Consider the following 72,089-nt stretch of genomic DNA (forward strand, 5'->3'; position numbering starts at 1 on the left):
AAAAGAAGAGAAAAAGTGTAGGACAGAAAATAAGAAGCTGGTGGAGAAATAGAAGAAATTAGAAGAAGAAGAAAACCAAAGGCCCTTTTCAGGGCCACCCACATCTCTCGAAAAGAGATAGACTTTCAATTGCCTACCCCTTTTTTATTTTTATTTTTATTTTATTTTATTTTATTTATTTTATTTATTTTTTTTAAAACAAAATATAGAGACCCTCCCTGTTTCAATTTTACATAGACCCTATACAGTCTCAGGGGTTTTTGTCCATGTTAAATTTACATAGACCCTGTACAGGCCCGGGGGTGGGTGTTAATGTTAAATTTACATAGACCCTATAGTGCCGGTCCTGTATTCCCCATGTTAAATTACATAGACCCTATAGTGCCGGGCTAGTTTTCCCCCATGTTAAATTTACATAGACCCTATAGTGCCGGCACCCTGTTTTTAATGGTAAGTCCTATAGACCCTGAATCGCCCCACTTAACTACTCATGTATGTCACAACTACAGTTATCGGTATTATATACAATAATATCGTTATGCAAGGTTATATGTGTGTCACTTCGACCAGACGGGTGCCCTGTCATATGTGGGTTTCGAAAACATTAGCATACAAATAACTGAAATACCTCCCGGTATAATTTTCAGCTATTTTGATGGTAATGTTTTTGAAATCCGTGCCTTGAAGCGGAGAAATATAACGGCATTTTATATATATACTTGACAAATTATGTAGAATAAAAACTCCAGAAAGAGGGTACGAAGACCAATCCCATCATTGAAAAGTGGCATACCTGATACAAACATATTTGCGATGAGGTGTTGATATATGTATGACACAACTGTCTGACCCATGCATACCTCCTGAAGGGTGAACCTTGACCAGAGCACATACTTTGCTAGTGTACACTGATAATGTAACACACCTTTGCAGAATTTGTCGACTTCCATGCTGTGAATAGAAGATGTTTCATGTGAACACAATTAAGAAGGTTTCTAGCATTGTACAACCAGTGAAAATCTAGAACTTTTAAAAGGAAGGCGATTTAATATAAGAAATTCTGATTCTATATTTATCTTTTATTCTACATACTTTTTAAAAAGAAGTTTTGCCTCTTTACATTTAATCCTTTTTCTTGTAGGACAGATTGTTTGTGTTTATTTGGAAAGATCTGTCTTCAGAAAGGTTGGGGGTGGGGGTGTTTTTTATTTGTTTTTTTGTTTTTGTTTTACAACGTGTGCCTATTTTTGGGACTTAACTTTTATTTGGCAGATAAGAGCCAGGACTATCCTAACATGCTGTTTGACCTCTACATGCATTTTTCTGATGAAAGTAAGACATTAAACATATAACATGTTACCTTCATACATCCACATCATGAGATGGTTACATTTCTATGATACTATGTATTACTGATGAGAAATATTTGAAATTCATTACTTTGCTTACAAAAGTCATAAAAGTAATTTTTCAAGAAAGACTTGGATCTGTCTTTATGACATATAGGTAGATCGTATAATTTCTAAACACAATACCATAATCAGGATGTGTTCAAGACCGGTAATAGACAAATAAATATATTTTTTAAATTAATTTAGCACACCTTACTTTCATCGATGCTTGCAGTATGATATCAGATTGGTTCCAACGATATTAGTTGCAAATGATTCACAGTGCACATGACACGAAAATCTGCTGTACAATTAATCTAGTGACCAGATAGTTTTAAAATATTTGAAAAATATTACATGAAATGTTTAGTGTTAGTCTTTTTTAAATAGTGCATTGAAACTGAGTAATGTTCCTTGATTTTGAAAAGATTTTTGACATATTTTTCAGCATGAGAAGCGAAGCTGAAAAAGAAATATATTTTTACGTTATTCGTCGAACGTGTGTTTTCCAGGTACAGTGACTGCAGAAGGTACAGAAAACCATGCCATTTTGATGTCTCAGTTGGAAAAGTTACCGACCGACTCGAGAAAAAGAAGAAATAAAACAGAATTATCGAGGGATTAAAATGATGATCAATGATTTTAAAGCCCAAAATATCAACACAGTCAGCAATTTCTCGGCTAACGTTCATAAGTTGTCAGTGTTGTCGTAAAAGAATAATACAAGAAAGATTACCAAAATGGTGGAGGACGTTAAAGCTTAATTGACTGTGAATTAAACGTACGATCGAATAGGTACACATATAAATGAGAGAAATACAAACTATTAAAGATGTTACATTCACTTTGTTTTCGAAACAGTTGCATAGAGGATGTACAGATTAGTCGAGTACGTTGGTCGAGAAGTGATCACTGAAATAGGTGAGGTACATCGTAGCGTTGATGAAATAAACAAATGGACGTACACCATCATTGTATATATTACTTACGCACATAATTTCACGCCCATCTAATCAGAAAAGTAACATCATTGTGTGAACTGACTGATTAACTTGCAAATAAATCGAAAAAAATGTTAATGCCTACAAAATGTATATCAGATGGCCATGTGAACGTTTAAAACAATCATCACAAATCCGTTTTATTTTTAGGCATCAATAATTGAATCCCTTAACTTGAGCAATCGTTAAGTGAGTAATTGTGGCAATAAATTGATTGCACTAAATGTTTTAGCGACTGAATGTAAAGTCTTTTTCGATAACGTCGTTATCCTGTGTCCAGTCTTTCTGGTAAACAAGACTTAGGATAGAAAGTGGATATTCCAAGATGTAAAATTAGTCGTAATAGACCCAGCTGTTAAATTACGTTAATAACTGATGTGTACGAAGGAAACAAATAGCTGAAGTGTAAAAATGAATTTAACGGTTGATGTATACCACGTAACCTAATGGTTGAAGTGTACCAAGGAACCTAACGGTTGATGTGTACCATGGAACCTACTGGTTAAAGTGTACAAAGGGTCCTAATTGTTCGTGTATATCATGGAACCTAAAGGTTGATGCGTACCAAGGAACATAATGGTTGAAGTGTACCAATAAAGCTAATGGTTGGTGTGTACTTTTTGTTGTTGTTGTTGTTGTTGTTGTGGGGTTTAACGCCATTTTTCAGCACACGATAGGCTATACATGCCGGCCAGTATTAATGGTGGAGGAAGAACCCGGGAAAACCCCGGAAAGAAACACCGACCCACGAGAAGCTACTGGCAAGCATTCTCACATACCCACATTGGCTGAATCCGAGAATCGAACCGGCGCAGACCGAGGTGAGATGGCAGTGATCCGTAACGGAGAGCGCTTTAGACCACTCGGCCACTCGGGGCCCCTTGATGTGTACTATGGAACCTAATGCCTGATGTTTACCATCGAACCTAATGCTTTATGTGTACCATCGAACCTAATGCTTGATGTGTACCATCGAACCTAATGCTTGATGTGTACCATCGAACAAGTGCTTTGATTGATGTTGATAGATGGTGTGTGTATCTTGATGACAATAATGAAAGCAACTCATTTAACCAGTATAGTTTTCAGTGAAATCCATTTTGGTATATAAATAGAAAAAATTATGTGCTGTGTTATTTTTATACAGTTAATTTTGTATATTTGGTAATTTTAACCTTATGATCCATTTTCTATATAGTGGTGTGCTCTCTGCAATATTCTAGTTTCTCATAAAAATACATTTTGTTGTATTCTTCCTGGAAATCGTTACATTGTGATTGCTTCTTGTTCAACTATTTAGGTAGCTTCGAGCTTTGATATTTAATACATTTTCAACATTCATTTATTGGCTGACTATTGTTTTAATTTGTATTTGTAGTCTCTAGCATCACAAAAGCCTATGACATCCTTCATGTCACTGTAAAAGTCTCGACATGAATTCATGATGCATCTGTAGCAGTCACAAGTAGTCTCATCATATCACTAAATTTGTTTTTCGTTAGCAAGAGCATTTTCAACCTAATCTGAATATGCTTGAGTTTGATCATTTAATTTTTCATACTGACTAGCAACAAATCATCATCTAAAAATTTTCTTGTGGAGAACGATATATTTTTCTTAGAGTTATTTATTTATCTGGACATGTATTAACTGCCGTTCTTTTCTTGAGATTTTCCATATAATTACAGTTTCAATAGACAGGACCTCTTAAATTCCATTTTCAGCGATCGTAGTAACTTTGTCTTTTAAAATGTTGCAATCACATAGATGGTATATGCATTTTGAATTAAAGCGTTTCTGAGAATACCGTCAGTTTTGCATTAATTTATTCGGCGAACACTAGTCACACTTTCCTACCGAAGCAGTTGCTAAAAACCTATACCTCTGTAGGCAATTGGATTGTAGCATTTGTGGATTTAATTGGCATACATAAACCTGTCGGGATGTGCTTAGCTGTTTGCACCGTCCTGGATGTAATGTTTTGATTGGTAGTATCATTATCATTTTGAGCTGGATAACACGAAGTGTACGATATGCACATCAATTGAGCAGGACAAGCAATAACTCCGTTTTCAAGATGGCTGATGTAATGGCCATATTTAATTTTTATAAAAATTAGCATCATTTCATTTAGGACATACTAGACTTCTTTTGAAGTGAAAACACCATGTCGATATGACTTTCCGTTTTGGAGGAGTAGAAATAACAAGGTTTTCAAGCTGCTTTCCGATGCCGCCATAATGAATTTCACATCGGCTGCAACAATTTCAAATGAACGTAAGAATATCTTCTTGTGAAAACCCAAGGTACACATAATTAGCCATTCAGAAGAAATGACAATTAGTAGACTTTGAGCACATTTTAATTGCAATGAACCATTTAGCGAAATAAGTCCGCTCTAAATATACCGGAACAAAACTGAAATTATTTCACAGACTGATCTTCAAACAGAAATTAATTATTTTTTTTACCATATCCCTTATATATAGACAAACTTCACTTTATCTAGAACGCAATAGAATCTTCCGATATTCCACTATGTCATAAATAAGGCTAGGCCTCGAACTCGCATGTTAGTAAACATTTGTTTGCTAGAAACAAACATGACAAAAGTCATGTAAGAAATACCTTAATTGACTACCTTCAATAGTAGACAAACATCAAGCACAATATATACCATTTATACCATGGTCAGTATTACATGATTTTCTGGATGCAATCATTATTGCGAGAACTGTTTCCAAGGATGTTGCAGTCGTGACCAATACATTCATTGTAGAGAGATATGTTTGGGCTCGTGAGCTTTCAGACATTGTATTCCTGAAGGAAACGAAAGTCTCGCTTGTTAAGAAGAGCACTGAACAAAACAAGGTCAACATGCTTGCGAATTATTTAGACTGTGCTCCAATTGTGGATATCTCCTTCCAACGAATAACTCAAAGGCACACGTTTGTCTAGGAGAGAAAAGATGTCCTTTTTGTGGGTTTGTCAAATCGATATTTTACCTGACCGACGACACTTGAAGCGATGTGTACAGCCAAATTTACAGAGACTGTCATCGATATGCTATAATGATGACTCATTTCTCGGCAATTTCTTTTAAAATATTATCCGGAACAAAGTATTGAATGTCCCACTGTCACCAAGAAAGGAGTAGAGGATCATATCAACAGAGAGATTATACAGTGAAACTCGATATATACATTTTGACCAGTGATACGTGGAAGTGTTCAAATGGTAAGACATGGATCAGCTACCCACAACGAACAGGAATTTTGATGCTACCACTTCTACTTAATGATGTGGCAGTGGTATACAAAATTTATGAGAACAAAGATTAAGAGGATTACCGAAAGACGCATCGCCTCAGGAAGATAGTTCTTCACTGCGTGTTGTGTCTGAGTTATTGACCCATATGGTCTCGAATGATTTACCAACATAAACCGTTTTTCAAAAGTATGATTATTTTCTCAAAAAAGATAATTCCAGTAAAGGACTGATATAAAAGCTTATCATGCAACAACTGTTGTTTTAAGTGTTGCAACACATTCAGTGAAATGAAATCAATCAAAGTGTTCAAGACTTAGAGGATTACCAAACGCTTAATTGGAGAACTCTTTTCACATACTATTCCTTTGAAATTTGGACAACGTGCAGTGTGTGTGTGTGTGTGTGTGTGTGTGTGTGTGTGTGTACGTAACTAATCTTTTATTTCGTTTACTAGCGACTATTTATGAATTTTGCATGCAGCAAACACATGATAACCAAAACAGGTGGTGTATGTGGAATCTTGTGGAGTGTACGAAAGCTGCCCTTTCCGATCAAAAACGTAAAGATGTTCATTATCAACACATATGTTTGTCATCGTCCTGGAACCCAATGTATAGGTGTCTACTTTCCAAAGGATCACAGTGGGGGAACATTTTGATTCTTATGGGTTGAAATCTCTGGAAGACGACACCATTAACAGTAAGAAGAGAAATGCTGTATCAGTTCGATTGAAGAATGTGTCATTACAAGGATCAGATTCACGTAGGTTCAAAAGCAATTTGTATTAATGAAAACTATAGGGAAAACAAACTTCATTTCGACTCCTATCTATATTCACAAGAGAAGGAAAATTCATTGTAATATTTGGAATCAACGATTCCATGAATGAACCCAGCGCCACTATAGAATTCCCACGTAGTCAAACCCAAATTCAAACCCAAAATCGACACCTTCGGCCTAAAACTCCCAGGCGAGGGAAGAAACTTGTTAAAGGGTAAACATCTGACTTGTGTGAATATATATATATATATATATATATATATATATATATATATATATATATATATATATATATATATATATATATATATATATATATATAAATATTAAAAGAGAGAGAGAGAGAGTTTTTGGTACTGTTGATAGGTGCTTTATAACTGTTCATGTTATCCATGGGATATGAAAATAACACAAAATCTATAACAACAAAATAATATAACCCCAACAAATAGATGAGAAATAAATGAAATAACTTCAATCCCAGACTCGCCAGTATCAAAAATAGATAAATTCAAAGGACATGGAAATCCAGCTCGCCAACGTATGCCGAGGTCCCAAAAAGCAGGACCAATTCAACCAACAATCTTGCTGAAACTATAAAATCTATAATCCCAATAATCCCCCAAAACAAATCAACTGAAACATCAGTGCAATAAAGCGTAGGATAAACAAATACCTGGACTATCGGAAAAATGATAAGTCCAGTAAAAGTACAAACAACAAGATAGATAGAAAATCTAACGCCCCCTCCAAAAAATGTATTTAAAAAACCAGGTCACTAATGTACACAAAAGCTAAGTACATGGACCATCCATCCCAAACAGAGAGATTATTCCAGTCAAAATAATTGCAGACAAGATAGAACAACTCAAAACCCCATCCAAAACAAAATCGCCCCAAATCATAATATAGGTAACGGGAAACAATCACTAAAAGACCCTTCAAAAGCCAAAACACAATCAAGACCAATGAAAATAACCATAACTAAACAGAAACAATGGGACCCTGGTCCATAACAAATCAAACCATTACAAGAAAATAAACAAAATAATCAAGGCAACACAGAAAATATGAGTGACAATAAGAAAACCAACACACAAATTCTACCAAAGAAGTTTACAATTTTCGTCGCTAGTAAGGAAACTAAAAGTAATAACATCAGCGACAGAAGCATCACCAACAAGCTTCTTAAAGTCCCGGGAAGAAACTTCCGAACGTCATACCAAGAAGGACTACATTATCATTAGGTGTGCTACCATTACGCAGGTGGCGAAATATGTTGAAATCAAGAAAATTGGACCATACAGAGTAAATGACACTCACATTCACCCAAAATCGAATTAAAACAACATTAAAAGGGAGAAAATCAACAACAGTACTTCTACACATTAAGCAAAAGCCAACTTGGAAAAGGAAACGTTAGATACAGAATGCAAGAATATCAAAACAAAAATATGTTCTGCAAAACATGCAGAAGGATGGAGGCACCTTTGATCCGGATGTGGATTCAGACACAAATGTTATAGCTGTGTGGATAACTTGGAGGGAAGTGCAACTATGTACGGCAAACATGGCTAACTACAAAAGCTCTCATCCACCCCTAAATCAGAAAAATGCCATTTCACGATTGGGTAAAAGCATAGTAAAGGCCATGGAACAATATAATGGTTTCATACTTTACCGACAGGAAGCAGGAAATCAGTAGTATAACTACACACTCCAGAACCTAACGAACATTCGGTCAAAATAATGACCTCCAAATTTATCGGAATCAAACAAATCTAGGGAAAAAAGGATAGTCAATACTTATTGCACAGAAATAAACGAAAGTACACAAAGACAAGGATAAAAATCAATATATCAAACAACGTAACAGCAAACATCCACAATAACAACAATCAGACTCCAATCATGATTAAAATCAACCAAAATAACAGATCGGTAAATCAGTTGCTTGAGTTTATTCGGGATATAATCGACGGGGTCATTAAACTCAAAAGTAGACAACCAAATACCCGTCGACTCTCTCTCTCTCTCTCTCTCTCTCTCTCTCTCTCTCTCTCTCTCTCTCTCTATATATATATATATATATATATATATATATATATATATATATATATATATATATATATATCCTGATAGGATCCCTAATACAATCATTTATAAAGATACGATTTATGATCAGCGAACCAAGAGTGGTCTCGTGCTGTAACTTAGTTTATATGTTGTCAAATTGCCAAAAATATAGCCCGAAATCTGCCTATACTGGTGTGTTTTGTTTGATATATAATTTGCTTCCCGGTTGGTAGATCAATAAATATGAAGTAGTTCCCTGAAATAGCGACCTATCTCATTCCAAACAAGTTAGAAAGGGTATTTGACAGTGAACCTAAAACAGTTATAATATCCAAAAATCATCATGCGGTAGCGAGTATCCAAGTTGTTGACTGCATCAAAAGGAATAATTTACTAAGATCCTCTTAAATAATTCCTGGAACAGCGACGTTCTCCAGAAGGACTTCCTCATTTGATTATACAAGACAAATTAAAAAATGGGAGGTAAGTAAATCATTGGAAAAATATTAAAAGCTTCCAGACAAAGGAATCATCATAGTTGAAGAAACAACTTTATAGTTCTTCGTCGGAAAATTGTGACCTCTTTCACCTATTTAGTTTTCAAATGTTTGATTCTTATTGTGTGGAATAAGCAGTGTTTTTGGCATTCTTTTTAACCGCAAGTCAGTTCAATTCTTTATTGTACAAAACATCCATATGAATAGAAAGTGTACTGCTGGAAAATCAAATTCATATGACAGTTGTAGATTTAACATTCCCACCTCCCATGACATATGACTGACATATTGATGTACATGTCGCAGCACATACGTTTTGTAGTCTGTAATAAATGGCACGTATAGGATTTTTAAAATTCCCCTGACTTCGTGGCTTTCTTAATTTCCTTGATTGGTTATCTTACGAACTAGACCAGGTTCTCCTTCTGTTCCACGATTTCTCTCGTGGTTTTCTTAATATCCTCAAAACGTGCTGCGGTTTCACGCGTGTGTTTAATTAGTCGTACCGACGTTTGCTAAAAGTCTTCTGTCTCGACTGTAGCATAATACTGACCACTTTTGCAGCTGATGTTCTGGTGTTTGTGAACAGCTTTGCGGCCTCGCTACCCATATTCTGTTATGGCAACACTTGCAGGTTTTGACAGTTTTTTTTTATATGTTTAACATAGTTGATAAATTGCTATGCGAGATGCTTGCGTAAAACACGTTCGTGTTCAGACCCGCGTGATACTTGGATAGTCCACAAGTCAAGTCGATAGTGAGGAAATTATACGGGTGCCGGGTGACATCAGTAAACATATTACAAACTCATCCCACGAGTAGTCAGTGTAACATCAATAAGCGTCAATTCCGCAAAATATTATTAACGTATTATAGTTGTATCGGATTACTTTAGGCACGTGTGCGTATCGTCATATTATATAGATCACGTCGGTGTTTTTGTGTTGGTCTCGGCAAAATACTCTCGCGGGATTACCATCGTGTGAAAATATCACATCGTCGTACACTGTAAGATTATCATCACTTGAACTAAGGTCGTCAAAAAAAGATCTTCATCGACTGAGCAAAACAAATCAACGGTCAAAGATTAACTTTTTTTGATGACTGCAGGGCTACCATAAATTATGTTTGCTGCATAAAGCTGTCGATCGTCAGCTGACGGAGCAATTATGTAATCTGATCCGACGTTAATCATCTCAAAATCATATTCAACAACAGCTGGGTTTTCTTCTGATCCAGCCGGGCCAATAATCATGGTATGAATTTGTAAACCTGTCATAATTCTTGGATAGTTTGGGCTTTGTCTGAGGAGAGAAGTCAATGACAAAATACTTTTTAAGTCAGAGTTTTTCTTTTTACGTGATGCCAAGTTATAGAGCAGTTTTTTAACACAATTCTTGTATATAACACAATTGTCTCTTCATATTGTATGCAATGTCACATGAAAATACGGACTGCAAATCCAACTCGAGTTCAAATACGTAATGGTCGTTTTGCAATAGCTGGAACTTGTGTTCGATGTGGAAGAAAGAATGTTTCATTAATTTAAAAAGTATTATTGGCGGTGATGAAGCTGCTGCACTACGAAAGCTACCGGAGACGCCTTGGAGTAAATACCCTGCTGAAAAGCACATTCCCGGATGCACATACTGTAGTCCAGGTACATGGCTGGCTATACGACTTGATTATAGCAACCACCTAAAGCCTTGGGTAGTACCTATAAATCGTGTTGATGAAGCATGTTATCGATATAACCTTGCTTATAAAGGATCAAATTATATCCATTATATATATATATATATATATATATATATATATATATATATATATATATATATATATATATATATATATATATATATATATATATATATATATATATATATATACATATATACATATATATATATATATATATATATATATATATATATATACATATATATATATATATATATATATATATATATATATATATATATATATATATATATATATATATATATATATATATATATAACATAAATGCAATTAATGCTACACTAGGAAACAAATTGCTAGACGGATCATCAAAGAAGGAATGAAGGTTAAGATTCCTCTAGGTGGCCATTAGGTGGACAAAATCTCCCATTCGATTGGTCTAGCATAGTTGTCTAAACAAGCGTTTTGGCAAATTCATCTACTATCACCACGGAATATTTCTTTTGGTTGGTTTGATGAGGACACCAAACGAAGTTCATCAGATGATCTTTTATTTATCTCTCAATTGATGCTATTTATTAACCCAAGCCGACGACTTACCACTGTATTGGATGGTAGTTGACATTATACCATTACTTAATGACAACTGATACTGTACCATAAACAGTAAAGTTTTTAGGGAAGTGAGTGTCTCGCAAGCGTTAAACTGCAGCCTCCAAAAAGCTGACATAAAAAACTGACTGTGCAAATACTATTTTCTTCAAACGGGTATTTGGTGAAATCACTTCACATTTACCGTTGAGATAATGTATCAAGCCAGCTTTAATATGGCCACCATTGTGCGATTAATGCAATAATTTCAAAGTATTATAGTTATCTTACTTAAATCTGAATTTTTTTTATAGTTATTGTACCGTCTTCGAGTATTGACTGTAACCTTACATTGAAATAAATCTTCGAAGAAATGCAAACATTTCACAGGGTCTTATATCATTTGTTCAAATTCTTTGCCATTACAAACAAATATGTTGTTATGCATACGTCTGAATGCCATTAGTAGTTTCATATACAATGCTGGAAACATTTATTTATTCTTGGTGTTCTTCGCTCAAGCTACGTGTACTATATTCGATAATTACATCATCATTAGGGTATTCGCTGCTCACTTCATCCATACTAGATGGACTACTCATCGTCAACGACGACTTCAGGTTTTCCTGCACAATGTCATATAATGACATTTTCACGTGTTTCTCATATGATATTTCTGGATGCGTATTTGAAGAGAATCGTACATCTTTTTGGCATCCTGACATTTCAATCTGTATGATGCATTTCAAATACACAGCGTTTAAATCTCTTTTTAAACGTTAGAAACACTCCATTTCTCTGATATTATATTCCCATAATTATATATAGTAATAAATTCTTTCCAAATACATTATGCATAAATATGTGATTGTTTTCGACATTTATATAATATTCGCCTCAATAACTGTTTAATATCTCTGCAAAATTTATCGCAGGCATGAACTGCTCACACACTATACTGAATAGAAATATAGCCACAATCAATATAAAAGATTCTCACAAACAAAACTATTATCTGTGAAGTATATTCTCACATAGAAAAAAAAAATAAAAAAATGCACAACAGTACAACATGATTCGTCTCTAATAGTGTATGTGATAGATATACATTTTGTTACTAAACTGCGTCCACATCTAACAATTACAAATTTTTTCTGTCGTTGTCTTCCTTTCAAATACGTCTGCCCCACTTTAGTCAAGACATTCGTTTTCAAAAGTATATTTACACAATGAAATTGTACTATATCGGAAATATGGCTTTATATATATATATATATATATATATATATATATATATATATATATATATATATATATATATATATATGAACCCACTGGCATTGAAATCAAAGATTAAAAGCTATGAAAATGAAGCACACGTAATCAGATGTCAATGAAACAGTTTTCGAAACGTATATTCGGTTTACGATTACGGCATATAACATTAAGGAAATATCAAGAAAGAATCAACACAGTTCAAATAACAGTCGTGCTGTGAATGTTTACACAGAGTAAAATGGCAGATAGCAGGTTACGAAATTAACATAATAATAAGCGTTACAACATGTTGGCAAAAAAATGGGCTATGACGATGTAGTAATTGAATAATCTAGGCTCTACGTATTCCGTTTACTCAAGGAATAAGACTATAACCCACACTGTCATATTGCTCATTCACAATTAATTGCTCATAAATCTAATCCAACACGACTGATCTTCCTTTGAAACTCTTCTGACAAAAGAGGAACAGAGTTCATTTGTGAAACAAACTGCTGTAAAAATGTTCATTTATTGTTATCAAAGGAAATCCGTTGATGCCTGACCAAAAGTAGGAGAGCATTAATAAAGGCCGTTTAATAGTATATTCTCTGTCTACCGACTGGTTAGTCAATGATATCACTAGCACAACAGTTACATGATTTCCACAACAAATAGTTAGGAAACTTACTCCTTACAACTGCAATGTTTGCAGTTAATATGGGCGGGGTGAAGAATGGACAAAGGGTACTGAAATTTTGTATTTTTAGCAATATTGATATATACTGATATGTTGTTGTCTGCTGGATTTCTCTCCTGTTTTACTCATGCATCTATTATGTCTTAAATGTAACGCAGACCAATGAAAACTACGTTCTCATGCCTTCAGTCAAACAATAGGTACACAAATATATAAGGGGCCTTAGGTTAATCTCATTCAACAAACTCTATTGCGTGGCTCGATAGCTCAACGCTAAATGATGGTCTTAAAATAAATATAAATAAGTAAAACAAGAAAAACTCAGTTATCCTTGTAATACCTGAGTTGGGAAACTGATTTGATTGGCTGCTGAGACTACGTAGATTAATACTCTGTTATGTGGTGATGAGATGATGTTAACTGCCAGAGACTGATTGAGGCACGAATCTTGCATCGGAATCTAATTACAAAATTCATTATGCTATAATAAACGTTGGGCTGCTGAAAGGACTTCTAAGCTTGAAATAAGATTCTGCCAGTGATAAACTGTAGAAACTGAAATATATTGAAAAAGGTAGAAGATAGCTTTGTCAATTTGCCTCTTCAATGTTTAATTAGCAGAGATCATTTAAGCATTTTACCAGACTTTCATTTGGCGAGACGTCACTGAGCCACACCAGAGTCTGGCTGAATGAAATTAGTTCTAGTCTGCCTATTTATTTGGATGAATGCTATAACAAACGTTGGGCTACTGAAAGGGCTTCTAATGTCAGAAATACTCAATAATGGATCATTTTCGTGACATTTTTTAAAAATTGATTTAGGGAAGCTAATAAGCCATCGAATTGCTTTGGAATTTTGTAGGACTGTTTACGTCTCCTGCGTGAGAAGCGGACGAACGAAATATATTGGTTCCTCTAAGTTCTTTGGCTAAACCTAATACACACGCGATGGTGGCATGGTATCATTATGGCTTGAAAACATTTAAGTACTTTGCAGTATAGAGATGCTAGCAACCAGCAGCCTGGCTCAGCGAATACTTTCTTTTCGTGCTTATCCAAGTAGATTTGTTTTACATATCCTAATCAGCAGTAGATCCCAAACTCGTGACGATGGTAATACCGTTTTACCTCATAATACATTATTAGAACTTGAAACGCTGCAGACATTGACGAAGATGAAAATATACAGATCGATTAGACATTTAATCATTGTTTAGAGCTTTGATGGTTGTGATAATGCTAGCTTTACATTTAAGGTTGATGTTCCCACTTTGAATATTAGACCACGCATTTTGACCAAATGTCGTCAAACGATCGCAGCGTAAACAACATAGAGCAATTATATATAACTGCTGCGTCAACCAACATTACAAGATTACAACATTACATTATTGATGTTATAAATAAGTAAAACTATTTAATCAAGTGCCAGAAAAAGATTCTGCACCTTTGCTTCATTTCTCAAACTACATCAATAACTGACCAGTAACTGACCAACTTCATAACTTTTAGGTTCAATTATAAATTGACAGTGTAGTTGTAAAGTTGAGGTTACTAACCTGAATCATCAGTGACCACTGTGGTCTGAATACATGGTCACTGCTGTGTGACGATATTTGTACATGTGCTGTATATTTATAAATGTTCTTCCGAAATAGTTTTGAAATGTAGTGAATCTCATTGGTCCAGTAAGCACAATAAATTCATGTACATTATTCTCTTTACTGACTGGTTGCGACCGTGGGAATTTCCCTTCTTTTTATTATTACTATTACCATTTTAGCAGCCATTTTTCGAATCGATTGCAGAAAGTTAATTAGCATAAAAGTTCAGCTTTGCCGGAATATGGCAAATTTACCCCACATTTCCTTGTTACAGATAAAATAAACGTTTCGGTCAATGGACACTGGGCGGGGGACCTGTACCATTGACATTAGCTTATGACATTCGTCATTGAAATCGTAACCTATAGGAGTAAAATTCACATACGTTTAGAGAAGAATGTGGACATATGACGGTCTTCCAATTGACACAAAGTTCCCCAAGCACATAATTTTTTTCGCGGTAAAATAGCTGCATTGAGCTATGTTCTTATTATTTTATGCAAATATGACTCTAAATAATTGTCCATACCTACAGTATTGGTCTAAATCAAGAAATGGAAATATCATATTACAAATACATTAATCTGGAATTTCTGAATCTAGTAATCATCCCTTCAAATGATTGACCTACACCTGGAATGCTTAATAGTGGAAATGACACACTTTCGGAGGAAACATTGTAACCATTCTAATCGATGTATTTGTGTGGCTCTTCTAACCTAACACAGTGAATGATATGACATCATAATGTGCGTGTACAGGAGTTTCCATCGGAGATCCAGTTATGAAAATGATAATGTCAATGTTCTAAACATTTGGAAGGACAATTGCTCTTTGAATCACAGTTTGTTAAAACAAAATATTCTTTTAAATGTTACTGGTTATAGAACTATACAATATTAATTCAAATAGCGTCTGGTGCAACGACTGAGTCAGAATGAACGAAATCATTTCCTCTTCCCTTCTATACTATTTTAATTAAAATAAATGCTGTACAGTCAGAATCAAAAATGGGTAATGAATTAATATAAATTTAATTAAACTCGTTGAATAATGTCAAAGTTTGATCGCTAAGGCTCGCAAAAGCTGGTATTCTTCAACTCGTTTCGTAAATTCAATATTAAAATAGTACCCATTTGAGATCCTCGTCGGTCTCATGAGAAAAACACAACATGTTACCGCTTTATTTCTACATAATGAGGTTTTCGCTTTTTTCAGAATGGAGCCCGAATTTTTTGGTTTTTGGAAAAATGGGCTCTGGGAAGAGCTTTGTTTGCAATATTCTTCTAGGCCAGGATAAGTTTCGGTCAGCTACTTCTAAGAATCAACAGACTGTTAAGGTAGAAACAGAAAGGAGCATATATCAATTGAAAGGCTGTAAATATTTCTTTGTTACTGATACACCAGATTTTCAGACTCCGGCTGGAAACAGTGAGGTGAGAAACATAAAAAACACAATTACATATGAAAGCACATTTCTATTATATGTTGCAAGTTGGGACCATATCTTGGCGGACCTTCTTGGATCCTCTGACTGTGTGGATCAACAATTAGGAGCGCTGTCGCTAGACCTGCACAAATTCAAAGGGTCAGTGGCAGTCTTAACCCATGTTCCGAAAGACACACACAAGCAGGTCTATAGTGATAAGATTTACAGAGACATAGATTCTAAATTCAAAGGAAAAGTTGAGACGATAATACAGGACATTTCCCTTGCCGATACCAACAGGTCGAACACAGCACAAAAAATTATTCGGCATTTAGGTCTTTCTTTTGTTGAACGCCATCCAGACAAGTCACTCACATCAGTGGATTCTCGCCCAGATTCAAAACGAAGTAACGATTCGTTGCAATCTATTCACTTTAATGATAATAGAGTAAGAGACCAGAAAAACGTTGAGACACAGACTTCATGGAAAGGTATTCCTTTACATAATTTCTAACAGATACAAATTACTTCAACTTTCAAGGTTTAAACACAGTTTAAATTTGAAGAATATTTCAATGAGGATAATACCATCGAACTTTGGAAATAAGATCCATACCAATTACGACAAAAATAACAACCCGTATATTCCCGAGATCCCATTCTTACGAGTCGAATATAAAACTAATGCAAAATGATTTTGTGATGTGTAAAATTTGTATATTTATACTCGGCATGGGAATAGGACAAAGATCGTCTCTATTAAAATAACACTATTAAGATAACTATGTCCTTGTGGCATTCCTCTCCTTGTTGTCTTCGTTTTAAATGTTATAATTGCACTCATTGTTGATTGCTTTGTGAGTTATATTTTAAGCGCATACCATCGTCTGTTGTAATCAACTTCATTTCAATACACTTGTTGTAAGCTGCACCGTAAGTAAGTTTTTAATATAAATCGGGTACAATTTTTAAACCATTGTTTTGGAATATTTATATTTTAAAGCTCTTAACAATGCTAATTTTGAATTCCTATTTTGACTATATCTTCAATATGTTCGTTCAGGGTAATTGTATTTTGAATTGTCAAAATAAAGTGTGTGTGATAACTAATACATTGCTTTTGCGAATACAAAATATTAGCTTGTGTATTTTCTTTATCTTTTTCTGAGTACAACATTATTTACGTTTCCGTAGCATTCATACCAGTTTGATATAATTTTAATTTTTCAGGCATGGTTAACTTCTTGTTCAATGTCAGCATTGTTTGAAGACGAATACTATAATGATGAATTAACTGCAAAAGACAAATAGGGGAATTCATTCATTATGATAAGCCATGAATAATAAAGGGTTCAATACTGATTCTTGAGTTACTCCTACATTTATTACATAAACGCTAGATATGAAATCCTCAGCCATAACGCTGGCCATAATCGAAAAGATCGCATTCAAACCAGACAGGTAGAACATTAGTTAAATCACATTCTCTCAATCAGAATGAAAATCCTTCATCCACAGTCTGTAGAATAGGTCACAGGTCATCCAATAACTATCTTCAATTTTTGTACTTATTAGACACAGGGTATAACGAAAATTAATCAAGTCAAATAATATAGGGTTGCATGCTAAAAACCCAGACAGATACTTATAAAAAGATTTTCTGCATAAAAGAAGTAACAAACAGAATTACAGATATATATTCATTTCTTTACATCAACATTCATTTAATTTACAGATTAAATCAGACGATTGTGGGGAAACAATCGATAAACAGGCGCTGTGTAGATTCCGGCTTACGAATGGGCGTTACTCTATATTGCGATAATACGGAAACCATATTTTGTATTATGGCATATAGTTCTCCTAATGTTAGGATCTTGATGTATATGCAGCACAAATTGTAAATCAGTTTGAAAATTCGATGCTACTTCAATGGCTTTCATTATGTCCCCTTTACCGTCCAAGAACAGAAACTTATATGAGAGAATTAAATCAATGCACTTGTAACCAGATGTGACGGGGATAGGGTGGCGCAAGAATTGTTTGTGAAAATGGACACAATATGAGCATGAAAGTACATGTCGATCACAAACTGTTTAAACCAAACCAGGTGTTACAACGAAAATAAATCGTGTGCAGCAGCACTTTTAACACCTGTCAGTTGCGAAAGCCACCAGGAAACATCATTAACATAGTCCATACTGTGGCTCTGATATGCTACCATAAATTCGATCTCTGTCTTCTTGATAAATATGGTAATCACGTGATCTGACTCTTGCATATATGGTTCGACATTATCGTACGACTATATACGACAATACTGGTAAGGATAGATTAAAACCTAGTCTTCTCGTCTGCTATTTGTTGATAACCTGTTCAGGTTTCTTGACTGTGCTGGTAGCGATTTTACACACGCGAAAAGAACAAACATGTATGCAGTAGATACAATGAAAGGAAATGTACATGTATATACAACAAATATACATCAGTCTCTGGCAAGAATAATTTATATTTCAAAGGATATATTGCTCGACTATTTTATAACAATCACAACCACACAAAAATACTATCTATACGCGAAAGTAAAGTTCTGAATGACTTGACTCGTGTCACTTATCTGTTTTCGCCTGTTCTATTCATCGCAGAATTCCTAGTTTCATATGCCTCTTCTTCCTTCTATTTTCTTTAGCCTGTTTAATTGAAGTGTGGGATATACCATATTTGCTTTTAATTATGCTTATTGCCCTTATTTCCTTTAGGCTTATATTTGCTATGTTTTTGTTGTTCTTTTGTTATCACTATTGGAGCTAAGTTCGCTTTGACTCGTGTTTCTTGCTCATTTGTTTAGTATGTAGTACTAATATGAGAGATGTTATATTACTATCATATATTAGTTTTGATGTCATCTGTCGCGTGTATTTTACATCTTGCTTTTTGCAATTTCTATCATTACGAGAAAGTAATTTTCATTCACTCTAACGTATAACAATTCATCTTTGATTTGGCCTGGTCATTTGTAGTTGTATGTTGAAAAAATAACATGAAGTAAACAAATTGCATTCTAAACAAATTTTTATATGTAATTTTAACTTGTGATTATTTGCTAGCTTTAAATGTTTGATAATACATCTTTCCCAGAAATATCAGATTTACATTTTCTAATTCAATTTTATTTGTAATTTTCAGCTAGTCGTGAAGCTTCTGCAAAACCTGACTTCACGTCATTGAAAAACACGCCAATAACAGGACATACCGTTGAGTCACATCAACAAATTCATAGTGGTTAGTATAATCAAATAATTAAGCAAACCATATATATATATATATATATATATATATATATATATATATATATATATATATATATATATATATATCGACACAGAGAGAGAATTTTTAATTCGTACTCTACGGAGATTCGAACACAGATTTCTTTCGTAGGAATCTGGAATGACTGTGTGCATACATGATAATTAATTACTAGGTCATCGTGCGAGTGTGTCTTCTACACACTAGTGCATATAACACCGACTGAGTAACATCTTTTTTGGTGATGTGGGCTTAGTCGTGAGGGAATATGGGCTCATGTGTGCCGGCAAGGCGGTGGGTGCCGTTTAGCCGCGGACCTGGGTTCGAATCACCGTAGAGTACGAATTAAAAATTCTCTAACCTGTATGATGGTATTATTTGTATTAAAATATTAATTCTGCCTACTAATATCAAGCATTCTTCTAAATGAATCCACGGATAGCACTTTCCGTTCTGTCTGGTGTATATTTATAATTTTCTATAATTAATTATATATACCTTGATTTCTTTCATAGGAATCCGGAAAGACTGTAGATACATGAAAATTAATTACTAGGTCGTCATGCGGGTGTCTGCTACACAAGAGTGCATATAACACCGACTGAGAAACATCATTGTTTTGGTGATGTGTGCTTAGTCGTAAATGAATATGGGCCCGTGTGTGCAGGCAAGGCGATGGGTGCCGTTTACCCCCGGACCTGGGTTCGAATCTCCGTAGATTACGAATTAAAAATTCTCTAACCCGTATGATGGTATTATTTGTATTAAAATATTAATTGTGCCTACTATTATTAAACATTCTTCTATAGGAATTCAGGGATAGCACTTTCCGTTCTTTCTTGTGTATATTTATAATTTTCTATAATTAATTATATAAACCTTGAATTTTCATCGGAATCCGGAATGACTGTGTAGATACATGAGAATTAATTACTAGGTCATCATGCGAGTGTGTATGCTACACACGAGTGCATATAAACAGATTGAATAACAACATCTTTTGGTGATGTGTGCTTATTCGTGAGGGAATATGGGTCCATGTGTTCAGGCAAGGCGATAAGTGCCGTTTACCCGTGGACCTTGTTTCGAATCTCCGTAGAGTACGAATTAAAAATTCTCTAACCTGTATGATGGTGTTATTTGTATATGAAACATGGATTTATCCTTTACTATGCCATAATGTAAAACAAGACAATCTTCTTGGAGTGCCTTTCTCGAAGATTCAGTTTAATATAAGTGGCTGAGTTAGGAGTTTTTTTTAAAGGCTTGATTTTTTATTACATCGACTGCAACCAATGCTTAGGTCTTTTGGAAGGTGGGGATAGGGATAAGCACATGGATTAGTGGGTCAGAGTGCTGGTACTTGATAAGTATACGATTGATGCCTTTACTTTCAGCTTAGCTTCGATTCCTCTTGGGATTAAATTATAACTATTTATTATCGTTGATGTTATTAGTGTCATTTTATCTCTTTAAAAGGAAAAGGTTACATAGTCCTTATATATGTGAGCTCCAGCGATAAGAGATTTCCTATTTGTTAGATGTATATGTTTCTTGCAAGCTTTGCAATTGTATAAATACACTGTACTGGTATTTTTGTTCAAATTAGTTGCAGCAACATTCGATCGTGTACAAATTAGATACAAGCAGGAAAAACTGAATGTATACACAAGTATGTTCCAATGAGATTCTGTGTTGATAAAATACTGGAAACAGTGTGCGATATGTTTACACCATTCTCGATAATATAAGCAATATAACAGGCGGTCCAACATCAGTGTTTTTTGTTGTATTGCCTTGTGATGCTCATGAAAATGTTTCTCCAACTCCGTTCGTGCGTAATGTTTTGGGGACGCAAATACATGTCGATAAGAATGACTGCGTACCAAGTTAATATTTAATACCGATGAAAATGTTTGAAAACTCTGTTTGGGCCACACAGTAAAACTCAACAATGATAATACTTAATACTTTAAATTTCTCTTCAGAGACAAGATTTGATTTCTACCGATAAAGCGATAAGTAGTTTTAGATCTCATGATTATCCACCTTGGAACAACGCACATTAAACGATAATCTGTTAATGTTATTACCTTTTTATGCTTTTGTCCTAAATATCATATTCGATTTCATTACAAACGTCTATTCTTTTATTCATATTTCAAGAATGAACTGTACAACAAGAAATAAAACCTATTGTTGACAAAAATATGAATCCTCTGAACCTCGAAAAGTGTTAAGTATTCGATGATATTATATTGATTTACTGGTGTACAGGAAACACAATCAGAAAAAATATATGCCTTAGTGAGAGTCAGGTATTACTTCGACTTGTATCAACTGTTCTTTCATTTGGTCTGCATTGCTTATCTAAGAGATACGTCGTACTTGCCCTTGTTCGTATTCGTGCTCTTTTCTTTAAAGTGTAAAATGTATGTGCGAGAGATATCGTTCGATTTCACCCGTACTTAGTGTTTGTTTACTTTCACCTGTTTGTATTAATATGAGAAAGGTGTTATTAGCTTTGACCCTAGCCTTGTTTTTTAAGTTTTGTTTTCCTTTATCAGACTGTATTAGCATGAGAGATGTCGTCTGATTCCCTTACAATTATATATATATATATATATATATATATATATATATATATATATATATATATATATACAGACATACATATTCGTCATTTGTATGAATATGGCAGAATCTATATTAACGTACGTTAAAAGTTCTTTTCACTTCGCTTACGTTTTTTATATCTTATTTTTTATGTTTTTTTTATTTTACTATTTCTTTCACTATGAGATGGAGTTTTTTGGTTCACTTCACGCCTGTACATTTTGCTTTCAATAGCATATTTGCAATGACTGGAATTTGAATCCTAAATTTCACCGCTAAGAATCGTCTCCTCTTCGAAGTATTTATTTAAATGAAACTTGATAAAATTTAATAACTTTTCAAACTATAGAAACCAGTCTCTTAGATGAATTATCAATATAAGGTTGTGATCCTTTCTTATGTGTCTCAATATTCTCCATAATACAATAATAATGAATAAATCATATTCTTTTAAATTAAATAAAACTTTCATTCATGTAAAGAAAACATATTATTAATAACTCAAATCGTTCATTTAAAAAAGCAACACACCCTACAAGCCTACAAACAAAGCAAGAAAACTTAAATGTTTATACCAATAGTTAGAATCTAATTCTCTACATATATCATTTTCATTGCAGTTTGCATTTGATTACCTTTAGACTTTATGTAGGCCTATTCTAAAAGTTTACGTTTAACATAAGCGGTTAAAATTGGAATTTTCTTGACTTTTTTACGATAAATTGTGCTGACTGCAAACAAGACTTTTTTCAACTAGTGGATGAATGCTAAACAATACGTGCCATTATTCGTGCCATGGTTTCAATTCCTGTTCAGAAAGAAGTTAAATATCTACCTATTTTTGATCACATTGGCGTCATTTTATCTAAATATCTTGTATGTTATCACTTGTCTTAACATACAATGTAGGATCCAGCGATAGTAGACTTCCTCTTTGTTTGGTGTATTGTTTTTATTTTACAACCAGTGAACTAATACAAATGCAACGCACTGGTCTTGATGGGTCCAGTCTGTTGGCAAAATAAACAACAGCGTACAAAGTAGATAAAAAGAAGGAATATTATATGCATGCATTGTTCAAGTACGTATTAAGTACATTCTTCAGTAGCAAGATACTCTCAGCAGAAGCAAAATTGTTGATATCAATTTCTAGAATATAAGGAAAAGTGAGGAATACAACCGTTGTATTATATGTGAATGTGGTATTGATAATTTATTGGACAAACTCTATCACTATTATGTTAGGACGCATGTAGTGATCAGTAAGGTTTTTTTTTCGTGATGAAAACTGATCTTTCAATATTTAACACATTGGGTAGAACACGTCATTGAATCTGAGTTAGATGAAGGATATTTTATTAAGGTTTTTATTTAGATCAAGTAATATGACAAACTAACTGGCTATAAATCACACGGTTCATAAGGTTTAAAAGGATGCACTTATAACAAATGCCGTCCTTAGCACCATGTCTTCATGCTTGATTGCACTTTAAACATTTAAACTTTCATTCACAGTTCCACCTAAACCCTTCAACATCAAATACACCTACCTCTACACGAAAATATGAATACGCTGTTATTTATTTCATTATATATTTCTGAACTGTACACAACCAGAAATACATGTTTTGTCATTATGACAGTGAAAACGTCTCGAATAGAGTCTTTTTTTATTCGCCTATGTTATTTATGTCTGAGAGACATACTATTTTCCATCTGACTCCTGCCCTTTGTTTTTGTCTTTATACTTTGAAGTTTCAGAAATAGCAATCGCTTCACTCATGTTCTGTTCGCTTAACTCTTTATATTATCATACAGAACTATTTTCTTATTCGCTTTGATCAGTCTCTTGATTTTTCTATTTGTTCTTTTTTAATTCATCTTTTTCGTTGTTTGTTAATGAACATGTGAAGTGATTTACAATTCGTTTTCAATCGCATATATTGTTCTTAAACCTGTTTCAAAATAGAAGATAGTAGATTTGATTGAATTAGTCATATGTCCTTTGTTTTGTTAGTTTTGGAATTCATATCACTGTGAGAAAAAGTTCTATTCACTCTAATTAATGGTCTTTCTTATTTCTTCCATTTATTCTGCTGGAGTGTTGTATTTGCATGTTACAAATATGTAAATTTGCATCGTGAATATTATTTGTACAAATGACTTCTTCTTAGTACTCTTTATTTACTTCAAAACGTGTTACCATTACACTGCCAGAATGCTCTTAACATACGCTGATGTTCTTCTCTACATTTACTACATATATTTGTGGTATATAAAGTTGATAAGCATTGTATTTATTTTGAATACACCAATAAAGATAAACTACCGTTATTTAATATGTAAACACAATAAATGAATACACTGATAAATTTTGGATTGAAACAAAATGTTTATTCCGATAAAGAAAAGGCAGACTCAGTGAGAAACATTCTGGCCATAGTGCATTCATGTTTAGAAAACCACATCAGCCAATCAACAAAAAAACCCCACAAAAACAACAATACCCTAATATGTATAGACATGTAAGCAACCAGTTTAAATATACTTAATTTTTAGTTACTGATTGTGTTCATTAATTTTATATTTTATTTTTATCTATTATTAAAGCATCCACAAAATTTACCAAGGGAAAGACGCCATATCCTAGACGAAACGCATGGCCAGAACAACCTCTTGGTAGTGAGTGTAATTTAGCTAAGAATAGTTATATGATAGTAATTTATTGCTATTAATTACAAAGGAATGACAGTTACCAAAACAACGATATGGTATTGCTTTTCCTCTTATTTTCTGTTGAGGAGCTTCCATTCCTACTGGGAGTAATACTAAATGAAGAGAACAAATGCTGACGTAATTGGAGACAAACTCAATACGTAGCATATATTTATCGGGTATTGAGGGAATCTTCTTAAACTGATTTTGTATTAGCTTTACTTAATACATTTTTTGTTGATGTTTATTATGTTGACCTATGTGTCTAGTCCTTGTCTTCGGCCTTGCTTCGTCCATTTTATTCATTTCTGTCACTATCGGAAAGAAGTTTTGGTTCACTTTGATTCATGGCCCACATATTTTTGATTTTGCATTTATTGACGATATAATTTGTATGCATTATTCATTTCTGCCTCTAATTATTTCATTTCATCTGTTTTATTGATATACGATAAATGTTATGATTCACCTTTACATATTTGCAGTTGTGGATGTTCTTTTCTCCTGTTTTACGAGTACGATACATAGGTTTCGGTATGGTACATAGGTTTTGGTTCGCATTTACTCATGCGTAGCCTTGCGTCCAAGATCAGTTGTTTTCGCTGGCTTATCTGGTTTCCACTGTCTGAGCGATCAAGTTAGCTTTATACAAGACTACGTTAAAACGTGTATATGGAATTTAACAATTTAGGTTAATTTACTTTTTTCTTTCCAATTTTCACCAGTTAATGAAGCGTGAACTTCGTTCTTTCGCTTGACCTGTTCTATTGATATTGGAGAGAGAGAGAGAGAGAGAGAGAGAGAGAGAGAAATTCTTAGATCCATGTGTTTGGTTCACCTATTTGATTTTGTCGAATTAAAATTAGGTAGAAGCTTGATTTGCTTACTCATGTCCCGTCTTCTTCTATTGGTTTCCGATCAACACTTGAGCGGGGTAAATATTGATATATTTCTAGTCTGACGCAATGTGGAATTTGATTTATCGGGCTTTATACATAATATGCCGAATGAAAAGTGTCATTTTCGCCAAAAGTATCTTTAGGATATGTCCCGAATCTGAATGATACCTTAGACTGGCTGTATTTAATACCTCCTTAAATCAGTTAATATGAGATGTACGTATTACAACCATACCAAAAACGTGTCTGATTTGTTTAAGTCAGGTTATTTACAGGGAAATTACAAAACGTCTGTAATATCATGGGTACAAGATAGGACAGGAAATGTAAGAAAATTAAATATCTTGGCATTAGATAAGTTTACCATAAGTTCAATGCAGATAGTTGTATCTTATATTCTATATTATTGACAGTAGTGAGAAAGATTATCTGTCAAGAAATTACAATTTGTACAAACATGATCGTTGCTGACTACACAATTTCAACAGCTCACATAATAATTTTCTGGCATAAGTAGAAATAAACATGGTAGTACATTTATCATATTAAAGAACAAAAAGATGAGTATTTTTGCGACTCTATTTTAGATCAGATAGAAAATATATACTTTAATTATTTTTATATACTAATTGCACAGACGATCACATCAGCAAGAAATTAATATAGCAAACAAAAGAAAAATCACAATCACATTTTCGTTCTTTCTGTTAATTTCAAATTAATGTGTACCCACTTAAATCTAGCTCTCCAGTGTGAAACACACTTTGCTGTAGACCAGAAGATGAAAGGTCCCAACCACATGATTATATGCATCGGTAGCTTATAGAGACGCTAGTCAGTTACCTTTCTCAGGAAACGCAGTTAAAATAAACTATTTTCATTATAACATTTTAGTGTTTCTAAAATATCATATTTTTGTTTGTTTTGTGTTTCTTGTTTCAGTGAAACAGATATGACGTTTTATATTTAATAACAAAAACATAAATGTGAATAATATTATTGGTTATTTTAATTTCCGTGAACCCATCGAACATCTTTTTCAACTTATGTTCTAAATCCCAGATTCTTCGAACAATTGGCAAATGCTTCGTTCTTGAATCATTTTGTATCTACATCTTGACTGTTTTTGTGAAAGTTATGTAATTGTAAAATTAAAATCTACGTGGATGAAAAGAATGACTTTGGCAAAAATACATTGAGCACAGTCAATTATTCTTAAAACATCGGTCGCCAAATTCATGAACAAAAGTGTGTTTAACTACACTGTACGGATATTACAATTTGATGCATATGAGAACAATAAAGTGTAGAACGGGCTCGTGTGCCTCCGTAGTAGACAACATCAGATATGTACCACGTGGTTCATGTCATTGTGCTACACTGTTAATGGATTTTTTCAAACATGTCATGTTTAAGTGTGAGAGTATCTCTAAAGGTTATTGGGTGCATTTCATGCTACCGTTTATGTAATATTTGGGTATATATATATATATGTATATATATGCTCTGTGAACGTTTTAGTCAAGGTAGAAATTAAAACAATGAATATATGGATTTTGTCAATTAATGTTAAGTTCAAATGCAAGGTGGTACGAGTTTGGTGAAAATAATCAAAATAGTTTCGTAATCTTAAACGAAATTACATAAGGAAGACTGCAAAATATAATATTTAATTACAGTGGACGAAATACTGGCAATAGCTTAAAATACATATTAAATCAACAGACATATATTTATCAAAAAATTATATAAAAGCCAACATAAAATGAATTTGCAAGAGCATAAATGTTTTTTTACATCATTAAAAACTTTCAGATCGTGTAAAGAAACTCGTGTGAGGGTACGTCAACATTTGAGTTAGTGCTAAAATATATGAAAACAAAATAGTGCTTTGGTGAGATGTAAGGTTGTGCTATTAAGTTTTTAACGCTGGATGCGAAATTAAACATTTTATTTCAGAATTTCAGTTACAGAAAATCGTTGCTTGCATTCCAAAAGAATATCAAGTCAGATAACTTACCAACAAGCTTGAAAACAAATCTCACTGTTTAGTGTAGATATCAAGGTCGCTTCTATGTCTTCTATAAATACGGCAAAGTAATTTATTTTACCATTAGCGGGAACTTATGGGGTTTTCTAAAAGGGATATCTATCAGAGAAAATACAAAGTTTTGTATGAGTTGATAAGCTATCAGAAAACAAATTTAGTAAGATAATGTTGATGAACCTTGTAAACTATTCGATGCTAATGAATGGAACTTTTAGAAAATGCTTCGAAATTTGTAACCTTTGGAAATCTATTTGTAACGTGTTCATACTATTTTGCTATAACTTTACTATGTCTTTAATTTACATTTATTACGCATGTTTTAATTTAAATGCAACATGTCTTCATGGAGAACCTTTTGTGCCCTATCTGTTTATAGCAGATATTGAAATTATTGCACCAGGACAAGAATACAACTCGAGTATTTTAGTCATTTTCTAAAGTGAAAATTGTGTTCAAATAAAGGCTACGTTGATGATCCTGTTCGGTTATTAGGTCATTCTTTGCTGTCCTTTAATGTGAAACAATGCTTGACCGGCGTAGCAGGAATGTTACTCTGATAAAATCATCCTTATTCAGCTGTAGTACATCCTCCACCTAGTATAAAGAACTAACTGAATAAGATATTTTCTCAGCTGTTTCCACCATCATTAGCGATACATGTGCAATTGAGAGGATTGAAAGACACAATTTTCTTTAAATTGAATGGGGTTTAAATGATTCACTCACGCTCATTTGAGGGATATACAAACTTCTCCTTGACCATGTGTCTTTTACTTAAACGAAGATGGTTTATGGCCAAAATTGGTTTTTGACACAATATTTATGTAGTGTTAGTGGTACATTGTTTATTTAATTAGGAACATTAAATTGAAAAATATGTTTAATCCATTAAAACTGAACCACCTGTTGTTCAACAATCCCTGTCACAAGATATTTTCAACTTATCTAATGATGACAGAGGAACGCCCACCGACGAAGACGATATTCAACCATTAGCTAGGAATAGTAAACCTGAAACACCACAAAGACCAATACATAAATAGAAATGCGGTCAAGGCCCTCACACGCAACATGCTAAAACAACAATACGCGTATGTGTTTGGAACATTGAAGGCTTGTTCAAATATAAATTTGAATAAAAAATTTAGTCATTTATCACAAGATTTGACCTCTGCACTTTTCGTGAGACAGTTTTGCAGACGAGTACTTTACGTTTTATAAAATCAGGAAGACCACAGACACGTTCGGCAGATACTTGGGATGTGTGTCTGTATTTGTGGAGTCAAAATTAGTAGATGAAAATATTGTGAAAATAATTTACTTAGAAATAGAGAACTGTTTCTGTTTACATTTGAAAGGAGACTTTCAATATTTCAATAAAGATTTGATACTTTCTCTTTTTTTTTTTGCATAATTATCACCACAAAGGTCTCGGATTGACACTGAATACTGAAGACTATTTAATAAACAATTGTTGAAAATAGTAACTTCCTATCCTTATGCGTTTCTCACAGCTTTGATGGTGTGGACTAAACCCATAAACTAATAACGTCAAACAGTAGATTGCTCTTATCTCTAAGATATTAGTGAAGTGGAAAAGGAAACTTAGAATTGTGGTATTAAAGTGGACGTTGATTTTATGTAGTTTGTTGACACATCTTTGCGCCTTAGATAAGGGAAAAAAATAATTTATTTATAAACCTTAATAAGAACTAAGTTACGAAATCCAAATAGTAAACATGAAACTTGGTCCAGGCAGCTAGAATGTGCACTTGATGCATATGAATGGACCAATGCATTTCTTTCGGCTAGCCTATGTACAAAGGATACCAAGCTGATTATCGTTAATTTTAGATTTCTTGACATAAATATATGGGCAAGCCAGGTTTTGAAAAATGTTTAAGCGATAATGTTAAATGCACCATTTGTAAGGAGGAAATAGACATGTCCAGCATTTATTATAAAACTGTTCAGTTACTAAACACTCTTGAAAATTATTTTTGAAATGAATCAAGACTTAGAATTATACGAAGCATGTTGTGTGGAAAATAGAAATTTTAATGATCTTATTAACTTGCTAAGTTATATATAAATCCAGTTGTGTATAAAAATCCAAAATCTCAACTATTATAAAATGTATAGTTTATTTTAAAGTGCGTAGACACAGTTAATAAAGAACAGAATTGATGAAGCTTTTCAAAAGTGTACCCTATGTGAACTCATTTTAAGGTCATTATGGTAACATAGGGGAACATGTACAATGCTGACAAGTTATTTGTTATTAGAAAAAAGTACGTTTCATCAATATGTATATAGTATCAGCCATATTGGTTGTCTGAGTGACCCCATCGTTCTTTTGACAAACAGTTCCTTAAAATGAATAATTACTTTGACAGACAGCTGACAAGTGATGGACGTTAGCCAACGGAAACATGGCCAATAGGAAATTGCATAGGCAGAGCTAGACGTAGCCAAATGATAGGAGAGCAAATACATGTGTATTTATAATTATAATACGGAACTTATTCTCGAATATATCACTGCAAATTATGTCAATTACACGAATGAAAATCAAGGAGTTGTCTATGACGTACGATTTTCAGAAGAAAAAGACTGACCTTACAGTTTCTGTTATGTCTGCACCTTTCAGATATTGTAAACGACTGGAGACATTTAATCTGCCACTTAACTTTAGTCATCGTATAAAAGGATCATTCCGCAATATTTATCCGATACCAGGAAGACGTCTTTTAACCTCGTGATTTGTAGCGATTAGTTGCCGTTCTCATTAGACAAGGGATTCAGCAGTATGTATAGTGCTGATATATAAGTCAGCCGATTATTATTACAAGACCTTCAGCCCTTAAAATGCATGACTATTGGATGGTCAGTATGGTTGGCTACATTGTAATCGTCCTTTTGTTTAGTTTTGTTACCAACTTTTAAATAAATTAGATCCATAAATGTTGTCATATTATATGCTAGCTCGGGAGTCATCCATGCGTTGATTCGATTAACAAGCGAGCAATGTAGCATTTAATATGTTTTCTATGGCAAAATAGTACATTTTCATCCTTGATTTTTATTGTTCCTTCACATCAGTATGGTTTCCAATACATTTGAAAATAATCAGGAATATGGATATCATTATAAAGATGAAAACTTTATGTAGCTTGATATTAAATGGGTATGTTTCTTGTCGACTAATTCCAATTTTCTTTTGGTATTTTCTTGTTATCTCGTAAGACTTGCTGACATAAGATTTTCATTTTTGTGGTCAAACCTTCTGTTTTAAAAGTTTTAACCAACTGAACAAATTTACTTTGCATGTTTTTGAATTATTTGTGCTTTGTGAATAAATGATGAACTTTAAGATTGCGTTTGTGTGAATTCACAGTATATGAGAAAGCACAAGCCTGGTTGAAAGCTCAAAGCACGGGAAAGAAAAAGAAAACACAGTCAATGACATTAGTGGCAGGTATGCTAAATTACTAAGTGGTGCTAACTTCGGAAGTATTTTTACTCACTATTTTATACTTAAAATTAGTTTTTCTGATCTTTTTGCTTATCGTGTAATTGGGTTTCATTGATTCTGTTCCTGGTTGCTTACCATAATTTTATGATAAGATCTCACGATGTTAGAGCTAATAAATAAAATTGCATCCAGTATTAATATTTTTGTCTTAAGTATTTAATGACTTCAATATCGCTGTAGATTCGTTTATTTAATAATTGGATAATTAGATATGATGCTTAAACTTATCCTTGTGCTAACTCTAATGAATTAACTCTAATGTATTAACAACATTTTTCCTGAACATACATAAACGCACTATATATATATACGTCTTATCCATATAGTTGAAAGCAACCTCTGAGTCGGATAAGAATTGAAATAAATACTTTAAATAATGTTTCAGATAAAAGGCCCAAAACAGAAGACGATCATATATGTGTCAATGATGGAGATGTTATGCGTTTTGTAAATACTCTCAAAAGAGGAAAATCAAAAAACAGCCATGTTCCAGTGATTGTTGTTGGTCCACGTGGAGTGGGGAAAACATCTTTGATACATAACCTTATGGACCAGTCAGTCAGAGAAGAAAAACAAACTAAATGTATTGACTTTCATCGTTCCTGGAGTAAATTGTACATGGATAAAGATGGAAAATTAGTCCGCAGGGACACGAACTATAGTAGGTTATCAATGTATTTATTTTTTATTCTTTAAAACTTTAATGAGCCACGGTGTTATAGATGTAACATAGATGTTGTTAGATGTATAAAGTAGTGTGAACGGTTTGTCCTGTCATTCAAATTTCAAAACGATAATATTATGTGATGTGTGATAGTTTACTCTAAGGAACTGTAACAACGGTGTCTTGAAAGTAAGTATGCATGTTGACGTAATCATTATCTTTTTATTTCTTAGTTTGTTTCTTGTATATACATTTTAAACAGAAGGATTAAATTGTCTTAAATGTAAACATACTCTTTTTATTATCACATCTCAGTACACTGAATTAAATGTGTTTGTTAAATATAAGACATGTGTCAGGGTTTATTTTTAAAAAAGATTTATCATATAATATATTGACAAATTTGACGAAAAAGTTTGAAATTATATATATGTGTGTGTGTGTGTGACCTTTATCTGTAAATTAAAGAGGTCATTAATATAGATTATAATTGTGACATGCCACATAAGAAAATTCAATGTATTAGCTCTGAAATTTATATAGGCTATGAAGAAGACATCAACCTTCACACCATGGCGAACGCTATGAAAAGTGCTGAGGATTATGCTGAATGCGATGAATCCGACGAAGAAAAAACTTGTGAAGAAGAACATTCTAATTTGAAAGCGACGAAAAGCATCCAGTACCCTGTATACGAAAAACAATCAAGTATCTATTTGGAGAACGATGAATTAGCATCTGATGAATTTAGAGACATTGATGCAGTTCTATCCTTGAGCAATGCAACTTCACAAAAACTAAATGTCGGAATGGAAAATCTGGACTCCAGGGACAAACGTTTAGATAACTTGGATATGGTGTACATACAAAATGTTCTGTGTAAAAAGGAGCATTCATCATGTGATTACATTTACGTTTCTTATCTGGATTTCGCCGGTGATTATTACAACCTGCACCAACCTTACATGAGGCCAAATGCAGTCTATCTAGTAGTTATGGATTTGTCGGAACCCCTTGATGCTTTATTGAAAGAAAGTGAGTCTCACAATGGTGATAAGGGAATCCTCCGACACACTGTCACGGGTAGGTTTGCCATTTGTATATCGCTTATATACATTTTCGAGCAGCTCAGTTGCGGGTATCATATTTCTAAACAATATAATAAAATCTTTAGAAACGAATACCCATCTGTGATATAGTTTGTTATACCTTCTCCTCGCAATCCACTTGGAAGATGTTAATAAAAATATGTTACATAGATATGTTTGACTAAATGTACAATTTATTTAATTTTTATTTAAATACATTTCTCTTGACCATTACTGGGGAAATTTTTCGAAATTTTATTTTAGAAGGGAGAAGCTCCTAGATTTTGTTGTTGTCCCGGTGTGTCAATCTATTTTTCGTCCGTTATTCAGTCATTAATGCCAAAACTTATCATGGCGTCTCCCACAATGTTTGTTGGATTTTAATTGAATTTGGTAGGATAGATATGTGGTTGGTGTCGATGCATAGAAAACGTTTCCTTATTTCCGCTTGCCCATGTTAAGAAAATGTCTTGAAAAATTTTATAAACGGTGGGCATTGCGAGAATTAAGTTCGTCATCGCCTCTACGCATACTATCTGTCAAGCATTTTAATGAAACTTTGTAATCTATATATGTGGGTGATCGAGATGTACATTAATGTGTTACTAATTTTCTGACATTCTTTGTGGAAACTTTGTATTATATTGTCAAATCGGGATATTTATGTGATTTCATCATTATATCACATATCCTCAGACCTCACGCAGTTGTTGGAGGGGGTGTCTACTGAAACTTTTTCAGTTAAATATGTAGTTGATGCCGCTGTCCAATAAAGGTATTACTTATTTGTTTTCGGGGCACGTATGTGAGAATATTTTTTTAAAATTATTTAAAAGGATATTTGATGTAATCAGTTTGCAATAAGTTCTAATTCCAAACTAAATGAAGGATGTTTATCAAGCGTTGTAGACTAGACTAGACTATGGTTCATTAATTGTTTTTTCTTGTCCATTGTTTGCTGAAAAATATTGAAATCTGTGTAACGGGTGCAGATGTACATGAGAGTTATATTTTTTTCTCTAGCCCATATTTTCTTGAAACAATGCCTTAGGACATACAATATGTCCGCCAGAACAGACGTCCTTCAAAATGTGTGGTTATTGGTACCCCTCGTTAATGGCTGGTCACATAGGGGTTTTAACAAGCGAACTTCAGATAATGTCTTTCATGGCCTAATCAGCAAGTTAACTAAAAATAATAAGAAACTATTTCTTCAGCAAATATTTTGTTTTGGCGTTTATCACAAATATCACAGATTTAATACTCAGAGAGAAAAAAATAATGAAACGACAGATGAAACGGACTTATTGTGCATTTATGGAATTTGTATGACCAGTAGAATATTTGTTCCATCATAGGCTTCATGAAAACTTGTGCAAAGAATATGGGTATTTAGAGTATATATTTAGTCATATCTTCTTCCATTATGCTTGCAAGATTTTATTTAAAAATTGTGAGCTAGATGTGCGGTTGTTAAACATTAACAGAAAGCTTTCAGTTTTATTCCTGCAGCTCATTTTGGAATTTGGACACTTTATGCTTGTTATGTAGCATTTATGCAACTCTATGCAGTTTTACTACATCACATATACAGACGTGAAGGAGATATTATGATCTTTCATTGCACCAAAGGTAATTAGAAATGAGGAACATATACTGTTTGCATATAGGAAAAACATGGTCAGTAGTACTTGTTTGAACAACGGAGATACGATGTCTACGGCTGATTGTGCATTTATTATTATTATTATTATTATTATTCTCACTCTCTAGTTAAAGGAGAACTTTTAACATCTAAATAATATGTAATTGCCTTGAATATTTTCCATGTACTGTAGTTGTACTGCATTTCAAGTCTCCCCAAGCGTTATTTACTATTTCTTTCTTGTGTCTTTGGGCAAACTCTTTAAAGTCGAATAATTTACTAATTCATGTAAGTCATGAATAAACATCAAAATGGTCTTTAAAGGACAGGGTCTGTTTCTTTGGTCACTTTTCAAATTTAACAATGCATAAGAGGCTTGGACAGAGTGAATGTTTTAATATTAAACACTCGTCTTCCAAGCAGGTTTTATCCATAACTTTATCTTACTAAAGTTCTCCCACCGGTCATAGTCATCTACATACATGAAGAAAGATCCCAATCGGTACGTGGTGCAAATTATGATTGGTTTCCTTTTCTGTTGGAGGTTTCATATATCTCTGTTTCGGATGGGATACAATATTCTATTTTGTTAAACTTTATCAGGACCCACTAACTGCAACAGAAACAAGCCATTCAGCGTGAAAGAGCCTTACAGTGTAATATATATATATATATATATATATATATATATATATATATATATATATATATATATATATATATATATATATCGCGTGCCCCCTACAGCATTATTACTAACACCAGAGAAGGACGGTAAATTAAAAGATAAGATAGCTCCGAGCCCCCAGTCAGCAAATATAATAAGGTGAACGGTATAACAATTTAATAAACTATATCACGGTATTCAACAGTTACAGGACAATTTTATTACGCAATTTCTTTCAATTAGTAAAAAGACTTATTCACATCGCCAGTATTTCATCACGCGAAATTAAAGGTGAGAGTGTTTCCTTTCCGTATTCTTAGTGTGTTTCTCATCTGTAACTTCCACCTTGTCGGTACTTTCGGTACTCTTGTTTCCGTTCTCCGGCCCTGCGCCTTCGCACAGGTACCTACTCTCCTGGACCTGCACCTTCGCACAACTGCCTATATCCACATGTTCTTCACGTTTTCTTCTCTCTCTAATCTTCGGCTGACACTCTATCCCACCCGGAAAGCTTCATCAGAAGCCATTGTTCTAAATCTCGTCCGAATGTCCTACTCCTTTTTCCTTCTTTTGTACGAGTGCACAATTTACTATCGGAGTACCTTGATGCTTCTTTCGTCATGTCAAAGCCTGTCCTGACTCTTCCAAAATGTATCTAACAGGATAACTGCGTAAGAAACCCGCCCAAAATTTAAATATCTTAGTTCTGATTGGATATCGGTGGTCTCTTTGAAAGCTGACTGGGGTAATAGCACTGACTGTTATAATATTGGGTTTTCCGGTCTCGAAGCCTAAGCCGACCGGTGACATCACTGGCTGCTTGCAACAAATAGAGTTTCTCACCACCGCGGCAAGGTCCTCTTTGAATTAACCGATAATTTGACTGTGACGCGATGGCTAAGTCACGGACAGCTAGTTTCTTTGCTTCAAAATCGGTCTAAAGTCGAAAATGTTATGTAACACGTATTGACATTACCAAAAGTACTTTGAATTACGAATTATATATGAAGACGTGTATAAACATGAGGCAGGAATTGTTAGCAAATATTTCTGTATAGGTTTTAGAACACTGCCTAGAAGATACCATTTTTCAGAAGAACAGGTTTAAGAGGTAATTTGCAATTTTCTTGTGTTTGTGTGATACGCGTGGTAGTGTGTGGATCTAGTTTCCCAGCTGGATGAAGTTACATCACCCCTCCTCATCAAGATATTTTTATTATCGTTTCCTATGGCAGAATGAAATATCGGTGTAATGTTGAACAATAAAATTTGGGATTAAGAAAAAGAAAAGGAACATTAGAAAGTTAAGAAATGTTGACTAGCGTCAAATCGTTTTTGCAATACATTTTCCATGTTTGCTACCAAGAAAATTGCAACATTGAATTGATTTCACACGGTCATCATTCTTTTAGTACTATTATATATTGGTATGTGAAATATACATGCATAAATATTTGATATGGTTTTGTGTTTGTATCTTTTAGGCTGTCTGAAGTTCTGGCTGACCTCAATACATACATATTCTACCTCAAACCAGAGAGAGCTACCAAAAGTTCTCCCACCGGTCATAGTCATCTGCACGCATGGAGAAAACATCCAATCGGTACGTTTTTGGCAATTATGATTGATTGCGTTCCTGGTAATCAGGACAGAATAGGTTCCTTTTCTGTTGAAGGTTTCGTGTATAGAAGAGACTAAGAATCATTGCTGTTGTGTTAATTCAGTTCTCATTGGCTTTGATATTCACCAGTCTTAAAAACGTATGTCACCCTGGCCCAGCTGTAATATCTAAAAGCATTAAGTTTTAAGCCACAAATTAATCACTCTGTTCCAAGCTTTCCCTTTTGGATAAACACCACTTAAAACTGATCCTGTTTGTGCTTGCAATACGACCTGATCATTAGAATTGTGACTTTACTGGATCTTAGGATATAAGAGTGTTATGCAATATAATAAAATCTTTGAGATCTAGATTTCGTTTCAGGTTTATTAACTTCGAAATGATGCCCCGATTATACTTTAAGGAATGCATTACTTATGGTTGACTTGGTTAGATTGTAGGTGCTTCACACTCCATGCATTTTTATACTCCTTGATGGGTCATTTTTACCTTACTGATAGAACAGTTGTGATATCTATGTCTAGACTATCCTCTAAGTACCGTTGAAATTATCAGCATATGTGTTGTTTGTATGAATCTTTAGGTGCACGTTGTCAATCTTTAGGTGCACGTTGTCAGTGTTATGGATCCGAGTTTATCTGTCGTCGAAACATCAGTTCAGCGCGTTTTGCCATTATTATTTTCTGTTTGATTTTTCAGGATGAGGAAAAAGAGAAATGTTTGAAGGAGATATGGAAACATATCAACAGGTCGCCAGTAGCGAAAGGACATGTAAAAAATGTGATATTCGTTAGTAACACATTTTCACCGAAACCTGTGTTTGATGATATTCTGGAATGCATTCTGAGACACGCGGATGAAAGGGCTGGTTTCAAGAGAGAAATTAGCGCTCAGTGGATTTATCTAGAAAAGATTATTTTAGAGAGGAAACATGCCGGATTAAAGACCATGGCCTTTGAAGAAATGGAGAGCATTGATGCCGGTTCTATTATACCAATCGGTGACTCATCGAGACTCAGAATGTTTCTCGAGTACCAGCATGAACAAGGTAAAATCATCTACTTCGACACTGAGGAGCTCCGGGACTTAATCGTTTTGGATACAGCTCTGCCCATGGAGTTCATGCAATGTCTTGTTCAGATCAGCCCGTTTTCCAGCCTTTCACTGCAAAAGCGATTACAAGAATTTGGGTCTACAATCGAAGCATTAATAGATGATGTGTACATCCAGGAATGCACAGAACATGCTACCGAAGAAGTAGGAAGCTTTAAAGACTATTTTATTAAAATGGCCCTAGTCTATGATGTGTTGCGAGAATTCAGACTGGGTGGGGGAAGACGAGGACAATACATAATTCCAGGATTCCTTCGCACTCAGCCCCTGGAAAAAGTCATGCATATCAGTCAAAGCTGTGAGTCGACCTTAGATATTGCTATTAACTTCAATAGCCCATCTCCACCTGTTGGATATTTTTATCGTCTAATTTCCGCTGCTGTCGGTAAATGGCAAGTAATCAAACTTCCTCAAAAGGATGGAGGTCTTCAACTCTACCACGGCTATACCCGCTTCTCACTTGAAGAAAATAAGCATTTTTTGCTTCACGTGTACCTGAGGACAGAGGAAATTTTAATAAAAGGTGCATATATTTCTCAGAAGATGAAGTGTGTTGGTGGTGAAAGGTATGTTGATGAGGTACTAAACTTTCTACTAAAGCAAACACAGGAAATGCCGCGGACTTACGGAGAAAGACAGAAAGCAACACTGACTGTGCGCTGTCCAGACCACGATACAGAAATTTCGCTAGAGAAGCTGGTCAGAAACAAATGTGAACGGTTCACAAGGAACCAAATTACCCATCTGATCAGCATCAAAGACATTTTCAAGTACAGGCGTAAGCCGGTAAGTGTTTTGAAATTTAAGTCAAAAACTTATATTTGAGAAATCTAATTCAATCAACTAAGAAAAGGCAGGGAAATATTTTTAAGTTTTAACTAAGCCAAGAAGTGTTTAGGGAGTAGGGTGGGGGAATTCTGAAGTTGCACCGAAAGTTGGGGAAAAACCAGTATAAATGTGAGTCAACCTGTATCCCAATGGGTAGTCACTGACCTAGTGTCAAAACCGTTTAAAGAACATTAATACGATTTTACAGTTACAAAGATCTCAATAGCCTTCAATGTAATTCCTATCATAACATCATTAAATCTAAATTTTAAGCTTCGTTCCCGGATACTGGCTCGCAGTGTTCCGTAAAAATATTAACCAAAAAGAAAATCACTGCTTACGCATGCATAACTACTCTCAAAGACATCCTTTGACCAGTGTTAAGACATGCCTTGACCATGTCCAGTTGTTCACCTGATAGACCCTGTCATAAAGACCCTGTAGCCAACCGCGAACGTCACTATACCTACAATGAATGTCTTGAATAATTCAAGAACTGTGTCATAATGAAAATGACAAGCATAATTAACAGAGACGAAATATATTTTATGGATAGCTTACTTTTAACCCTACCCAGAGGATCTGCGGTATTCTGAAACCTTACTACAAGCTTCATTAAAGATGAAAATTATATGTCAGTTTTGATATGCGATTCGAAGAGAACAAATAGCAAGAAACTTTAAATTTTGCATATTGATGAAAATTATTAAATTATACACCGAGTAAGTAGATCTAAATCTCTAAACACAAAATGAACTCAAGAAATATTTATCTATTTTTCTATCTATAAATGAACCTTTCAATCTATTTATGAACCTACCTACAAGGTACAAGTGTATCACTGATCTATCCATTATTGTCTTTAAGAATGAGCTGAATTCAGATCATAAGGGTTAGATGTGATATCATTAATGTTAGTCCAAACACGTAGATATCTTCCTCTACCCTTCTGTATCTTTATTTGATAATGTAATCAACACCCATGTATAAACGTGTTTTTCCTCTTAGCCTTCAGCATTTCTCGTATATTTCATTCAAAGAGCGTTTTACAAAGCTAACTTATATCCAGATATTTAAGATTCATACCACACATTTCTATTTACTTACAGACCAGTAAAGCATGTACGATCCTGTAAATAATAAATACTTCAGAGATCCGTCAATGTACTACAGATGTGATGTGCGCCTCCTACTTTTCCATTTAGCAAACACGTGCACGAGACGAACATTCAGACAACTTCAGTTTTCTTCATCTACGTAAAGTCTTCATGTGATAAGAAAGAACCTATCTACAGACATTAGTGGCTTTAAGGTTGTTCTAGTACACAAAGAATGCAGAAAACTTGTTCTAAAAGCAACCAAAACACCCCACCCCACATAACCCCAAAGATTTGTAAGAAAAAGTATAAAATTCGATTTATTTATTTCCAGTTGATTATATCGCAGGGACACAAATCACGATCACCTCAGGATTCTCTCTCCCGATCGTTTGGACTAAATAGAAATAAAGATCAATCGATCGATAAATCTTGTACATGATATGTGTCACGAGGACAAACGTATTTCCTCCATGTACCTTGCTGAATTGTCCATGTAATGGAAATAAACCTATTAGATTCGCCAGCTGCGAACACTCAGACTCAAAGGCTTAATTCAATCCTGTGAACAGGTAACGAAGAATTTACAAGTACCCAAAATCACATTTCCCGACATTAATTCGCATTCTTAAACCCATGGTCATAACTCTCATTTCGTCTGTACAAAGTGTCAAATATGAGAAAGGAATTTACACATTTATGTACAAGTGTTCTTAAACACTAACAATTTTTACCAACTCACTGATGCCATAATATTTCAGAACACAACTTCACCAGTTCAACAAACTATCAGATCCGGAAGAAAAAAATTAACTGGATAAGTGTAGATGGCGCACAAGTTTCATTGCTGGCCTAATTACTTATGTCATGAACTTGGTCCTTTACTCTAGTCATTTCCGCCTTACAAAATCTAAAAAGCAGCAATGTTCAGCTTCATTTAACTTTATTTATTATTTCAATGTATATCGTCTATGTACATATCTATTGTAAATGTCCTGTAGATTATGTTTTGTTCTGTTTGTGTAATTGTCTTTTATGGCTTTGAGCAAAAGGAGTCGGATGATTACGAAAGCGCTTAGGCTGGTCTCCAGTTTTGACTGTTTGTCACATTTTCTGTCATATCTAATATTTCTCTGAGCAACGCATGCTTTCTTGATCTAGCAATTCTGGAAAAGCTGAAAGCTGTTATTTGATTGTGTGTATATATATATATATATATATATATATATATATATATATATATATATATATATATATATATATATATATATATATATATATATATATATATATAACGCAAAAGAGTTTACTCAGTATTGGTTATACAAAGGATGCACCAGTGGTTCTATTATGGTCATTGTAAATATTTCAACATTCTTTTCGTGTCTAAATTTAATGATCATTTATATTTATTTCTTTCCTTTCCTTTTAAACATAATGTAATGAAATTGGTACTATATACATTTATATAATTATCACGTACTTCATTTTCGCTCTTATATATTAGAGCGAATTCATCACTTTTATATCATATGAACGATATATCATATTGTTATACTGTATTAACATTTCATATGTTACAGTAGTTTATATCTTATGAAAAACATTTCATATCTTATGGGATGATATTTCTTTTAGGGAAAACAATATATATGCAGGTTAAAAGCAAAAAGAAGAACAAATTACAAAATATGTCTTTTACAATATTATAATAAGACTTATATTGTTGTATTTGGAAATATTAATTGAAAATACAACTGTAGATATTTTTAACATAAATTACTATGGAAATTATGCGTATATTCTGTAATAACAGCACACCAAGGAATTTTGTCTCGTTTAAGTCGGGATCTATTGTTCAGCTGAAATTATTCGGACTAAACTTTCTTACCGCTATTGTAATTACATATTATCCTTTCGCCTATCGACATATTTCCACACACTTTTGGCCTTTTCATTTCTGAGTTGTGATGACCTTCTTAAGTCAATTTAATGTATATTTTCATTGCATTCTGGACCAATTAAAATTCATCGTAAAAAAAGTTTCAGCATATATTTTTGCAAAATGTAAAAATGCTAATGCTTATCGAAACACTTCCGCTAGTAAACTCTTCAGTTTTGGAGGATAGTGGTTTTCTACGTTGGCAAGCTCTTCATTTTAGGAGGTAAGTACTTCTTGCACGTAGTATGTGTTCCCAAAATGCCTAAATGGAACTGGTCCGTTTTAGATATAAAAAATCAGTACTTTTCAAGTTTGATTTGCGATCTCGCTAAAGTCAGCGAACATATCGGTTAGCTCTTATGGTAACACGTATCTTGATGTACAAATTCTCGATAGCGATAGTTATGCCATTGAAATATCTTGCCATCAAAATGTCTCGCAAATATGTTTTTCTGCACATGATTTTTTTGCGTTACACTCTGTCTTGATAAAGGTCAGTTATAGCCAAAATGTAAAACGTTTTCAAATATTACGGAAAAAATTATATCTAGTTGGCGAACTACATTAATTCAATTTGCTTGTTTTCCAGTATTTTCTGAGATGGATATTAAAAGTTGCCTTTCGTCGAATTAAGCGGGACCACGTGTTACTTCGGACCGAAATGTATGCCCGACATAACGGGGTTATCGATTTAACAGGGGTCGAGATAAGCGTGGAAAACAAATAGCATAACAAAGAAGGATATTTTTTTGACGGGCCAAAACCTTCGGCATACACGGGTTCTCGAGATAACCGAGGTCGAGATAAGTGGGTTTGACTGTAGTTGGGGAACTGCTTTAGTTAAATTTGCTTGTTTTCCAGTATCTCTTATACAAATTGTATCACTGAACTATCCATCGTTGTGTAAGATATCCACGCATCTAGAATTTAAAGTCATGCACACTTGTGTTTATGCTTATAAAGAAAAGTTCACACTGAGATTCTCTTTTTACAATTTTTCCCAGTCATCGCAAAATTAGTTTAAGATTTCTGTATGCGTCTTTGTGTGCAATTCCGCATCATATTCGCTACTTTTTTTTCCAGCCATTTATTTCTCAATTTTTGAAATTTACTTTGATTATTGTTTTCTGTAATGTAATAATGTAAAGAAAAGGAAAATATTGTCGAGTCAGCATGTAAAAAGTAGTTTATTATTTTCTGTGGAAGTCAGATTGATGTTTATTAGTAGTGGTTACTCTAGTTTTGCTCGCTATATTAGTAATGGTGGCCTCTTTAGAGGTTCAGTGAAATGCATTAAGCAGTATTTGCAACGTTCTTTAAATTTACACGTTAAGAAGCCGCGTCACCTTAACGCCAAATATGCCATATTATCCGATTATTTCCATCTCACGTCTGTCCGAGTGGGTTCAGCCTATATGGGTATGTGAGAAAGCTTGCCAGTAGCTTCCCTTGGGTCGGTGGTTGTTATCGGGATTTTCGCGTGTTTTTCTCCACCAGTAATAATGGCCGACATGTAACGTCTATCTTTTGCTAAGAAATGACGTTAAACCAAAACAACAGCAACAAATCCAAATCGGCATTTCATAATACTTTACGAACCTAGATGAATGAAAATTAATATAAACTGCCCACCTAAAATTCTCACAGTAAAGTCGTTATATATGACTTTAATTGAATCATTTGTATCATATAGTAAAAAGCAGACATGGTTAAACAATTGTTATGTATATTTAATTTAAATTATCTGCTATCTTTGCTATATGATTTTTGTTATGTATATCTGTATTGTTTACTTGACCTTGTCCAGAATCAAGTTAATAGGGTACCTGACCAGTGACATTCATTTTTTAAACAACATAATGCATAGCTAATATTTCTCTATGATTGTGGATTAAATATTCAGATCATTATTAATTGCAAACATGTCTACCTCAATTTGAGTTATGATATAGTCTTGATTCTGACTTCCAGAACGGAAATTTTCAATTAAGTTGACAGAGTATTTCTAGAAAATTGTAATTGCGACATGATAAGTCAAGTGGAAGTTATACAATCTTGTTTACCTAAAAATTATTCATTCTTGCCTGAACATCCGAAGCAGAATCAGTCTTAGTTTTGTGTTCATTGTTTAATATGCTTGGATTTATTTATTTATTCTAATTATTATTCATTGGAATTACTCAATAATATTCTTAGACTTAAACATCATTTTAGAATTATAGTGAATTCAGCCAAGAACATTTTGGATTATGTTATTGTGATACATCAAAAGACTGTCAATATATCATCACATATGAAGCCGCTGGCACATCAGCACGTTTGAGACTACAGGCAAATCAACGCATTTAATATTGGAATTTAACTGGAATACCGCTGTATTTGAATTGGGACTGAATACATTTGGACTTGTGATAGAAACGAAACGTTTAGGACTATTTGTGATTTAATTCACAATACTGTAAGTTATTTTTAAAGTTTCACTTTGTATTCTAGGGAACTAATAATTTATCGAGTTTTACAAAACATGTTGGTTTTCGTTCTTTTTTTGTTACTTAGTTTAAGAGAAGTTAGTCGCAAAACAATATTCTTACACACAAATTCTGATCATGTATCATTTGGATACAACTTTCTTATCCCACAACAACGCACATGATGGATTTTTTTTCAATTAAAAATGAGAGATAGAGATGACAGGTCATCAGTATCAAAGTAGCTAATAAAAGGTGTAGTATTTTTTAGACATTTCGGAATCATTGCATAGGGCATGAGAATTTGAGTTTCCCAAAGAGAATTGATTTTGAATAAGCTTTTTGTCTAGAAACCAGATAAAAGTGTTCAATAAGTAAAAGCTAGACCCGTTGCAGACGTTCGTGACGTTATAAGCATACTGTCGCAGTCTAGAGTCTCACAAAATGCATTCATGTGTGATAGGCATATATCAGATGGCTTTCTCACGTAGGAAAACTGTGTCACATGCATATCTTAACGTGAGCAAGAGCAATCAACGATAGCTGCCACCTTTGACGATTAATAGAATGCGTTACTTTACTTGACGACTTTTGATGTGCCTTTCAAGAGCGTGTGTCTCAAAAGCTATAGGGTTGGACAATCAACTTGATATGCCCGCATGGGATGTTGTTTGTAACTGGCATAACTCGAGAACCGTTTAATATATGTCAGGAAATTTTGTATACAAAATTGTCTCGTAGTCTTATATATACCTTTGACTGGTTTAGCCTCGCAAGAAAGAGTCATATCCCCCTGACTGTTTGTCTTCCTGGTTTTGGTTCTGCAAGTTAACTTCATTAAAATACGTCGGATGCAACGAAATTCGGCGTGTAGTATCAGATCGATGAAACCTTTTCCAGCGTCCCAATGTATTAATTATTGGAGTTAGTGATCTGAATGGCCGTCGTGATACTTTGGTTGATGATGTTTCACAAAATAAAACGTCTTTTGACTTTTTAAAGAATGCAGAATGAAGAATGGATATTTTCACAGTATTAGCTAAACAAAATGTAGTAAAGAAAACAGTTTCTTTTCGAGAAAAATGACTATATTTCACAAATGATGCATTTTGTACGAAAAGGGCGACTGTTCGTGAAAGCATTTCATGCATGAAAGTAAATGTGATTATGAGATAAATGGCCACTGATATAAAACTTAGCGGATATGACATGATTAAATTTATTACATTTTGTCATATGTATAAATGATTCATTAACTTAATAATATTTTCATTGCCTTCATTACAATCCACGTATTCAGTAATAAGAGTTATTATTAAATATTTCATAATATTAAATATTTTATTCTAAAGATTTTCACAGACAACTTCATGCTGTATGATAATGAATTGATTTTTCTCCATGTATAGTCAACGATGCGAAATTCTGTATTTATTTGAAATCACGCAGAACGATTTGATGTTTTTCAAAAATATTGTTTATTTACTGCATCTTAAGTGTGATTTGCTACCATTTGGTTAATTGGTTGTTTGATTATCTAAAGACATTTTTTAAAAAATTGTTTATACACATAATGTTAATTAGATTGATTAAAATAAACTTCACCTGCATTTCAGAGAGTTCTTAACTTTTCTACGTTACAGCTTATTGTCGTACCTGGTCACCTCTCACAGCCCCGCAAAATGTGACAACCTACATCGAATTATCTCGCGAGCGTGACATATTTCTTCATGACGGTACAGTCAATAATGATGCAAGCCATTTCCATAATATATGTTGCACCTTGAAAAAAATCTTCATTTCAAGAGATCTGTACTGCACTTTGCAAAATTTTTCATGTTTTTTGGTGATGAAAGTTACCATATTATTGTAATTATAAATTATCCTTAAGAAAAGAAGACATGTGCTACATTGTCTTTAAAAAAAAGGGTTCTAGTGGATTTTTTCTTATGGGATTTCTGAGTTGTTACGTACGGGAGGATTCGGGGATAGTGTGTGTGTGTGAGAGAGAGAGAGAGAGAGAGACTACTCAGCCCCCACCCCCCAAATAAAAGAAATACGCTCGAAACAAGGATAACACTTCCTAAAGTTAATTCTTTTCTTCTATTATATGGTTAAAATTATGCCCTGGATACCCTTAAAATGCAGGAGCTTCTGAGGGGGGTCAGCCCCCCACCCCCAATTTTCAGTAGCGTTCCTATCACACATATCCATTGCTTACTTGTCCCCCCTCCAAGTTATATTCTTGGATCAGCCACTATTACGCTACGGAATTTGTGTTAGGTTAGCCTGACGATATTGTTAAAAAAACTGTTCGATGTGTATAACATGTGGGTGGTTTGGGTTTACTAATAACCGTCACATGTTAGTGAAACTGACAGAATTTCTGAGCACTAGTCGTGCAAATGCTCTATTCCTGTGAATACTACGGATTCTGAAAGTAAAGTAATAATTTAATGTGTTTATTTGTATTACGTTAATTTCCTCTTATTTAAGACCCACACGATACTGATTTAGGATCGTGTGAAATATTGGGCTATTTGCTTTATTTAAGGTAACTCAAAATTAAATATACATGTATTGTTTATAAATATGAAAGTGTATTAAGAAATATTAAATCATCATATAGAACAAATCACAGAAAGTAGGTAGTCGTGTGCCGATATCAAATAGGACACATACCTGGCAGCAGGCATACTTCCTGTGGTGTCAACTTTGATCGAAGTTCATGCCTTATCAGTGTACTGTAAGAATTAAACACGTTCTTGTCGAGTGTATCACACAGTGTAATTGTGTAAGACTTAAGATATTCATGTGGACGTAATTAAGAATCGTGACAACCGTACAACACCAGAGAAAATTTTAGACTTTTTGAGAGGATGCGGTCTATATCCAACATTTTGACCTTGTATTTTAGGAATTTCTGTTACATTAAGTTTATAGTTTATTTTTGGAGCTAATTTTAGAACTTTAAAATTTAACCTTTTATATTATATCTTGTACGACTATGCATGGATGTTAATTTGGAAGAGTTTGTGGTTACCTATTCGTAGAAACAGAGAGAAAAAGATTTCCTTTGTACAGTATAGACTTGCTTATAAATCCAGTCAAACTGCAAATAACAAATATTCTGATCTGCCGTAGCATAATGCGCCTGCAGATCAGGGTCTAAGTTCTTTCTCCTAACAAACAACACAAACTGCACTAACTGCAAACTGCTCAAACCCAGATCTGCCGGCCAATATGCACCGACAGATCTGGGTCTTTGCAGTTTGCAGTTAGACTCATATGATAAGCGAGTAAATACGGTTGTTGAGAGATCTGAAAATCACAAACTTTTGTATTTAAATAAAAGTGTAATTAAGAAGCTTAAAAGAAAAATTTATATTTTTAAAGGTAAACCCCCCACCCCGAATTATGCTGAATTTAAGATGTGTTATACATGTATAATGTGTTAAAGTCAGATGTGTCATTGTAATTATATATTAATAATTTTATTAAATTTCCTTACATGCATCTTACAATTGTACTCGGCTATTGATACCATCAACAAAATATGAACCTTTTCACTAATCAGTTTCGGTTTCATTTTGGTATATTTAGCTGTCTACTATGCTCTTTATCTATTGTGCCTTTAAACTAGCACATCAATCTGACGAAACAACGTTGGTTATTGATCCAGACAATAGTTTTCCTATACACGAGGAAGCCTGAATGTGTGCACATCAACGTAAGTAGTTTTGATAGGATTACTGTAATACGTTCAAGCTGAGCCTCAAACAAACCTTATTTCAATTTTTTGAAACCAACACCCTACCCATTTTCCCTTCCCCCACTCCTGACAAAAATAATATCGTTGAAAACGACGCTGTACTCGTCACCAGACGAACCTAATTTGAGAAGAAAATAACATCACCATACCAATGACAAGATCAACTGTTTGGACAGGATGCTTGCTAAATCACCATCTTAACTCTTAACAAATTAACACCGTAACCCCATGAGATTATATTTGTTTAAATAAGCACCCTACTTCAAGAGATAAAAATAACTTTTCATCTTGTTCGCCCTCCCCCCCCCCCAATGGTTGTTGTTTTCATATTTATACATCTGGCTCAACAACAAAATACATTAAAAACTAAAACATTAAAACATATTAACTCTGAGGTTATTACCTCCTACAACATAAATTATAAGCTCGACTGTCCTCGTCGCCAACGAAGTGAGCGAGTCGGACAACCAGCCTCCAACATCGTTAATATGCCTTGACAATGAAATACAACATGACTTCATATACAGAAGTTTTACTGAATAATATTATTTTGGCGAATTCTTTCCATAATAGATTCATTTTTAGTGGATTTGACATTATTGCCTTAAACGAATAGAATATGCATCTAGGGTGCCTTTATTTTGCCTGTTTTAGGCAACCAAGATGCTGTTAAATGAAATCTTAGAGCCTATTTCACGTATTTGTGGCAGCTTATTTTTAGTAAAGCAATAATACCTATTCTTTCTGATTAAGGAGGACTAGATGCCTGAACAATTGCATATATGTATATTGTCTACCTACTTAAATTTTCCAACTTAAACGGCAATGCCTAAAAGGATTCCCCACATTGCCATTATAAAGTTAGATGCACATTTAACTAGCACAAACACAACGAACGCAAAATGTAACAGAACATGATAATTGCGTCACTTCTAGAATTCTAGTACGCACGATAAGCTGAGTTTACAGTCCGTGCCAGATAAAGAAAGAAGAAATAAAATGTGTAGTATAAGATAGTTTGGGAACGGAAAATGAAAGGTTAACAAAAGAGGAAGCATATGTACCGGAACATTGTCTCGAGTCTTTAATTCGCGTACAAATGAAGTTTAAAACAAGTGATTACGGAATAGCTAACTTTAGTCTCCAGTACAGGGGTTTAGCTTATCGCTTTCATGTTGTCGACTAAATCTATCAACAAGTCATACAAAGAGTTAAAAAAAAGAATGCGATTTTCACAAAATACTTCAGACACAAAAATGTTCGCTAGACAATAATTTATTATTCACAATATATAAAATCTGTGCAATTTATGACAATTTATGACAAATAGTACATACGCATCTAGAAAAATGACTGCACAAAACGTATAGAAGCATACAGAGAAATGACAGCAGAAAACTTACATTCAAAAATTAACAATGTCCCAAAAAGCACCATTGATCCAAAAAGTATGTTAAAGGAAATAATTATTATTACTTCATTATTCTCGTTCCTCATCATAGACAAAACGTTTAAGAAGAAATGATTGTATGACGAGAAGTGGCGAAATCAAATTTTTGTTTTATTTTTAAGGTCTCTGAAGGCTTGCGGCATTTCTCTGTTTTTCTACTATTAGGTCCAAAACGTAGTGGCAATGGGTACAGTAGATAAAAGAACCGTGTCAACTTAAGTTAAACGTATACCCTAGAATTTGTAAAGTATACTTCACTACATACTCTCCAAAAGACAACAACACGCATTCCAATATATGACCAGCGACAGGAATGTGTGGAAACAATGTTTTATCGATAAAACTCTTTTCATTACATCTCTCCTCACTATTATACACAAACATTGCTATTTACAACATTAACTTAATCGGATAATGATGTTACATCATTGTTATCTGATAGAATGAAACTACGAATCTAATAAATTATATCACATATGAATTGACAAGCAATAATGGTGAAAACTTAATGAGATTGACTAAATGATCATAATATTTATTTAAAAACAAACTATTCTAGATTGTAGGCGGAAAATTTCTTATGGTACCTTTAAAGAATTACGCCATTAAACAATTATTTTTAAGGTCTATTACAATTTAAATATAGATCATAGTTTGAATGAACGCGCAGTGAAAGAAAATGTTCCAGTTGGTCTGGAATGGATGGTTTTTATTTTTCTGTTGATCCAACTCAATTCTACTTTTTATTTATCATGTCAATTCGGTGCAGTAAGGAGAATGAGATTTCAGTTTCAAATTTAGTTGAAATTTCAGTACAAGTCCGGTGTGTATCAGGTTTTCCATGACATGGTTAATGTCATTAGATTAATAGAACTGAGAATGTAAATTTTGAGGAAATTCAAGATGAATAAATGTAAATATATGAATTACCATTCTTATCGTCAGCCAAAGAAGATATGTTTATGCCCTGTCACTTGCATGCTAGCCGTTGGAGGGACATCAGCTAAAACCTGTGTCATATATTTTATGTCTTCTATCACCAGTCTAACATTGTATCAAAATAGTTAAACGGGGGAAATCGCAAAACAGCCGTTGTGTGACAGCCCATTTCGCCAGCGGAAATATTACTTTTTCGTCGTCTTGGTTTAATGATTCTAAGGTTCTTAGTTTCCTACAAAAGCCTTCGATTGTATTTTTCTCCAATTTAGTGTTTTGACTAAATTTTAAAGTGGTACTTCTCTGATATGCGATAGCCCTATGCCTTAATATGCTTTTCTGTGCTATTTTTATAGAACCCAGAGACACTACCATTCTATTTGCGAAAAGTTACGATATTTCTCCTAAAAAACTATTTCAATGATCAGAACGGTATTTTCATTTACTGCATTTCTCACATTTCTTATTGACATCGCGAATTAATTCGTTTGCTTGTTTGAAAGATTCATTTGTGACTCAGTGAATTCGTCCACCTGATTAATTTTATCGTCTCAGCTTTCAAATGGACGAGACAGATTGTTTAGTTCATCCACATTGAAATCTAATAAACAAAAGCTAAAGCGTGAACTAAATGAACGCACATTGTTTGTTTACAAAGTACATACAGGTTACTGCATTTGTATGGGAAAATATGAACAAGGTATTCGGAAGTAATACTACACGACCTTGGGAGTGAAGTATATCCATCCGACAAAACGAGTTCATATTTCCCCATACAAATGTAGTAACCTTTTAATTATATACTCAATTTCTTATTCTACCTAAGGCTTAATTATATTTAAAAAAATACACTACAAGAAACAAAGTAAATGAATGCATGTCATATTCCAAACTAAATACACAAGCGCAGATTCATCATTACACAACAAAAACATTATTAATGCGCACATTAACTCCACCCAGATACATTTGAACTTGGTCGCGTGCGAGGCATAAGTTTGGAAAGAAAATTGCGTTTTTGTCTACTTAAGATTGAAATCTGGAGTCATATTGTGAATGAATGCGCATTACAACAAGTTTTCCATTTGATCTGGAATTAATGGATTTTGGTATTTTTGTCGATTCTACGAAATTTTGTTATTATGGACTGGATTTATATATGACAATTCCACATTAAATACATCGGATTGAAGAAGCGAGGGAGAAGTGTGTTGACATCTGCAAACGTGTTTCTGTCTCTATCACTGAATGTTTGAAATCAAAATGTGGAAAAAATAGGAAGTCTTTCGATTGCAATTATCAAAACGACGCTATGGAATTTAATGCTTTCATTTTGAGTGCAGTAAGGAGGATGTAATTGCACTATATTCGAAATTACAGTACAAATTCGAAATGTGTAATCAAGATTGAGAACCTATGACATTGCTCATGTAATTTGGATTTGCAGAACTAAGAAAGTACATTTTGAGGAAATTCAGGATGTAAAACTGTAAGTATATCATTTGTGCCATTCTTATTACCAGCTAAAGCAAACAGTTTATGCCTTGTCACTTGTATGTTATTTGTAAAGACCTTTTTCTGGCGTCTAATATATAGCTAGCCTAAATACGAGACATTATATCAAAACGATTAACGCGGAATGTGCCAAAGCAACTGGCATGTCCACGATACATTTGCTTTACTTCATTCAGAAACAAATTTCATCAACCAAAACGTAAAGCGCCTACTACGCGAGTGCACATGATTTGTTTACAAATCAAAGGTGCTGGCGTCTGCTTCCGCTGTTTGTTTGCAATAGAAAGTAGTTCCTTTATGCACCTGAATGCAATATGAAGGTGTGCAATATCGCAAAATACTGAACGATTCTGGCAATGTAAAGTTAACGGAGATAAAATTGACCATATAATAACTCCTAATACAAGGTACTATTTTAGACCCACGTGTCGTGCAGTATGAAAAAAAATATGGAAAAATAGCAGCAGAGACGGCGAATCCTACAACTTTTATAGGGTTCCAAATGCCGAACTAAGCCCTTTATGGAGGGCGAATCCTACAACACTCTAGAAGCCTCCCAAATGTCAAAATAAGTCCTTTAAAAAGCCGCGATAACACTTGGGGGAAAGACACACCCCTACAACTTTTAAAAGACCGCCAAAACCCTTTAAATTGCAATGTCATCGCGTTGTTGTCGGCGCCCTTCCTGCTGCTATAAATTAAAAAATTTTTATACAAAAAAATGGTACACTCGGAATCTTACACAGCTAGACTAGCTAGAGAGCGAGAAGAAGCACTTAAGAAATATATCCCTGTAAAGGAGGATTTCAAAAAAAATTTACAATTACAGCAAGAAGCTAAGGAAGGTTTTACAGAATCAACTGAACTATTGTTTAAGCCTGTTACCACATCATTATCGCGTACTGCTCAACAACAAAATGTTGCGACAAGACGGCTAGCAGCCGCAGCTGAACGATCCGCTGAAGCAGCTGCTAGGGCGGCCACTGCTATCAGGGAAGTTGTAACAAGACCACCCGAAGAAGTTTTTATAGATGCGTCAGAAGCGCCACCTGAAGCCGGCGAAAAGGAAAAATCCAAACTAGTAAAGGAAAATATTGAACTGATTGCAAAATTTAGGGAGGGTGCTGTCGAAGATATTGAAAGTACTAAAAAGGAAAAATTGCCTGGAAAAACATTAATTTATATGTCTGGTAAATCTAAATACTTAAAACCTGAATTTGAAAAAGTAGCCGATGATAATCTTATTAAATGGATATATCGCATATATGAAAACAAAAAACAAGCCAGAGATATTGATCTCGAATACAGAATTTTTGATAGCGAAGTAAAAAGACTTTAGAAAGAAACAATGAAACAACTAGAACAGTCAAAAAAATCTGAGGTGGAAGGATCACCTAAGACTGCAGATCTGTCAACGCCGTTAAAAACAACACCGATAGCAGCACAGCCGACCAGCATAAAAAAGAAAAAAAAAAACATCCGGCAAAGTTTTGGGAAGTGATTTTACTCCTTAGAAGTTCTCATAGGAGGAAGACTTGCCGGAAACAACTCAACGAAAATAATTAATGAAGCCGCTTATATTTGCCGGCGATTATTTCAAGGTGGTGTTATGGATGCTCATATATATCAAAAACTCGTCGAAGAACTTGTTGATTATTACAGCGATTAGATACATGACAACAAATAACATAGTATGGTTATGTGCAACAGTCACTACACACCGTGCAGGTCAGAGCAGTAAACTCACGCTTACCAATTTATAACGCAACTTACGGAGATGGACTTGATGATGTAACTCAAAAATTATTTGCGGGGTTAGCACCAAAATTGGGCCCCCTTGCAAAACAATTATCAATGAAAGCCATTAATGTTGTTGGTGAAAAGGCTCCTGGTGCAGTTGTTAGTGCTGCTGGTAAGGCGCTTTCAGCAGTCAAAGAAAGATTAGCGCGACTAATGAAACGCAAACCGGTAAAATTGCCAAGTACCGAAACCATGCCGGCGGATGTCAGTAAAATAATAAATCAGGCCGCAAATCAAAAACTAGAGGCGCTGGAATCTGACGCGCAAAGAAATATCACAGCAAATTTAATAGCAGGAAGCGGACTGTCATCCATTTGAAATCACGCGCAATAGTATAAAATGTTCAAACCCATTTCCGATATAGCATTTGATATCGATGCGCCGGTTCCTAGAGATAAATCAGTGCGTGATTATCAAGTTTATTCCTACGATGCACGACAGCCAAATCAGCCAGGGCGTATTGAACTTCAGGTTCACGATACAAGTAGATATTTCTTGCCATCTGAGGCGTTTATTGAAGTAGAAGGCAATCTTGTAAAGGCGAATGGTAATAACTACGATCCCAATGACCGAGTTGGTTTTGTCAACAACGGGATCATGGCATTGTTTAGCAGCACCACATACATGATTGATGCAAAAAATATCGAATCAATTCAAAATGATATCGATGTTGCCATAACAATAATTGGTCTAGCGAGATATTCTGACGACTTTACAAGATCATCTGGTCCATCAGTGATGTTTGCCAAAGATATTACCGACAACACCAATCATATTCAGTATATTAAGTTACTCACGCCAGCAGCTACTGGAAATGTTGATCAGGTAGAAGCTGACAACCCCGACCGCGAAGCTAAACCAGCTGCTGCTTTTGAAGTTATAAAAAGTGTTAGCGAGACTTACAACTTAGGATTTGCAACACGCCGAGCAATGTTGTCAGGAAACAATAGGAGTTTTTCGTGCGCGATTCGACTCTCTCATATCTTCGGATTTTGCAGAGACGTTAGAAGGATCATCTTTGGAGCTAGACACACAGTTGTGCTTCATAGACAAGCCGATGACAATGATGCCATCTGGCGAGGAGCTGGTGCCGGTGATGCTGGTATGGTAAGAATAACGAAACTTTCACTGTGGATGCCAGTATTAACTCCATCGGTCACAGAAGAACCGCGACTACTCTCTTTTATGAATCAAGGCGGTAAATCATTGCTATCATGGCTTACAGTAACCACAGACGCTATTCAAAGTCAAGTCAAAGATATATTTACTTGGCACATAGCATCACAGCAAGGAGTTTCTGTGCAACGACACATTTTTGTTGCGTTGCAAGATATTCGTCGGGTGAATAATCAGATAAGGTCTCATATGATATTTGACAAACTTGACGTTACCGAGGTTTCGTTGAGAATAAACGGCCAACAAGAACAATCCGAAGATATATCATTAAGTTTTGCAAATTATCATGTGGCGCGCGCATATCATCGCTGGCTGACATTCTTGTCAAGTAACACAAATATAACAGCTTGATTTTACAAATTTGTACCCGTTTTATTACTTTTCGCTGGAGCATCTTAATTTATCCAAGCAGTCTGTTGTTGATATTCACTTTCGAGCTCGTGTTGGCGCCCCACCAGAACTCGCAGCTGGTCCTCCAGTTGTTTATGGTCACTATAGAGCAATCGCGGTTATTCTCAGCGATAAAGCAATGTTGCTTGAAGGCATTAGTGGTCGAATGATAATCGTTGATGCACCAGTAGAAAACATGTAGACAATTAGATCAATTACGTTAATTATTAAAATGTCGTAAAATCATGTTAATGTCACTCTGACCCCTGGTCAGGCAAAGAAATTGCAATCAAAGCAAGCAAGCACATGCGGGGCAAAAATAACTTTAAAACATGATCATATTGTTGGAGGTCCAAACAAGTTATCGTTGACTAAAACACAACTTAATCATTTTAATAAAGCAAAGCAAGCGAAGACTGGGACTCAGCTTGATTTTTCTCCAGCCACGGTCAAGAACATGGTTAAAACCGGCGGTATCTTTCCTCTTCTCGCAGCAATACCAGCACTAATCGCCGCTGCTGCCCCAGCTGTTGTTAAAGCCGCCGCGTTAGGAGCTGTTTGAACAGCTGCTGGAATGGCACTAAAGAAAGCCACTGGAAAAGGATACAAAAAATGGACGCGGGCTAAGACTTCCAGGAACTCCACCATCGTGGTACCCAAAACGGTTTTAGGTTTCACTCCAATGTTAAATTTTGACTTGCTTGATGCTGTTAAACAACTAAATATAAAAAAATTCAGAGGCGTCTTTATGCGAGATCAATTACCACAACAACCGAATATTCCAGAAACCGGAATTATTAATCTTGATAACAGTAACGGTCCAGGAATTAATTGGGTTGCTTACGTGATCGATCCAAGTGGAATCATCTATTTTGATTCGTATGGGTTGAATTTCTAAAATATACAAAAGACATCCCCCTGTCCTTGACAGGGACAAAAGTTTGGTACTCAACGCTACCAACACAAACACTGACCGATCCTCCGATATGTGGTCGTGAAGTATTAAATGTCCTTGATGCGATATCAGCGTCAACCAAACCACCTCACAAAGTTGTGCACGAGTATACCACGGGTCGATTTAAACAGTTTCCTATTAAATAATGGTTGATATTTACGGAAGATCTCTTCTTAACAGAAAAGTGAAGCGCGCTGATATAGATTTATCAAAATATGCGACCAAAGATGAAATCGATAATCTTTTAAGTCTGACTGGGATAGACCCAGATGAGGTTGTTATTTTTCAGGACCGACACGGAAAACTAAAAACCAGTGATATTAAATGGCATGAAATAATTCGTAGGGTTATTGGAGCTACTCCGGGTAACATCCCTGTGTTCACTGACAGTGGAAAAATCAGAGATTCGCTGATATCAATCGCGGCGTTGCGAGATGATATGCAGAAAGTTGCAGTAAAAAAGACCGGTGATACAATGACAGGTGAACTCAGCACGAACGGTAATAAAATAACCGTGTTGAGAGATCCAACAAACCAGGAAGGTACCGCGACGAAAAATTATGTTGACACAAGCGCTAGCACCATTGACGGTAAACTAACCACGTTGCGGGCCGAGTATGATGTTCACGTAAATGCGTTTGCAAGACTTCGTAGAAACTTTCAAAAAACCGATGCTGCCACGGATAAGTTCTTTGGAACTCCTCCCGTCATCGACATGAAACTTTCTGATATCAAGACCAACATTGACACCGTCAAACAAACACAGCAGGATATCGTAGCGGAGATTCCTGAGATCGTTAATAAAACCAGTTTGATTAAAATCCCATCTGGAGTAACTGCCGGGCATATTACCAACATAGTATACACAGTATCATCTGGATTTGCAACATGGTCTAAACAAAACAACACTATCAAATATACAGCAACAGTCACTGGAGTGTACAGGCTGTCTGTGTTCAGTGCCGCTAAATTTGAAATCTTCACAACGTATCCCTGGAGACATTCCACTGACAAGTTTTCCGGGGTTGTAACTATCATATTAAACAAGGGAACCGAAGAAACATTTATACTGGAATCCGCCGACAAGAAATTAACCGCAACATCTTACTGGTGGTGTTTGGAATTTGTAGCTGAAACACCTCAATTGGTTACTGCGTAAAATAACAAAATGGCATTAAAAATAAGTCAGTATCAATGACAACACTGGATGCACAACAATACAGATATGATCAAGTACGCGAATGGCAGTCAGAGTTAAAAAATACCATTAACGAATGCACAATAAAGGTAAAAAAATACAAACGGCGTGTAATCATCCTAGACACAATAGTGTATTCAGTGTCCGCGTTAGTTGCATCTACGGGGGTATTATTATCAGCGCTAACACCAGTGACAACTGCAATCGCGGTCACAATTACAGTTTCAACATCAACGACAATTGCAGGAGTTGCTAATATTATCGCGAAAAAAATATCCTCATGCGCGCTAACAAAATTGCACGAGTATGAAAAGTTAAACAATGCGGCCACGAGCGCCTACTCGAAATTGTCGTCGCTGATATCATCAAGTCTTGACGATACAACAATATCAGATTCCGAATTCGCGCAAATGGCAAAGATGTATGAAGACTACACCCAGAGTAAAAAGTACTTCGATTTGAAACAACAAAAGATAAATAACAATGTCAGCGACATCGACGGAATTACTTCAACAGATAGCCACAAATACAAGCCTGAAACGAACTTCAATGATAACAGTAACCTCAACTAAACCAGAATTCAGTATTAATTTTCCAACTGCGATTCCAGTAAACGAGATCGCGTTAGCACAATTACGAGTATATCACAGTTGGCCCAATATCAGATCAAAATCGTTTGGTGGATTGCCAGCGAATAATTCGTTTGTGTTTGCACATAAAAATAAACCCGATGGTACACCAGACTGGAACGTCATTGGGTTACCAACCGGGTCTTATCAAATCGAAGAAATCAATGAGGAATTACAACGTCGAATAAAAAATATCACAACAAAGGAATCTAAGATAACAATAACTGTTCATGAGCCAACGCTGTCTTCTGCCATCGAAATAAGCACCCCAGACTACGCCGTAGATATATACAATAGTTCAATCAGAACAGTGTTAGAATGGCCTGAAGTCGGTCCACTGGCACAACCAATACCACCAGAACCTAAGAAATCTGACTATGTCACTGATAATAAGTCATATCACGGAATTTTACCAATATACGAGGAAAATTTAATTCTGCTAAAAAGCGCAACATTGGGTAGTTTATTTGAATTTCACAGCGCGGATAATATTATATGGTTTTTTACTTATGACCGGAATCTCAAAAAAACACAGTTAAATACATGACTATAAGCCTAGATGTGATCAATCATTACTTCAAATTCATTGATGAAGAGCATAAAAAGCAATTACAGCAACTACGGCAACTTTTCCAAGAACATATTTTTGATACATCACTAGGCAGCGAAATTATTAAACAAACTGAGATATTAAATCAGCTCGCATACGAGATGGAATATTTTAACCAGCGATTAATTCAGGCGATAATCGATCATGTAACCAAATATAAGCAACAATTTTTAAACTTCTTTAGAATACCAGAGGCGAATCTACCGAATTTTAAACTTCCCTGGTATAATGCAGCCGAACTCAAAAAATTTGTCAATGATCTAATCAATGAGTTCTTTGATGACATACTTGCACAACACAGGCGATCACTACCACCGGCAACTATCCTCAGACATAACAATGACCCCGAAGGGCAAGGCCGATATGTATCTCCGGGCATCGTAAATATAACCGAAGTAGTCGCGGTCAATCTTGTGTGTAATGTTATTGATGGCAGTTACAGCATAGATACGACAGTATCAAATCAAGCCCAGCAAGGATTTGTTCTTTATTCATTCACCCCGAAAGATGTACCACCTGGATTTCTGATTGTGCAAGAGCCGATCAATCCAGTCTATCTACGATGTCATAATCCGTGGCTGACCAGAATAAATTTGGCGCTGACAGACCAACGTGGTCACCTTCTTGATTTTCAAGGTGAAACACTACATATTAATTTACTTGTGAAATCGTAAAACGATTTTCAGTCTTAGAACAGTAAAAATATTTTATTTTATATATATTTTGTACACACCGACCAATATCTCAATTTTGATAGGGCATTTACTAGTAAAAATCATGCGAATTTAGTAACCTGCAGGAAAAATATATTTTTTACTGAAAAATCATGGAAGTCGAAGACTTTTACGATTTCACAATTAATCAATCGAGTATTATATAATGTACCACTGCGTAAAATGTTTCATACATAACAAAGAACTTCTTGATGAAGCTGTCAGTACCGGAAAAGTTACCCCGGAAAAAATAATTGTTGATGATTACGGCGGCACTGACGATTTTATACTGAGTGATACGCAACTATAGCGACTAAAAAAAGATCATATTGTCATCGCGCATTGCAGTATACTTCAAATTTTAGAGTATATACGTGTATTTAGATCTTAGATCTTTAAATATGTACCACCACATAAATGTTTTCGTGTATGACAAACAAGCGCTCGAGCAAGCAGTTAAGGCTGCATTTGCCCAAGAAGAAATTAACGTTAAATTTATTATTGACGAATACGGAGACGAAGATTTCTTACTAACAGAGCAACAGTTAGACAGTCTCAGACGCGAGCATATTATTTCAATTGTATGCGACCGAGATCAAATTCTCAATTATGCTCACTCTTGCATTAAATCCAGCCGACTAAGTCATATATTATCTAACTGGGACTGATACAAGTCTCCTTATGAGGAAGTAAAAAAATATATCACTTTTTTTTACTTCCTTGATTTTATCAAGGCGATTTCATTTCTAGGTATATCAAGGTAGATATTTACTTACTCGACTTCGTCATTCTTGACTTCGTCATGGGACATACACTTTTTTAGCTTTCTTACACGAGTATTTATTATCTTCCTTGTTTCATATTCTTGAGCTAATTCCAACCTAATCTTTAAAATTGCACGAGACAATGAAACAAATTCATTTATTTGTGCTTCTTCTACTGTAGCCAGCGATTTATATAACTTGGTCTGGATCCTCTTTATAAATCAGTACTAAGCAGGCAGAATATAACGCCCTGCGCATTTAGCTTCATGTAGTGATTCAAAATCAGACATAATTGTTTCAGGATTTAGTGATATATTAAATCCGCGCTCTTCTAATTTTTTAATAGCAACAATCACATCATTGATATTTTCGTAATTCATATATATATAAATATTATATATTTAAAAGAAAAAAATAAACAGTAGCCATTGATGACCGGTTATCAATCATGAGTCTTGCATTGGCCTATGGGTCTCCACGAGGTCCTTTCAGACCTGAGATTTTTTACTTCCTTGATTTTGTCAAGGTGATTTTTTATTTTGACTCAGTCTTACAGAGCTTTTCTGATAGCTTCTCGGCATCCTCGTGATCCGTTCTTTTAGCCACATTATTTTGACCCATGTGATGTAGAGCTTTATACATCCAAGGCTACTGTTTATTTTTGGGAGTTCCATGTACATACGCCCCCAAGATCGAAATCCCAGGGGTGAAAAACACACCACCACGATTCGACGTGGAGGAGATATGTACACAAGGCCCCTGCTGAAGCCCCATTTTATTATCAAACCCTATAATTGGGCACCGTCGACAGTATGTCCGTGACGAGATTCGAACTGATGGAATTTGATAAAGTCGGGACGAGAGTCAAACGCTTTACTACTATACCACTGTCTAATCTGATAATACAGGGTTTAAAAATTATCATATAGGTAACTACTGACAGACAGTTAACAAGTTCTAAAACATTACTGCTGAATTTAAATTCTGAACTGGATTTTAAATTTAATCTAAACACAGAATTCATATTACTTATGAAAAATACCAGTACTCACAAACGCGGAAGTGTTATAGACTGTGACGCAATTAATTGTATGGTGGCGCTCACCAGATAATATGTACTTTTGAGAGAGTGACGTATGTAAGGTGAAGTAGTTCGCATTTAAAACATGCACAGTGGAGAGAATGTTTGCATACCTCTATGCTACATTAATGTAATGTGGATGATATTTCTTTTGGATATTATACTTTTGGAAATATTTCATGATTTAAGCACACTGCTAACTAAAATGACTGCTCCCTTGTGTTAAAAAATCAGTCTGAATTAGTCTAAAGTACACTATACATAGCAGCTATTAAAATAGGGAAAATGAATTTTGCCAGACTAGACAATACCAGTTTCTGAAAGTGCAATGAATGAATTACTAAATATATAAAATGTAAAAGAAGTTATCGGCTCTTTTTTATACAATTTACCTCTGAAGTTCAGGAAGTGAAAATGACCAAGTAGAGCTAACACTTTTTTGGAAGGTGCACATTTGAAGTAAGGCCAAGCTGTATGCTCTATAACCCATAGTACACCCATCAATCATACACCAAAATAAAGGGAATGAAAGGTTCTTTGCATTATACCTAAGATATACAAGGTCTTTTTTAAATAGCCAGTATAACCAGTGAGGAAAGCCGGGGACATTCTTTTTCTTTAAAATCCTAACCCTATGCAAAATGCGAAACTGTATAGCGCCACCTATACCGCTCTGGATAAATTAACCTGTATTGCACAATCTCAGGGAGTGTTGCGCAGTCACTTTGACAAGGGGGAGGGAACTAATTGCATGAGATATGCTTAACGGAGTTATCTCCCATTTACATTAAAATCCTCGGATTTTAGTGAAGTAAATAATGAAAAACAATTTTTTTGTCTATATGTTTTTGAGAGGGTAGATTTGGTCACTTTATCTGCCACACGTCGTACCCCCGCGGAATTAATACCGAAATACTTAGCAGCTGAGTTCATTGAGTGAAATATTTTTTCTTCACTGGTACTTATGTTAAAAGATTTAACTGCCCTAAACTCTCTCTTTCCCCCAGTACCTCCTCGTGCAAAATTTTCACTAGGTGTGATAGCCTGTAAATTTTGAAGAGAATTATCAAGTTTGTTGTTGTTAATATGATCGATCAAAAGATCGTCTTTGATCTTTCCAAAGAAACACTCGAACACGAACCTGTGATTATAATAGCTTTTATTCCCACTGTTGAATCTTAGATAACCAGAGTTATTAACAATACCAACTGGTTTTTTCAACCTACAATTTCTGACTATTCCCTCACGATTCGCTTCGTAATTCTTAATGATAGGATGTGGGACAAATTCTTGGCTCATTTATATATATATATATATATATATATATATATATATATATATATATATATATATATATATATATATATATATATATATATAATGTATTTGTCTAATTTATAATTTGTCTGAAAACTTAGTTATATAATCGTGCTCAACTTGCACATAACTGTGTTTTACACCCAACACCACATCGCAGGCAGGGTATTGGTCCTAAACTCCCCCTTCGGATGCTTTGGGAATGTTTCCCGCAGAATTCTTTTCTGCAGGACTTATTACAATTACAGATCCAACTTGAAGCCACTTGCACTGATTCATTATATATATAATATTTCTTATTTAAATGTTTGTCTTAAATATAATATGGAGGAGCTTAAAAAAAATCAAGCCCAGAGCCATCGGCACCGGGAAAACTTCTTGATTCGATCTTGACAGACTAACCCCTGACTCGCGGAGAAGAGCCCTGACTGATCTGTTTGATATTATCAGGAATGCCAAAAATGAATTTCGTAACGACGGTGCATCTCACGTATGGTCCACATTTAAAATTATACGCGACACCAAAGGTGTTGACGAAGTCAATGTCGCTGACTCTGTCAAGGATGCTACAATGAATGATGCACGAGCGAAAACAATTATCGATTATCTCTTTGATAGTCAGAAATATTTTTCAGAATAAAATTTATTGTGCAAGCAGATTCCGATACGTGGATTATCCGTGATAAAAATGAACCTGTCCTTCCTAATGAAAAAACCGTTCTGTTAAGTAAAGATTCCAAACCAGGAATGCTGACTGGGATTGATAAACCATATTACGCTCGAGCGTATCCTGTGACCGCGGTCATTTATGAAATCTATCCGATAAAAAAAAAATCAATAAACTCACCCCAATGAGATTCTCAAAACTGAATTGTGTAGCCGAGCGAGTAATCGAACATTTCAAAAATGCGATGCGCGTAAACGGTCTAACTGATCTAAGACGTTCCAAGATAGCAGCGTGGGCTGAAAAAGTCAAGGATACAGGAGCATCAATAAGCGATGTTGCCGAGCTAGAAAAAGCATTAAGATTTCCCATAACCGTAACAACAATAACAGAAGTATTATACAAATCGAAATATAATCGAAACGGGGCTCCAATAAATATCATTGATCATAACGCTCACGCTTGGACTAACGCAGTTACGATATTTCCGCGGGATCATGTTGTGAAATATTATTCGGGAAATATGTTTGATTTTATTAAACAGCTAAGCAAAAACGACCCTGTGTCGATGTGGTTGTTTAAAAGTTCCGAAGATGGCGAGTATGATCAATTTGTAAGATCTAACGGTGAATTATACCGGACGAAATTTCTGCAATAACAGATGAAAAAACTCGCAGAGAAATATTCAGAAAACACTGAACAGTTATTAACTAATTGTTTTACAGTTCCGAGTGTTGCCGCTCACGCTGCCAGAGAAAGAAATTCATGGAAGCCAACCTGAAGTGAGTTTCTTGAAGATATACAATTGAGTTGTGTCGAGTATGGACACGGCGGTTTGTGGAATACCAAGTATAATACCAGCGAGATGATATCAGTTAATATGGTTGCGTGTTATCCGGGAAGCTTTCTTGGGATGGGTGAGTGTAGTGGATATTTTAAAAGATTTGGACATCCCACGAACTCGATGACGCGAGTTGCTATAAACGGTACTTTACCCGATTTTTCCCTGACAGGATTTGCTCGTGTGACATCGTTTTGCGCTAGCTGAAAAGCTTCATCTATTTGTTATGTTTGGTTTGGCAAACACTTTAGTGAAAAGCGTTGGGCACCAATAGTGTTATAGCGATATATGCTTGACAGCCGAATACTGGTATCGTTGACTGTCAGTGAAGCAATCATATCATATCGACCGCAGACTTCGGTTTGGTTACCAACACCGGAGCGTATCAGTCTCGATGAAGTCATTGAAGAATATGCACGAGAGAATCCAAATACTCTCATGGATGTCATTATTAAAGAAGCTCCTAAAGTTCTTAAGATTAAAATCCGCAACAATGAAAAAACAGCAAAAGATCTGGGTAGAAGAATAATCGGTACATTTACTTAAGGTGGTGTATATAATCATAAACAACATCACTCACGATCGATTATGGATGATGCTGAATTAAATTTTATAATTGCTGATGCCGCTGCGAGAAATATATTTTGTAATCGAGAGGACACTTTCTTGTCCGACGGAACACGGTTGGGCACAATTGTTAGTTACATTAATGGAGAATCACCTCAATACACACATTTAAGATCTTCGATGCTGGCTTATTTTTCTATAAATTTGCTATCGCAAGTAAATAGATTTCCCGACACCGCAGTTAGAGTTGCGACGGACTCATTTTACTTGAATAAAAGATATTTAGAATCACTGGCTGTAAGCAACGATGAATCGTGGAGTTCGTGGAGAATAAAAAAGGAAATGCTACATTGTTATTGTGAATCCGCTGATGTTGCTATCAAAGATAATCATTGCAAATCAGAATTATCAGAAATGTCGAATGCACCATCTGTGAATGATCCAATCACTAGACACAAAACCGTTTATTTGAACGGATCGGGCGGTTCTGGTAAGACAACTCGAGCGATTGAATTATTTCGAAATTCAGATTTAATTGTATTAACACCAACACAGACTCGCCAGGGAGATAAAACAACGAGGAGTCAATTCTTGTACTTATCACAGCTTTTTCAAATACAGCGGCGGTGTATGGACTCCAGATCGAATGGGAACAAAATACATTCCGCGGAATATTATTTGGGATGAAATAGGCACAGTGTCGTTAGATATATTAAAATTATTCCTGGATTGGCTGCTAACAAAAAATACTGCTGTGATAATGTGCGGCGATCACGGTCAGCCACCACCTTTTGTTGGTCCATCTCCGCATTTGTGGTTAAAAGATTTTGTAGATTATTATGAAGAAGTGTCTGATGATTATAGATCTCTTGATGCAACGTTGAAGGAATTTAAAACATTAATCAGATTACAACCGAATAAAATTCAATGTGAAATCATGTGCGGGGTGATTTCAGAGACTTCAATGAGCGACTTTTGGAAAACGTGGAGACCAAACGATTTGATAGTGGCAAGTAGAAAGATAGTCAGAGACACACTTCAGATGAAATTATTTTTACTGCAACGGGAGAAGTTTCCAATGTTACCAGTGCCGTTGTGTTATAGACCAGCTGATACGCGGTTACAAAATATAGATGTTGATATACCAGGACAGTCAAGGAAACAGAATTTAGTATTAAATGATATTGTCACAGTTGATGTTAATGTTGTTGAAGATACACTAAAAATGAACAAATCCCCGTGGACGCTAGGATACGCGATGACGATTCATTCATCTCAAGAACTGACTATTTCTGATATAGTTGTTTGGATCGTTGATGATCGCATCGAATGGTCAAACTTAGTTTACTTTGCAGTGTCCAGAGTCAGAAGAATATCTCAGTTGCGAAGAATTGTCTTGGAAGAGTCAATGGCTGATGATAATGAAAACAACAGTGATATAATAAGAATAAAATTAGCCGGTTACAAACAGTGACAAAAAAAATCATCGCGATTTTGACCTCGATGTTGAATTTTTCATGACATTGAAACAAGAACAGAATAATCACTGTGCGAGCTGTAATTGTATAATGTTGTGGCAGCATTCGAGCCCAAGACAATTCACCGTAGATAGAAAAGATAACAGTCGCGGTCATACACGACAAAATGTGATGCTGACCTGTCTTGAGTGTAATCGATGTCGTGGCGCTGACACCCTTGGTGCTAGTTAAGTGATTTGGGCGGTAATTGTGTGTCCTCGGGAATTACTTGTAATTGTTCACGTGTGAATCCACGTTGAGGAGCAGTTGAATCCAGCCTGTAGATTGCTGGTCTACCAGTGGATCTAGTTATGTTAGATATCTTGTGTGTCGTGATGCTCCAGATAGGATCAGTCGCTCTTTTTTTACCACCTTCAAGTTCACCTGGTTCATATAAATATCTTACAGTGACATCACCCAGTATTGGTTGTACTGAAAAATCACGTCGTACGGGTATATGTTTTTTGGTAATTGCATTAATAGGTTTCATGTTGGTTGTTCTAGTTATTTCATTATTTAATGCAGTTATCACGCTTGGTAATCTTGCAACCCATTCACGAGATCTCTTGTCTTGGATAAATTCTTTCGCGTACTGATATCCAAATAACCGCTCAGCAAGTGTTCGATTAAATCGTTCAACAATTGCCTGATCACGATGAATTTCAGAATGTCCTCGTCTGATAGTGACATTATGTTGCTTCATCGTTGATGATACTGCACCCTGAAATTCTTTGCCAGGATCAACTTGCAATAGATTTGGCCATCGCAGACCACCTCGTTGATAAATTCGTTCAAACGCAGAAGCAACCTCAGATGCTGTTTTAGTCGTTAACGGTTCTGCTTCTTTGTATTTACTCGCAACATCAACTACAGTTAACGCGTACTTGTATGTTTTGCGACGAACAGTATCATCTGGTAGAAATAATATATCAGCTTGGTGAACTTCATTTGGCACACTAACATTAAAATGTGCAAAATTAATTTTTCTAGGACGCGGTAGATAAATTTGCCATATTGCCTGTTTGGATAACCAATTTCTAGCGGTATCACGCGTGACTTTTGCTGCACTGGCAAGTTTACTAATTGCTGCGCTACCTCTCCAGTATCCTCTTGGGGAATAATAAATCGACTCCATTATAATTAATTACCAGCGCCTAATACAAGCTTAGATTTCATTGCGGACTTTATTAACCAACTAGCTAACTTTTCTTTGAAAGATTTATCAGTGATGGCATTTAACGCGTGAATTAATTTCACATCCGCGAGATGCCTATCTTGTAGATTTTTACTTTTATAAGCTACATCATGGACATGGCATGCTTTATCGATATCATTTATTGGTTCTTCTCCGGGTTTTGGTCGATCTAAGGCATCAAGTCTGATATCAAGTCGGGTTCCAGGACCACAGTAATTATATCCCGGGAGATGTTTTTCTCCTGGGTATTTAGCCCATGGAGCCCCTGGTAATTTTCCTAACTTGGCTGCGATATCACCTCCTTTTTTTTAGCTGGCTTTGGTTTCGGGGCTGGTTTTGGCGCTCCACTGGAGATAAATTTAAATTTCTTTGTGCCGCATCGTTCATACTTGCCTGTAAGCGCTTGTCGATCATTTTTTGTTGTAGTGGTTGTTATGTCTGCAGTTGGAGTACGTGTTCTACATTTCACACAATATAAATCCATATTCTTTTATAATATATCTAATGGAGATCACTGACTTTTCTGCTACAAGGAAACGAGAACCAGTTAAGCATCACACAGCACTACCAAACTCTGTTCGTATGATTATAATTGGCCCATCTGGGAGTGGTAAGACGCAGTTGTTACTTAATTTAATAATGAAGTGGATGAAGTGGGACAAGTTGTATTTGGTAGCACCGAGTGTAGACGATCAGCGTTGTTAAACGATGGTGATGATGTTGTTGAATTTATCACTGACATTGATGAAGCACCAAGTATTGATGATATCGACGGGAGAATTAACAATTTAGTTGTGTACGACGATGTGATGTTGGACAAACAATCAAATCCTGCCAGGATATTTTCACGCGGCAGGCACAAAAACACAGATGTGATTTCTGTAACCCAACGATATACCCAAATTCCTAAAGTGATCAGGGATAACTGTAATATTCTTGCCGTGTTTAACGGAGTTGATACACACAAGTTACGAAATATACATCAGACTTGGTGCAGTGGTGATATGGATATAAATAAGTTTAGAAATTTATTTAGTAAGGCTCAGTCAGCCCCGCACGGATTTATAACAATAAATCTACATCATCCTTGGACACGGTATCGAGTCGGGTTAAATAAAATTTTTTAATCGCAAGCAGCAGAGACGGCGCCGACAACAAAACGGCAACAATTGCGTTTACATAAAGCGTCATTTCTGCGTTTGGAGGCTTCTAGAGTGTTGTAGGATTCGCCCTCCATAAAGGGCTTAGTTCTGCATTTGGAACCCTATAAAAGTTGTAGGATTCGCCGTCTCTGCTGCTAAAAATACTTCACGATTCTACAATTTAAAATTAACGGAGAAAAAAATAAGCATATAACAAACAAGGATATTCAATTTATTTATTTTCAAAGTTTTACGACACTTATAAGATATTGGCCAACGAATTGCAGAGACATAAAAATAAATTAACTAAAATAGACAATCAACTATACGGTTTAGGAGGGTAGTTAAGTTACGTATTGCATCTATCGAGAATGTGGAATAAGGGGAAGCCCCAAAAAACAGATGGAAAATAGCACGAGAAAATACATTTAAAAAATCGTGGTTGCACGTAAAATAAAATACTGGAGTTCATATCATGACGTAAACTAATTATCTTGCTACTTATTTTCGACGCTGCTCTTGGAACGTTGATTGTTCAGTATTTAAGGCTTTTTGATACAAATACTCCAAGTATTATTTCTCTCAAAATTGTAGATATGGTAGAAAACAGTGAAGGACTATACCTCTAAGTAGGTATATTTCAATATTTTCTTAAGCCTTAGATGCTAACACAGATTAGAAAAAATTATTTGAAGTAGTTTGATGTGTGCCCAAACTTACCATTATAAAATCTTTCATTTACTTTAAAAATTATCTCTCTCATTCTCTCTCTCATAATCACCTTTATGCAATTTTGGAAAAAGTCGTTTACTGGAATGAAACGAATTCACCAGATTAGTATTAGCCAAGTTTGAAAGACACCAATCAAAACCGTCGATTAGAAACCAGTCTGATATTACCGTTGAAATTAAAACAATCTTCGCTGGAAGAATGCTGATGGCGATACTCCGTCCCCATTTTCTGTCAAAATAGTACACTTTTGCTGAAAACAGGTTTACAATCTAGGCTAAATACTAGCTGAATTGAAACACATGTAGGGTACATACAATATGAACAAGAACAATAATGGCAATTACTACTACTACTACAACTACTACTACAACTACTACTGTAACTACTCTTTAGCTAGATACGTAATATGAACATACATCTTACAAGTACCGATCAGAATAAAGTACGATTTTCTAATTAACTAACAGAGTTAGTGAGTATTCGATACGATACTGGTACATTTAGAGCACCTGACTTGATTTGAGAGGTCTTAAGTTCATACTATAAGTATATATCACTGTTGTAAAAGCTGAGATAACTATCTTTCAGAATAAATTAACTCAAGCTTAAATTATAACAGTCCATATTTTGATATTTTATCACTTTTTATTGTTTCGTTTCTTTATTCATTTTCAAAACGATTAAAATTCTTTGCATATCAGGTGGAAAGTGAGACGCGACAAGTGCCAAAAATGAAATAGAAGGTTACAAAAGGGGAACATGACATAAGAAAAGGTCGTCCTTAAGTGGGCTAATTCAAAACGGGGCATGATATAACGATTATTCAAAAAGAAAGTACATAGTGCATTTCACATATTAATACTTATTTACGATACACTTGTTTTAATGGACAGTGAGCAGCACATATTTATCATTAGAGGTAATGGTAAAACTAAATAACTTTTGGTGAATAAGATAATACAGACATAAATGTAAAACTATTTAAAAATATGGCATGGCGTTTCTGGTATATGGGCGTACTCATTTAGATCAGTACTTAATAACTTCAACTGGCCAACATTAAGGGATCAAACACCTGAAGTCATTTATTATATTACTAATGTTCACATACCAAGAACAGTGGTTCATTGGGGCAATATTAAGCTAAGTAAATAGTCGAAAACAAATTATAGAGTGGTAATAAATGAAATCTTATGGAATTTAAATTCTTTCAATCCGGGTAATATTTGCATGACCGGACACCAGGCATTACATGAATATGTTCCACGAACGTATTTGCGTCACTGCGGTAGTTATTATCGAATACCTGGTGACAGATTATGTTTGAAGTTGCAGAACATCATGTTTTCAGTTCTTCTGTAAGCACCTGTAAATTAAATTCAGCATACAGCGCTAATATTTAAATGAAAGCTTGAGCATACAGACTGACAATTATGTGATATTTACTGATCATTAACAATTGATTGTTGACAATTTTTAGCAAAGTCATTCCAAAAGAAATAGTCATGATATTGGTGTACCCTCGTCATAACTTGTCTATTTTCACGTCATTCATGCGTTAGATGCACTAATTGTCTTAAGAATAAAACTCAGTTCTAATCTTGATCAGCAATCGTGATACGCAAGCATGCTATTTTAGGTTGAAGGTCTAATGAATAAATTTTTAAATGACGTTTCTAACCCCAATTCATTTATACTGTACCATTTCACTCACGAGTGACAACTTAATTGTATCCAGTCAGTATCCATGTCAACTGATAGTATTTTAAAAGGTATAGCCTATCTGTTGCATAAACAATAGGTTTTATTACATTTTGAAAGCTTGTCGTGTGGCAGTTTGATATTTTTATCAGTCAGCTGCAAACGTTGATCGATAAAAATCAAATGGTTCCTTTAACTTCATTTCGTAGAGATTGTTGTTCTAAACAATGTCCGTGTAATAAGCATTTAAACGCTTTTATATTACCATTAACCTTGAGACTTCCTTCTCTTCTGCTTCTCCTGATTCTTCAGCGACGATTCCTGAAGATGGCCAGGATATCAGTTTAAAATAATATTTTATGACTCATTCATTCTATTTTAATAGTCACACTACTTCAAGGTATGGTGGTATCATAGTGTGAGGTTTTATTATTATATGCTCATTTGTTTCCCCGTTAACTTTATATTGTCAGCATCGTTCAGTATTCCCCGATACTCAACTCGCGCGACAATATACATATAGCATTCACGTGCATAAAAGAACTACTTTCTATTGTAAACAAACAATGGACGCAGACGCCAGCACTTTTGATTTGTACACAAATCACGTACACTCGCGTAAGAGGCTTTTTATGTTGTGGTTGTTTAAATTTGTTTCTGAATGAACTAAAACAGATGTTTCGTGGATTGCCACATTGCTTTGCTTTGGCACCTTCCGCTTTGATACGATGTTACGGATTCAGGGTAGCTACATTATATAACAGACGCAAGGTCCTTACAAATAACATACAATTGACAAGTCATATACTCTCTTCTTTAGCTGGTGATAAGAATGGCAAAATAAAATATACTTACAGTTTTACATCCT

The 72,089-nt window shown here is 34.8% G+C and overlaps 2 protein-coding genes and 1 long non-coding RNA gene across 8 annotated transcripts in view; 2 read left to right on the top strand and 1 right to left on the bottom strand.

Moving 5' to 3' along the window:
• The first annotated feature begins 8,848 nt into the window (after nt 1-8,848).
• Nucleotides 8,849-31,383, top strand: LOC149803124 (uncharacterized). Its single transcript, XR_016420289.1, has 4 exons — nt 8,849-9,001; nt 19,486-19,581; nt 24,835-24,906; nt 31,286-31,383. It is a non-coding gene; the product is annotated as an uncharacterized LOC149803124 (long non-coding RNA).
• Nucleotides 31,384-32,636: 1,253 nt separating this feature from the next.
• On the top strand, nt 32,637-40,215 carry LOC149803125 (uncharacterized). Its single transcript, XM_089951343.1, has 4 exons — nt 32,637-33,170; nt 36,972-37,090; nt 37,808-39,007; nt 40,159-40,215. Exons 1-4 carry the CDS (start codon nt 32,660-32,662, stop codon nt 40,183-40,185), a joined length of 1,857 nt encoding a protein of 618 aa, XP_089807469.1. The 5' UTR covers nt 32,637-32,659; the 3' UTR covers nt 40,186-40,215.
• Nucleotides 40,216-69,010: 28,795 nt separating this feature from the next.
• The window catches only part of LOC149803126 (uncharacterized), a 9,027-nt gene continuing 5,948 nt past the window's right edge, over nt 69,011-72,089 (bottom strand). For 2 of the 6 annotated variants that reach the window (XM_089952741.1, XM_089952744.1), the window contains 2 exons: nt 71,494-71,542; nt 69,011-70,886 (listed from right to left, as the gene is read on the bottom strand). In XM_089952741.1, the coding sequence (XP_089808867.1) occupies nt 70,868-70,886; nt 71,494-71,542 (68 nt within the window). In that variant the 3' untranslated portion in view covers nt 69,011-70,867. Of the gene's footprint in view, nt 70,887-71,486; nt 71,543-72,089 lie in introns of all 6 variants that reach the window. The other 4 variants (XM_089952739.1, XM_089952742.1, XM_089952740.1 and 1 more) reach the window with 2 other exon arrangements.

The sequence above is a fragment of the Sinohyriopsis cumingii genome, chromosome 3, assembly GCF_028554795.1.
Source record: "Sinohyriopsis cumingii isolate HCF-2022 chromosome 3, ASM2855479v2, whole genome shotgun sequence".
Classification (NCBI taxonomy): Eukaryota; Metazoa; Mollusca; class Bivalvia; order Unionida; family Unionidae; genus Sinohyriopsis; species Sinohyriopsis cumingii.

Excerpts from the sequence above, each read along its gene's own strand:
- LOC149803125 (XM_089951343.1), top strand. The coding sequence starts at position 32,660 with ATGGCGAACGCTATGAAAAGTGCTGAGGATTATGCTGAATGCGATGAA. Across the intron at positions 37,091-37,807 it reads ATGGAGAAAACATCCAATCG|GATGAGGAAAAAGAGAAATG; the intron begins GTACGTTTTTGG and ends TTGATTTTTCAG. Across the intron at positions 39,008-40,158 it reads TCAAGTACAGGCGTAAGCCG|ACCAGTAAAGCATGTACGAT; the intron begins GTAAGTGTTTTG and ends ATTTACTTACAG.